The 56,733-nt window shown below is 54.4% G+C and overlaps 3 protein-coding genes across 5 annotated transcripts; 2 read left to right on the forward strand and 1 right to left on the reverse strand.

Moving 5' to 3' along the window:
* The first annotated feature begins 638 nt into the window (after positions 1-638).
* Positions 639-3,808, forward strand: Ficd (FIC domain protein adenylyltransferase). Of its 2 annotated transcripts, XM_051161684.1 has the most exons (3): positions 639-804; positions 1,481-1,808; positions 2,493-3,808. In XM_051161684.1, the coding sequence occupies exons 2-3, from the start codon at positions 1,520-1,522 to the stop codon at positions 3,566-3,568; spliced, it is 1,365 nt and encodes a 454-aa protein (XP_051017641.1). In that variant the 5' UTR covers positions 639-804; positions 1,481-1,519; the 3' UTR covers positions 3,569-3,808. The 2 variants fall into 2 exon arrangements, with proteins under 2 accessions (XP_051017641.1, XP_051017642.1); XM_051161685.1 differs by lacking the exon at positions 639-804 and having other exon boundaries at positions 1,310-1,808.
* A 3,318-nt stretch (positions 3,809-7,126) lies between these two features.
* Sart3 (spliceosome associated factor 3, U4/U6 recycling protein) lies at positions 7,127-35,487 on the reverse strand. Of its 2 annotated transcripts, none has more exons than XM_051161690.1 (19): positions 35,042-35,487; positions 28,215-28,341; positions 26,781-26,885; positions 23,633-23,817; positions 22,077-22,182; positions 20,603-20,727; positions 19,143-19,298; positions 18,341-18,479; positions 17,925-18,032; positions 14,945-15,022; positions 14,774-14,832; positions 13,903-14,012; positions 12,754-12,866; positions 12,003-12,079; positions 10,924-11,092; positions 9,881-10,332; positions 8,957-9,109; positions 8,482-8,672; positions 7,127-7,638 (listed from the first exon to the last, which is right to left on the reverse strand). In XM_051161690.1, exons 1-19 carry the CDS (start codon positions 35,357-35,359, stop codon positions 7,464-7,466), a joined length of 2,946 nt encoding a protein of 981 aa, XP_051017647.1. In that variant the 5' UTR covers positions 35,360-35,487; the 3' UTR covers positions 7,127-7,463. The 2 variants fall into 2 exon arrangements, with proteins under 2 accessions (XP_051017647.1, XP_051017649.1); XM_051161692.1 differs by having other exon boundaries at positions 22,077-22,128; positions 35,042-35,485.
* A 937-nt stretch (positions 35,488-36,424) lies between these two features.
* Positions 36,425-42,195, forward strand: Iscu (iron-sulfur cluster assembly enzyme). Its single transcript, XM_051161689.1, has 5 exons — positions 36,425-36,586; positions 38,048-38,161; positions 39,012-39,122; positions 40,962-41,040; positions 42,056-42,195. Exons 1-5 carry the CDS (start codon positions 36,473-36,475, stop codon positions 42,139-42,141), a joined length of 504 nt encoding a protein of 167 aa, XP_051017646.1. The 5' UTR covers positions 36,425-36,472; the 3' UTR covers positions 42,142-42,195.
* Positions 42,196-56,733: the final 14,538 nt, after the last annotated feature.

Here is a 56,733-nt window from a genome sequence, read left to right on the forward strand (position 1 = left end):
CCCTGGATGCTTCGTTTCCGTGCTTGTGCACCGAAGAACGCTACGTGGTAGCCAAAAGACCATAACTGGCCGCTCCAAAGAACGCAAACTAAAAGGGCAGCCCTATGAGGCCCTGTCTCGAAAGCAAAAACAAGTTAGAGAGAACAAGAGAAGGGAAACAAAAAGGACAAATGCCGGAACCGGGACGACGAAGTGGAAATCCTTGGGTGGCGTGGCTACCGCCATTGCACACTAGAGAAACTGAGGCACAGGCTAGCGCCTGGCAGCTGTTGCTGGAAAAGGAGCCAGGACGCGAGCGCCCCTATTGGCCGGTGGCTCCGGCTCCGCCCCCTTCCGCTGATTGGCTGCTGCGGGCACGAGACGCACACAAACGCAGCCAATGGGAGCGGCACACGGCGCGCCTTTCCCGGGGAGGCGGAGACGAGGGGGAGAACCCGGAAGCGTGACGGACCGACGAGTGGAAGGAGCCAATCCTCCGCGGCGAGGGCGGCGGGCCGTCCAATGGTGAGGCGCTGGGGGCGGGGCCGGCGGCCGCGGCGGCGAGCAACGGCCGCACGGGTTTGGACGGTGCGGCGGGCGCGAGCCACGGGCCGGTTCGCAGAGGGACCTTGCAGCAGGCCTTGGGGGCGGAGGGGGGGGGGGCCTCTCCCAGCCTCAGTTTCTCCCTTCGAGAATAAGCCCAGCATGCTGGGCTGGCGCAGCTGCACAGGCCGCGCGCAGTGATGACGTGGCGGGTAAGGCCCTGGAGCCCCGGCACCGCCTGTCAGAACCGCGGCGTCCCTCATCTGTAAACCGGAGCTACAGGTAGCTTGCTCTTCATAGGGGGCTTGCAGCATGCAAGGCTAGCGGCCAGCGCAGTGCTCGGCGACACCATAGTTGCCCAATAAATGCTTATTGTTGGCAAGATGGCGTTTGCATACCTGACCCTTCGCTCTCCCCGTGCCAGCCCCAAGCTTGTGTCCGCCCTCACTGAGGTGAGGCATCACCCACTGTTGTTGTTGCCCAGGCCAGGAAAGGAGAGCCAGAAGGGACACAACACTGTGAGCAGTGAGGCGGCATCGTGTGGTAACTTAAGGACACCTGCTGTTTGTGCTCTTATCGAAGAGCGTGGCGTGTGTCCGCGGGCGTGTGCAGGAGTGACGGCCCAAACATTGGGTGACACTTGTAGGGAAGTGCACCCTGCTGGGTGCCGGGACTTGACTCCTCTGAGCCCTTTTCCCCCCGCAACTGGGAGGGGGTTGCGGAAACATCCCCTCCTGGGGTCGTAGTCTAACATAGGTAGCGAGTGCTCAGTAAGCGCGTTAGATTCCTATCCCACTCCCCAGGAAGAGGTAGAGGCTCGCGGGAGCCGTCCCAGGCTGCCCCTTCCCCTCCCCTTCTCCCTGGTGGTCCCTAACGAATTAGGAGGTTTGGTGACCACGTTGCCTGGCAACAGGTCCACTTCCCTGCCTCATTCTCTACAACGCTTGGTTCCTCACAGATCCCACTTTTTGCCTGCGCGGCACAGCCCTTAGTCCAGATGCCACTCATGCCGATGGCGTCAGTGATGGCAGTGGCTGAACCCAAATGGGTGTCGGTCTGGAGCCGTCTCCTGTGGCTGGCCCTGCTGAGCATGGCTCTGGGCTCACTGCTGGCCCTGCTGCTGCCGCTGGCAGCTGTGGAAGAGCAGTATCTAGCCGTGCTTCGAGGCTTCCACCTGCTCAGGAGCAAGCTGGACAGGGTCACCAAGGGCACCTGCCCTTCCACAGAGCTAAGCGTCACCTCCGGAGACGTGGGGCTGCTGACGGTCAAGACTAAGGCATCTGCAGGTGAGCGCACAGGCCATGCCGCCCTTGTCAGTCAAGATAGGTCTTTACAGAGTGCCTGTGTGTAGGCATGAGGGTGTGATGGTGAATGAGGCGTGGAGGGAACCCCACAAAGAGTGGGGCCGGGGCAGCGTCTCAGCTCTAAGTGGGAGTGGTTCAAGGAAATGCATCTGAGAAAACAACCCTCAGGCCAGAAACCTAAGGGGATGGAGCTGGGAGACCCCTGAGGAATTCTAGGAAGCTGAGTGTGGGTGCTCACCCTCAAAGGCAACATAGAGCTGGGAAGAGGGCGGGATCCGAAGTAAGGACCCTCCACTAGGCGTGCCCCGAGAGCAGTGACCAGTCACACTGCCTGCCGGGGCTGACTGGGTGCCGGCAGCACACTGTCCCCCCAGTGGTGACAACCAGACATTACCCCAAACAGTACCTGAGTGGAAGGTGCTTGTCGTCCCAGGCCTACAGGGCGAGGGGTGGACACCCTGAGCAGCCATGCGGGGGTGGGGTGGGGGTGGTGGGCGGGGATAGTAAATGCCCAGAATGTCCGTGTCCAGGCAGAAGGCAGGTGCCTCCCAGTGTACAGAGTGGCGGGGAACATCGGACATGTTTAACACAACTGGCATGCCTGGTGGTGTCCCCGGGAGACCGGCAGCTCGCGCTCCTCATCAGGCCTCTTTGGCTCTCTTCCAGCAGGGAAGCTGGAAGCCAAGGCTGCACTAAACCAAGCCCTGGAGATGAAGCGCCAAGGTAAGAGAGAGAAAGCCCACAAGCTCTTCCTGCACGCCCTCAAGATGGACCCCGGCTCCGTCGAGGCGCTCAATGAGTTTGGCATCTTCTCAGAAGAAGGCAAGGACATCATCCAGGCGGATTACCTCTACACCAGGGCACTGACCATTTCGCCCTTCCACAAGAAAGCGCTGGTGAACCGGGACCGGACGCTGCCGCTGGTGGAGGAGATCGACCAGAGGTACTTCAGCATCATTGACAGCAAAGTGCGGAAGGTCATGTCCATCCCCAAGGGGAGCGCAGCGCTGCGCAGGGTCATGGAGGAGACCTACTACCACCACGTCTACCACACGGTGGCCATCGAGGGCAACACCCTCACCCTCTCCGAGATCAGGCACATCCTGGAGACGCGCTACGCGGTGCCCGGGAAGAGCCTGGAGGAGCAGAACGAGGTGCTCGGCATGCACGCGGCCATGAAGTATGTCAACACCACCCTGGTGTCCCGCATCGGGTCCGTCACCATGGACGACATGCTGGAGATCCACAGGAGGGTGCTAGGGCACGTGGACCCAGTGGAGGCGGGCAGGCTGCGGAGGACGCAGGTCCTGGTGGGACAGCACGTCCCGCCCCATCCCCGGGATGTGGAGAAGCAGATGCAGGACTTCACACAGTGGCTCAACTCAGAGGACGCCATGAACCTGCACCCGGTTGAGTTCGCAGCCTTGGCCCACTACAAACTTGTGTACATCCACCCCTTCATAGACGGCAACGGGAGGACCTCCCGCCTGCTGATGAACCTGATCCTCATGCAGGCCGGGTACCCGCCCATCACCATCCGGAAGGAGCAGAGGTCCGAGTACTACCACGTACTGGAAGTTGCCAACGAGGGCGACGTGCGGCCTTTCATCCGATTCATTGCCAAGTGTACGGAGGTGACGCTGGACACGCTGCTCCTCGCCACCACTGAGTACTCCGTGGCGCTGCCAGAAGCCCAGCCTAACCATTCTGGGTTCAAGGAGACACTTCCTGTGAGGCCCTAACCACTGGGCGGTAGAGGAAGCCAGGAGATGGCATTCAGAGAGCGCTTGCTTCCTAGAAACATAGCTCACCCCGGCAGCAAAGGAGACCTTTAAACATTCTTTACCTCTGCATATTTTTTAGTTGAGAAAGAAAACTAAATTATTGGGCCTGTCTTTAGGGTAATTTATAGTTGAGCCAAGTTATTTATTTATTTTTGAGTGAGCAAGCTAGCAGTGCTGGCTGTGGCCACAGTCTGTGGTGACCCACAAGGGCAGCAGTGCTTCTCTCATGGGATGAGCCTGAGTGGCTGGCAGAATTTGCACTAAGAGTAGAGGCAGGGGAGCCAGATCTGTGGGTGGATCCCAGGATTACAGGGGTCCTATGACCTCAGGGCAGGGCTGCACTCCCTGAGCTGAGCAGACTTTCGTCCCTGGGAGGCAGCAGTGCCAGGGGAGACTATTTTCCTTTCCCAACTCTTCTGAGGGCGGCGGCCAGCGTGGCCTTTCCTTATCTTTTCTTGTACTTGACTTGCATTAACTGAGACCAGATGTCTTAGGCTAAAAGTTCTCCAAGCTTACCACGATACTCTGTCAGCCGTAAAGCTCGTAGCCTGGGGGTGTGGCTTAGTGGTAGAATGCTACCCAGCATGCACCATGGCCTAGGCACCTTCCCTAACATTACAAAATGTTACCACAAATAAGCAGTTTTGGTAAAAATAATTAAGACCAAGCAAACACCTGTGACCACAGCCCTCCTTGCCCCTTTGTCCTATGGTTCTAACTCCCTATAAAGCCATTACAGGGTCAGGCACCACCTCGGGTGGGTACACTGACGGTGTCGTGCCTATTTTAAATGTATTTCAAAGGTGTCGTCTTAGAAAAAGTACTTTTCAATCATACATGGCCAAGTGCCAATCTGACTGCTGCTATTTAGACTCATGATGGTAAGAAATGGCTGTTTTGTTCTGGAGACAGCGTATGGTGTCCACACCCTCACTCTGTCTTTGTTTGATGGTAAACTCACACAGGGGTCAACTCTCCCCCGAGGTGCTGCCAACCGATGTGCCCAGTGTTTAGAAGGTACTCAGTGGCAGCTGTCTGCGGGGCTGAGAAAAACAAGTGAAAAGATGTGTGGATACAGCACAACAGCTCCGCAAGCCTGCAGCGACCAATGTCACACCGCACGCCACTGTGTGGAAGGACAGCCCCCAGCGCCTCCCTTTCTCTGCACACCAAATCTCACAGGATGCTTGCTTTGTCCTGCAGTGAGAACCTGCACTTTAGCTACACGTGAAAGATATATTTTAACAAATTACTGGTTCTAATAAAGTATTTTATTATGTAAACATTGATTGTCTTACCCAGGGAGTTTTCCGAGCTGCCACTGTGGACCTTGCTCTGAGAACACACCCCAGAGGGTCACAGCAGCTCAGCAGGTGCCTGCCTGGTCTCCTGGCTGAGTTTTCTTCACAGGTGTTCAGTGGGTAGCACATATGCAGACCTTCCACCACGTGGCTCAGAGCTTTCCCTGGCTGTCAGGCTTCCAACAGACAGCGGCCCCTGCCCCATCACCGGGCCTGCCCTGAGTTAAATTTACTAAGTTTTTAACCAGATTTAAAATGATCCAGTGGGTCCTGCTGGCATGTGGAAAGGCTCAGCTGTACCATGAACCCTGTGGAGAACATGAAGTCATACCTGGGGACTGGCCACAGTAAGAACCAGGCAGTTTGTGACACTAGTAGGAAAGCCACATGAACCCAATGGACTTAGCTCACGCGCCAGTCTTCTCAGTACACACCCGGACACACACTCCCTGAGCTGCCCTCTAGGCTCCCTCAGAGATGGACCCAGGAGGAAGCCATGCCACAGCGAGGCCCCTGCTATCCATAGCTACCATCCAACTGGAAAGTGATGCCTGGGAAAGGGTCTCTGTGTGTTACGTAGTAGAGATGGCTGAGGACCTGCATGTACAGTTACATGTAAAAACATGTACAGGAAGGGTCAACTAACGGTTACCAGGCAGGAGCTGACCCCGGGCGAGGTCCTATGGGCATCACCTGTAGCACAGTCTGTACTGCCCGCCCGTCATCTCTTACAGACGCTGCCGCAGGGCGGCTGATGAGCACACCGCTGTCTGGAAAGGAGAGGTGGGCAGAAACGAGAGGAGGGCCAGGAGCTGAAATACTGAGAGCTCCAGGGCGCACACAGTGGCGGTTACACTTCAAACACTGTTGAGGGGCTGGAGAATGGCCCGGACACTGAGAGGCCTTGTTGCTCTTGCAGGGGACCTGGTTCTATTCCCAGCACCCACCCCCATGGCAGCTCACAACCACCTACAACTCCAGTTCCATGGGATCCCTCTTCTAAATTCCATGCCCCACACACGCACGTGTCACTCTTACATACATGCAGGCAAAACTCACATTTTTAAAAAAGGATTTTTCAAAATGTTAAGTTTTCAAAGAACAAACCAACTTTGGGCTGGGAGGCAGATGGTCTACCCGGTGAAAGGCTTACTCAAGGCAACCAAGCTGTCCTGGGATCCCACCGTGGGTGACTGCCTTCTGACCTTGTCCACCAGCACAGCTTGGCAGTGCACACCGCAGCAGGGGCTGGAGAGATGCTCGGTGGCTAAGAGCACTTGCTGCTCTTGCAGAGGACCCATCAATGCCCTCTTCTGGGTTCTACACACATGGCACAAACACACATTGATCCGCATATACATAAATACAAAACAAAAATAATTCTCCTTCGAAGCTTTTAAATGTAGGGCTAGAGATGCAGGCAGAGGGCTAGCATACACGAGGCCTAGGTTCTATTACTAACATCTAAACAGAGGAAAGGAAGCCTGACTGATGCGCACGCACGCACGCACGCACGCACGCACACACGCCGTGCAAGAGCAACATCTAGCACATATAGGGCTCCTTCATGTTTCTTCCAAAGTGCTTTTACAGTGAGTCCTGTCCCCACAGCGCTCCCTGACCCTGCTGAAGGGCTTTCAAGGTAGGAAGTGCATGCTACAAGGTGAGAGGTAAAAATCCTCCCAGCAGTGTCAGGCTGCCAGAACTCCAATCTGAGTCACTGCATCACTGATGGTATAATCAAAGTGACGTGGGACTGACGCACACATTCCTGAGGAAAGCAGGTGCATCCATGTGACACCCCCCCCCACTGTAATGAACACATACCCAGCAGCACCTCGAAAGGCAACTGTAAGAGAACTGCAGTTTAATAAACAAAGCTAATGGGGGAACTCAACTCTGCACTAGACATGGCATTTAGACACAAGTGTTTGCACAGAGGACGTAGGTCTTCAGTCATCAGGCTAAGAAAATGGTCCACAACAGTTGTGCACACAATTCCTCTATGAACAAATGCTGCAGACATTCCACTTTAAGGGAACATAAAACAGTCAAGGTGTCAATTACAAATACATAATAAAAACCCACAGCCTCTTTGGGAAAACCCATCAGCGTGTCCTCGGTGACGCCCGCAGCCGTACCTCACTAAGCAAGACACCCTGATGAGTGAAGGACAACTTCCATTTCATGTTTTAGACTTGAGGAGGGCGGGGCGCGCGGGCCATGTGGGGCTGGGGAAGGGAGTTCGTAGAAAAAGGGCCAGAGGTGGTGAAAGCATCAGGACAAGTGGGTCCCCAAAACCAGGTTCCCTCCTTGTTAGTTAGGACACTGAAGTACCTTGGGACAGCCTGTAGAGTGGTTGGCCTCCGCCCTCAATGTGAGGGAACATTCCTCACCGCCATGCTCAGTATGGGCTTTCCCTTCCCGTCTATACCAGAGGAGAGCCTGTGGGAGCCCAGGTGAGAGCCCAGCCCTTGTCTCCAGGGCCCGCAGCGCCGGCCTGGCCAGCACAAAGGAGTAAGTAAGGCATTTCCCATCTCACAGAGTCCTGCTCACTTTCTCAGAAGCAACTTCGCAAAATCAGCATTGGACATCTTAGGAGCCTCGGTGGCCACAGAGGTGGAGCCTGCTGGCCCCGGAGCTGGGCCGTTCTCAGCCTGAGGAGCAGCACTCTGGCGCTGCAGCGCCCGAGGAAGAAGAGCCAGCTGTGTCCTTCCCTTCCCGCGCCTACAAGAGCAAACATAAGGACCCTTCAGAAGCATGGCCTCATGGCCCCAGCTGGACTATGGGACGCACGAGAGCCACAGGTGTGCAATGGTGAGACCCATGGCTGGCCCGGCATGTACACGGCTAAGCTCTAACCTCACACCAAGAACAGAAAGCACAGGAACCAGGTGCCCTCTGCCCTTGGCTCCAACGAGGCGGTGACAACACTCAGGCAAGCCGCCTTACAGCAATATTAAAGCAAGCAAGCAGACAGGCTGAGGGGCTCTTGAGATGACCCAGGCTCAGTTCCCAGCACCCATAAGGCACTGACAAGGCTTTGTTAACTGCAGTTCTAGGGGGTCTGATGCCCTCTTCTGACGTCTGTAGGTACTGCACACATATGGCGCGTGGACACACATGCAGGCAGGACACTCATAATACATAAAGTGAATGTAAATAGCAATTTTTTTTTTAAAGAAAATAGGCTGAGCAAGACCTGGAAAGGAAGCCAGGAAGCAGTGGCCTCTGCTTCCGTCCCCACCGCAGACTCCTGTCTTGGCGTCCTCTGATAACAGGCTAGCTCTGCGCAGTAAGCCAAACAAACCCTCTCTCCCCACGGTCTTTATCACCAGCACTAGAAACCTACGCCCTGCCCAGCACTGACAAGGCGCTGGGTGGCACCAGGAAAGGTGTGTGTGGCAAACACCACAGCCAGCCGCTGGGCCGCTTCCCTCTACAGACGCCTACACACATCATGCCAGGGAAACCAAGTCCACACTCCTGCTTTTCTGACCTACCTCACCCACCCCTGCAGAGGGGACCCCGCCCAGCACCGGCCGAGCAGCAGCAGCAGCAGACACTTACGCTCCATACATCTGCCGGGGCACCATGGGGGCTCCAGGTGCTGTCCTCACTTCCGGCTTCTCTGGAGCTTTCCGCTGCGGGGGATTGCTGATAGCCACCTTAATGACATTCTCCTTGACAGTCATGCCGTCCATCTTCATGACAGCCTGGGACGCCTGCGCCTCGTTTTCATATTCCACGTAGGCCAGGCCCTGAAAGAGCAACCCACTGCCATGTCAGACGTCAAGGACTGAGACACCCAGCAGCAGGACCGCAGGCTATCCGGCACTCTGGTGTCACTGACTGAAATCTGAAGCCTGTCTGGGGAGAGAGCAGACTGTGCTCACCCCAGAGACGGGACACGGACAGGTCCTAGCAGGCCACCGTCCTTTGCCCTCCTGCTGCCACACACTCCGACTCTCCCATGTGAGCTGAGTCAGGGCCTGAATGTGTTACTGCAGGATCTAACGGGGCAGAGTCTGCCGTGCCCACTGACCTTTGGCTTGCCAGCCCTGTTGGTCACCAGCCTGAGGTCCTTCACGGTGCCGTGGGCCTTGCAGATGTCTTCCAGTTCGTCTCTGGTGCAGGAGAAGGGCAGGCCCGAGATGAAGAGCTTGTGTTTCTCCAGGGTGGTGCTGTATCTGAACACCTGCCAGAAAGGGAAAGTTCAGGCGGGCAGCGCTAACACATGTGCCCAGAACCTCACAAGCGTGTGTCCTGGGTCAGCAGCCCTGAGCTATCCCTCATCTCAGAGACTTAAGTGACAAAACCACCTGGCACATCAACAGCTTAAGAATAGCCCTGGGGCTGGAGAGATGGTTCAGAGGTTAAGAGCACTGCCTGCTCTTCCAAAGGTCCTGAGTTCAATTCCCACAACTGCATGGTGGTTCACAACCATCTAGAATGAGATCTTGTGCCCTCTTCTGGCCTGTAGGTGTACATTCAGAAAAAACATTATATATAAAATAAATAAATAAAATATTAAAAAAAAAAAAAAAAAAAAGAGCAGCTCCTGGACACAGGTGAGGGTCACTCTTGCCACCCTCTTGACCACCCAAAGGAAGGCAGCCATCTTTCCAAATGCTGACTATAGCCATCGCCCATCAGGAAGAGGAGGCTCAAGGTGGCCAAGCATGAGGCAGCCTGAGTCCCTTACGAGCCTTGGTGCTGCCAGCACAGGGTCCCTGTGGGCTCCAGGCTGAGCCTACCTGGCCGTCCACCTGAAAGACACCCTTGCTCATGGCGGCGCAGCCTCTAATCCCAGCACTCAGAGGCAGAGGCAGGTGGATCGCTGTGAATTCAAGGCCAGCCTGGTCTACAAAGTGAGTCCAGTCCAGAACAGCCAAGGCTACACAGAGAAACCCTGTCTCAAAAAGAAAAAAGAAAGAAAGACAAAAGACATCCTTTTTGAAAAACGTACCTTAAAATCGGGGTTTTTGCTCTTATCCACACAGGGGGACACAAACATTGGCCTTCCTTCCACATTCTTCCTGTCCAGCTCCAGGGCCTGTCGGGCTGACTTCTCCTCTTTAAACTCCACGTAGCAGTAGCCCCGGAAGTCCCCACGGTTGCTGAAGATGGGCCTGATCTGGACCACCTCCCCACAGGCCTCAAACAGAGGTCTGAGCTTCACCTCTGGCTCTTCGATGCTGTAGGGCAGGTTGCTGACAAAGACGGTGACATTGTCCTTACTGCTGTCGTGAGCCACCTTGGGCATGTCCCTCTTGAGGGAGGCTGCCTTCTCTTTCTGCTTGGAAGGAGGACCAACGTCTATCGTTAAGCATCCCCCAGAGAGCTCTGTTTTCTCCTCCACAGCCGAAGCCGCTCCAGAAGCCAAACTGTTCTCCAGCTTCCTGCGCTTGGAAGGCTGCTCTGCAAGCATTCAGAGAAAAGAGGCAGCTAGCGAGGCAAGCATCCCTCCTGCATCAGGCACACGCCACCACAACAAACTGCTGTGTACGTAAGAGGGACAGCCACCATGCCCCACAACGTGTGGGTCCAACTTACAACTTACACTGCAGCAGAGGTGCTGCTGTCAGTGAAGGCAAGAACGTAACCGCCCACGGTCCAGGCATAGTCCCAGAGCTCTCCCACAAGCCTCAGCCACCCAGGAAGAACGGAACCTGGAGCAGTGTGGAAGCCACTGGCAACTGCCCTACACATGCTTTCAATAGTGGCAAGAGCCAGTCTCCTGCACCCTGCCAGCAGACTTGGGCTGGGCCTGCACAGCCTCAACCACTGCCTCAAGAAGAAGCGACACAAGGTGGCTGCATCAACCTTCACCTGGGTCTTTACCAAAGAGTGACTACTGAGACACGGCAGATGGCGAGCACTGGTGGCATGGGGCAGCACAGCTCTGAGACCCATGGCAAGCGCTGACCCTGAGAAGTCAAGGCCACTGTGCGACAATTAAGAGATGCTCAGTGTCCCGCCTGTGCAGCCCTGACCTGGGGTTCACATTACCTTCCTCCTCTTCGCCCCACTCTCTGTCCTCCTCCTCCTCCGCCTTGCGTTTGTCTGCAACTCGGGCCTTTTTCTTCTTTTTCAGGGCTTTCCTCTCGGCCCGCACCTTCTTCCTCTGCTCGGCCCTTCCCTCTTCCTGCTGTACCAGAGCCGCTTCCTTCTCTGCAGCCTAGTGAGAGAGGACGGGACATCACCAATGCCATGGTGTGCCGGCTGGCTAGCGTGAGGACACAGACACGGAAGGAGACGGGGCGGGAACTCTCACACATACAAGTTCATGTGAGCACAGCAAAGAAAAGACTCACAACTCATACACTTTCAATATCCTCAGCCATTTCATGCCAAGAAAAGGAAAAAGCCAGTCCTAAAGCCGGACATGTCCTAGCTCACCTCTGTTGCTGGGACAGAGGCCCTGACAAGAGCCCATGGGGGAGTGGCTTTATCTGAGCTACAGACACTCACGCCCACTCACAGCCTACAGCCCTCAAGCATCCCATCCACACACACATGTTCTGATCAAGTCCCCCCAGTCCCCCTCAGTTCCTCTCGGATCCCAGCTACCAAACCTCCCTCAATTCCATTCGCGCTTTCTTTCTTTCTGTTAAACCACCAAGGCTAACTGGTACCAGAGCCCATCCAGTGGGATGAGCAACCTACCCCAGGCTCCCTCCCCAGTAGGCACCAACTGTCTATAGTTTTCCAACAAGGAGGCCTCGTGGGCCCCCAGGTTGTTCTTGATCTAGTGCAGTCAATCCTTACTGTTGAGTTCAAAGTTTTAAGTGCATCCCTAAGATGGCAAGGAATATGGTTAAATACTGGCCCAAATGGTTCTTAATTAGTATTGAATAGGGGCTGGGCAGACAGTTCAGTGGTTAAGAACACCAGCTGTTCTTCCAGAGGACCCAGGTTCAACTCCCAGCACCCAAACGGCAGCTCCCAAATGTGCACTCCAGGCCCAGGGGCTCTGACGCCCTCTGCTGGCCACTGCAGGCACTGCCCACACACAGTGCACAGAAATTCATGCCAATGAGGGGGGCAGACAGGCGCAGTTCCAAACCCTCAGGAAGCATCACTGTTACCTTCATTCTTTGCTCATTCACACGAGCCAAACGCGTTTCTGTTTTCTGAATGGCCACATCCCAATCTTCCAATGTTCCTGGACAGAAAGAAAAGCAGCACTTTGACACCCTCGCTTCTAGGCTGTGCCAGCGCTCCCTGACCCACTGCTCCCTCCACGAGCACTGCAGCTACTCCTGCTTTAAGATAATGCATGCCATCAGGCTGCCAGTCTGAAATTCTAACAGTCCTTCTGTGTTGCTGCGTCCTTTCTCCTTCCAAAGAGACTTAAAAACAAAAACCTGGCTCTACAAGCTCTCAATGGTAAAGATTATAAAAGCATGCCAATGCAAAGTGCACATGACACTCAGGAGCCGAGAGAACTACTCCAGTGTGCTAGCGTCTCTGTTCTGGGTCTGATTTGTAGGTCTCAGGCTCACACTCTATGCAGACATGTGCCCAGGAGAGAAAGCCATACATTTCCCAAAGCCCCACCTCTCCTCTCAGACACCACCAAGAGCAGCAGCTGTCGTGCAGGCTCCTGACTCCAACATCATCTGTTAGGAGCGCCATTTGGTTGTGGTGGGGAGGATGGCTAGTGGCACTAACTGAGGAGAGCGGAGAACATGGAAGAGCCCTGTCACGGAGCCCTTCCTGTGACTGCAGACTGCTGAAGAGGGCTCACTCCCACACCCAAGCAATCAATCTGTCCTTACAGATGTTGCTGTGGGAGATGACCGGCCACAGGCCACACTCCAAGCCCGAGGCTCCCACCTTCTGTCCTCTCCATGGTGAGCAACACCTCACAGACATGCTCAGGGTAGTCAGTGGTGCACTGGACAGCCCGGTGCAGAGCCTTCCGACAGTGCTGCGTGTCCCCATGTGCCCTAGAGGAGAAAGCAAACGCTGCCATCAAGGCCCACCCTCAGCAAGGAACGTGGACGGGCTGACGGCTGTGGCAGCGGAGGTCTAACTGCAGAGACGCTGCCTTCAGAAGCAACAGGGCGCTTCCTCTCCTGCCAGTCTCCAGGGGAGACTCCTCCACACCTGCTTCTGCTGGCCACACAGGCGCACCTGGAAGTGCACCTCAGACAGCAGGCTGCAGCCAGGCCCTCTGTGCACATGAGAGGGAACCAGCCCCACACCATTTTTTTTCTTTAAATAGAAAAACAAATTTCTTTCTTTCTTTTTCTTTTCAGGTTTTTGGTTTTTTGAGATATGGCTTTTCTATATAGTCCTGGCTATCCTAGACTCGAAATGTAGATCAGGCTGGCCTCGAACTCAGAGCAATTCACCTGCCTCTGCCTCCCAAGTGCTAGGATTAAAGGTGACCAGCTTAAAACAAACTATTTTTAAAAGGAAAAAGTATTGGGAAAAATGTGGATTTTCAATATGCACCGAATCACGCAGCTGGCCAAGATGGCTGCAGTATAGCTCATTGCCTGTCATCTTGGCGTCACTTGGAAGGCTAAGCAGGTGACTCACCATTAGCCAGCCTAGGCTACACAGTCTCTATTTTGAGAGGGAGGAAAGGCGGATGAGGTCTTCCCACCTTGTTTACTGAATGCAGTAATTCGGACACATGACAGCCACACATCAAGGAGGCCATCCTAAGCCACGAGCAACACTGAGTCTGGTCAGTGGCTTCTAGCTAACCTGCTTTTCTTACTGCTTGTGACTTCCTATACGACTGAACTAAAAATAAACAGTGACCCTGGGATCAGGGGGAAGAATCAAATCAGACATCTTCAAACTCAAAATAAAAACTCAAACAACACAGAATTTCAGAGGAGATATACACAAAACCGTGCTGGAGTCTTGCCAGGCACAGGCCCTGCTCAGAGAGAGGAAGGTGCCCAGCCCAAGCAGCAGCCCAAGTCAGCCCCACCAAGACTGGTGCAGAGGTCACCGCCCGGCGCTCACCGTTCCAGGCTGTAATACTCCAGCCACATGTTCGCGAACTTGGCATTCCCTCTGGTCATGATGCTGTCCCACAGCTCACGGGCTTTTTGCATGTTATTGCACAGGCGAGCCTGAAATCCAGTGACAAGATCAGGTGACTGCATGCCCCAGCACTGTGCCACACAAATCCCTGCAGGCCCAGGGCCTCCCTCAGTGCTAACAGGCCTAAGGCCTGGCTGAGTCTCTGCATCTGGCGTTGGAGTGCGGGTAGAGCCTGGCTCTGCTGACAGCTCTTGCAAACATGCAGTGGAGCCTTAAGCACGCAGCAGCTCTCAACAGCCACTCGCTCCTTCCGTCTAACCAACTTGGCTGCACGTGTTTACTTAAGAGCATTAGAGAAAGACACCGAGCCAGCAGCAAATGCCAGCTCAGCCACTTCAACGCCACATGACCTAGAACAGAAACAGTACCTGAGTGCACAGCCTGCTTCCTTATCCTTCCAGAGTCAACAAGAATCTCACACAGAACTCCCCAAGAAAGTCCCTTGTGGAACAGGACTGGAACTGTCTAATTCTACCAGCTGGGGAAATGGGTTTCAAGGCTCAGGAATAGCACTAAGTGTGCCCTCTACTGCTCTCACAGCCCAACTTCTGGACAAGGCTAAAGCAGTCAGCACAGCACACAGTGAGGGAAAGGCTGAGAGGGGAATGGCTCGACAGCCAGCATCCAGGCAGCTGCTCTGCAGCTACTGTCTGGGAATCTTCACAGGGTGAACACGAACCCTTGGCACCTAGAGCACGCCTCAGATTCTGCCCCAGTTCTCACAAATGCAGAAGAAAGCACTGAACCAAAGCCTTCAAAGGGGGGCCGGACGGGCTGAGGAGACGCTCACCTCAATCCTAGCCCAGCTCTGCATGATCACGCAGCTCGGATCTCCACTCTCGCTGAACCCTTCAGAATGGAACGAGAACAGTTAGGACCGTAGAGAGAACCCCTCTGGCTGGAAAAAGAGGTTCAGCAAGCAAGCACAGACAACTGGGCAGACAGCAGATTGGGCACTTACGCTCCTCCACCTCTTGCTGCAGATACTCCAGAGCACGAGTGAACATGGACCGCAGCTCTTCCAGCTCCTTGCTAGAGTCTGCTGGAAAAGGCGAGGGACACCATGAAGCCACTGCAGCCACCATTTTTAAATCTCACACCAGAACCACGGAGCCCACTATGGACACAGAAACCTCAGTCAGCATTAAACCATGGGAAGGCACAGTGGCAGTGAGCAGCACAGGCCCTGGCCAGCAGGGGCAGGCAGGAGGCACAGAGGCTGCATGAAGCAGCACATGACACAGGGTGCTTCTAGCTGACCTTCAGTGTGGAGCAGGGGTCTGTGGCGGGTGTGGAGCAGGGAGGGGTCTGTGCAGGTGTGGAGCAGGGGTCTGTGGCAGGTGTGGAAGAGGGGTCTGCGCAGGTGTGGAGCAGGGGTCTGTGGCACGTGTGGAGGAGGGGTCTGTGGCACGTGTGGAGCAGGGGTCTGTGCAGGTGTGGAGCAGGGGTCTGTGCAGGTGTGGAGCAGGGGTCTGTGGCACGTGTGGAGCAGGGGTCTGTGGCAGGTGTGGAGCAGGGGTCTGTGCAGGTGTGGAGCAGGGGTCTGTGCAGGTGTGGAGAAGGGGTCTGCGCAGGTGTGGAGCAGGGGTCTGCGCAGGTGTGGAGCAGGGGTCTGTGGCACGTGTGGAGCAGGGGTCTGTGGCAGGTGTGGAGCAGGGGTCTGTGCAGGTGTGGAGCAGGGGTCTGTGCCGGGTGTGGAGCAGGGGTCTGTGGCGGGTGTGGAGCAGGGGTCTGTGGCAGCTGTGGAGCAGGGGTCTGTGGCAGCTGTGGAGCAGGGGTCTGTGCCGGGTGTGGAGCAGGGGTCTGTGGCGGGTGTGGAGCAGGGGTCTGTGCCGGGTGTGGAGCAGGGGTCTGTGGCGGGTGTGGAGCAGGGGTCTGTGGCAGGTGTGGAGGAGGGGTCTGCGCAGGTGTGGAGCAGGGGTCTGTGGCAGGTGTGGAGCAGGGGTCTGTGCAGGTGTGGAGCAGGGGTCTGTGCCGGGTGTGGAGCAGGGGTCTGTGGCGGGTGTGGAGCAGGGGTCTGTGGCGGGTGTGGAGGAGGGGTCTGTGGCGGGTGTGGAGCAGGGGTCTGTGCCGGGTGTGGAGCGGGGGTCTGTGGCGGGTGTGGAGCAGGGGTCTGTGCCGGGTGTGGAGTGGGGGTCTGTGGCGGGTGTGGAGCAGGGGTCTGTGGCGGGTGTGGAGGAGGGGTCTGTGGCAGGTGTGGAGCAGGGGTCTGTGGCAGGTGTGGAGGAGGGGTCTGTGGCAGGTGTGGACAGTCTTATTGGGAAGGATTTGGGGTTTGTGACATCAGTGTCAACTCCTTGGAATCTAGACTCAGCAGGTAGATGGCCCTTGGGCATGCCTGTGAGGGATGACCATAGAGAGATTCTAATATAGCAACATGGCTACTCTGGCCGGATACAGGCACGCCTTAAACACACACCTGTAATCCCCCGGCTGGATACAGACACACCCTTAGTGCACACCCTTATGGATACAATGAAGGTAAAGTTAGTTTGTAGAAAGAAGTGCCATGTTTGAAAGTGATGTCTGAGAGTTGAAGTGGACAGAATGAGTCAGGAGAGGGGACAGGAGAGAGAGGACTGAGAAGAGCAGCGTGGGGAGGGGGTGAGGATGCAGTTTACTGGGAGAGTTAGTTGTATAGAGACAGGTTGCAGAGAGGGAGAACAAGCTAGGCACAGGGAACAGAGTGAGCCAGAGAATGAGAATGAGCCAGAAATTAGGACATATTGCCAAAGTTAGTGAGGCGAGGCAGAGCAATTGAGTCAGAGGCCAAGACAGAAGGCAGACTGGAGAGGAGTTTGAGCCAGAACAGCTGAGTTGAAGCAGCCAGCAGGACTTCAGAAAGAGTGAGCTTATTCAGCAGTAAGTCTCAGAAGCTGACATCACTCCAGGCCTAGATTAGATTATATGGAGGAGTGTAGAAGCTTCCAGGCCTGGCCCTAGGTTAGCACACGGAGGCAGTAAGCCTCGGAGACGATTACATCAAGCAAATTGAAGTCACTTTAACAGATGACGTCGGTCACAGTAACTGAGGTGGGAAGAGCAGCTGCGGGTCCTGCGCCCTCTGACTGAATCCTGGGCAGGGTGATGGACAGGGCACAGGAGAGGCTCTGGCTTCTGCTCTCCTCTTCTCAGCACAAATGCCCTGTGATGGCTGCTCTAACTCTACGGCACCAACTCTCCAACGTGCTGCACTGTGTCTTGAACTGTGAGACTTTAAACCCTTCTCCCCTGGGCTGCTTTTGTCAGAATATTTACCAAAGCAACAGAAAAGAAACCAAGACAGGGCTTATGAAAGGTCAGACACAGAAAACGAGAGGAGAGGCCATAGCGGCTGCGGAACCAGCACAGAAGGATCCACCATTCTTTCATTCCACAGTCCGACTTAGGTTGGAGACTGCTCAACCCCTTCCTAATCACACTGTGTCTGAAGAACAGGGACATATCTCCAGATGTGCAGACAAAGTACAGCTGTTGGTGTGTGTGTGTGTGTGTGTGTGTGTGTGTGTGTGTGTGTGTGTGTGTGTGTGTGTCTCACAATCATAAAGTGCTTGCACATCAGCATAAGGACCTCATTCCCAGCACCCAAGGAAAAAGCCAGTGAGTGACACTTGCTTGCCGTCTTACCGCTCAGGAGGTAGGAACAAATGGATCCCTGGTGCTCACTGCCGAGCCAGCCAAGCTTGAGCTCACAATCAACCAGAGACCCTGTCTCATGAATGAGCGGACGGCTTCTAAGGAACAACACCCAAGACTGATCTCTGGAGCCCACGCGCTCAACAAACACACACACAAACACACACGGACACACACACAAGGCCACACACACACACGCACACATATACACAGAGACACGGCCACGTGCACGTGCACACGAGCGCACACACACACACACATGGCCACGATGACAAAGTCCAGCTCTGAGGAGGCCACACTCGCACCTTGTCTGAAGTCGACCCTTCTCCTCAGGTAGTCCAGGTACACCTGCCAGATCTCCACATAGTCAGTGGCCTGGATGAAGCCAGCACTCAGAGCGTTCTCAAAGGTCGCTGCAATGCAGAAAGACACAACATTCACCACTGACAATTCAAGGGGAGATAAAGCTGACAAAGCTCAATAAACATGTGCTCTGTGCACTTACAAGTTACATGTTTACAAATGTACAAGGTTGCAGAGTTCTAGGCCCAGCAGGAAGGAAAAGAACAGGCCCAAGTGTGTAAGGGGCGCTGTGCTCACAGGCTGAGCTGCCAAGCATGGCGGTTCCTGCCTGTAATCCCAGGAAGCCTGGGCTCCAGTGAGCTGCACAGGAAGATCATTCTGAAAAAATAACTCAGATCCGTCCACACAAACATCATACCAGAAATGGTTTGATGGTCCACTCCATGTCTCTCCATGGCCAAGAGGTAACGGCTCCACAGCCCAACTGTCCAGGGGCAGTTCCTCACAGCACGGCTGTGCACAGACAAAACCAAGTCCTTGACTTTCAGCTGTCGATCCTATGACAAAGAATTCCAGAGTAAGAGACAGACTGTAGACTTCCTCAGTGTTAGAGTCTGAATATAAACACACACACACACACACACACACACACACACACAAACACACACACACACACACACACACACGTCCCAACACTCAGTACCAGATACGGACGTCACTTTGAGGGGTTCTGAAAATTTGGGAAGCAGGCCCTAGCTGAGAAAGTGGGTCAGTGAGCGAGGTAAGAGCCCTGAAGGTTATAGCTCAATCCCACCCCTGCCTGTACCCCTCTCTGTTCCCTGAGGCCACGCAACAAACAGGACCACATCATCACACCTCCTCTCCCCGACTCTGGAGTTGGCAGCAAGTTTAAAGTAGCATCAAATGCAATAAATTCCCAGGCAGACAGCGGGGAGGAGAGAGCAGGAGTGGGGCAGAGGGAGGAGAGAGCAGAGGTGGGGCAGAGGGAGGAGAGAGCAGAGGTGGGGCAGAGGGAGGAGAGAGCAGGGGTGGGGCAGAGGGAGGAGTGAGCAGGGGTGGGGCGGAGGGAGGAGAGAGCAGGGGTGGGGCGGAGGGAGGAGAGAGCAGGGGTTATGGGTTAGGGTGGAGGCAAGCGGCTGGCAGGAGAGAAGCAGAGAGGGCTCTGCCTTGAAAGAACAGGAACGAGCGGGTTATCTTACTAGGTACTGACTGTAGCGGATCCATAAGTCTGGGACCAGGCAGTTCTCCACCAGGGCACGCTCAAAGATCAACTGAATGCGAGCAGGATCCCCAATTTTCATTTCAAAATCGATGTACGCTTGGTATTCCGCCAGCCTTGGAGCCTCTGCTTGCAACTGGAGCACAGAAAGGTCACACTTGTTAAATTAGGTGCTGGACAGTCTGGGAAAGCACAAAGCATCTTCAGATGCTCAGAACTGCCCACTGCAGCACAGATCTGTGACCCGTGAGCACTGGGAGCGGCAGCTGCACACCTGGCCTAGCTACCAGGATACCAAGCCCTTCCTATAGCCACTCCTGCCGGCAGGGGAATGACAGAACAGCACCCCTGCCAAGAACCGTTGAGGACCATTGCTCTCTCACTTCCTGAGTGCTAATGAGGGGTCATTCAAAGGTCATGTGTTAAACCACACTCGTAGGCCTAGGGCTAAGAGGCCAGGCCAACATGGGACACAGCCCTTTAACACTCTTCAGCATCCCTTTGCTGCCGGCTGGCCGCATGTAACACAAGTGCACACACAGGGTTCACAGAGGAAAGGGAGAGAGAGGGACATAGCCTCTGCAATGTGGCAGTGGGATGTCTTAGAGCCATGTTTCCTGAACTGGCGGTGAACTGGCCATCCAGACACTGTGCCACTGAAATGACAAGAGCTGCTCCAATGACAGGCTCAGAGTGTGGGGTCTAATGAGGACAGAAAGTCTACGCAGGGGCAAGCTTCTGAAGGCTTTTTTGGTTTTTTCCCCCGAGATAAGGTTTCTCTATATAACCCTGGCTATCCTGGAAATCACTCTGTAGACCAGGCTTGCCTGACTCACGGGGCAGCTCAGCATCTGCCCAGAAACAGAGTTAGTAAGGGGAGAACTCAGTTCAAAACTGGCACAGCTCGACTGTCGGTTTGGCCTCTTCCTCACTGCGCTCAGAAAGATCAAAATTGAGATGCTCAAGGAAGCTCCAGCGATGGACAGGGCAGCTGGCCCCAAGCCTGCAGGGCATCATGGGAATTAAAACAGACAGCAATGACCACTGTCCAAGAAGCTCGTCCGCGACAGACAGCTGAGCTGTCTGTGACAACAGAAGACAAGACGTATTCTTGCCAAGAGCTGTGCAGAAGCAAGCACAGAAGCAAGCACACAAGCTGCCTGGAGACCGCCCAGTCCATCTTGCACAGCTGACGAATGGGTGTGCCTGCCCCCCCCCCCCCCCCCCCCCGGTTTCGGCAACGCCCCAGGGCAAAAACTGATGGTTGTTGCTCTCCTGCCTTTCCATGCTCGGCCCATGCCTGGCATGATGCGCGGGGCACATTTCGCACTGCACGCTCTGGGTTACACAGTGAGACAAACTGTAAAGAGATTGTTTACCATGCAGCTCTGGACATAGCTATGGGAAGCTTCTGGTTGCCCCCAGGAGCAGAGCACTCACCAGCGCTTCCTCGTACGGCTTGTACTTCTCCAGCTGCCCCAGCGCCTTCTGGTAGCTCTGAAGTACAGGCTCTGGTATGGGGTCTTCTGACCACTCTCCATACTCTGCGAAGGTGGCCTCCATATCTGTTGAGAGACAGAGTGTTGTGGCAGAGTCAGAGCCCCCCTTCCTCCCACGTCTGTGGTTAGCACAGCTCTCACTGCTCATATCCCCGGTTCTGTGGCGCCCACACTTGGCCTCAGGATACCTGGAACAACAGGCCAGACGACCCTACCAGCTGTCAGTCCATGACACCACCAAGGCTTCCAGCACTGCTCACACACCACTGCAGAGCAGCCCTGACCCTCCACCACATTTGCACGGTAGGTTCTACTGCAACCCTCACAGATGGCGACGAAGCTGAAGTGAGCAGAGAGCGGCCTCATCGCTGCAGGCCCCCATGTCAGATGGAATCTACACACAGGCCAATCCTGGCCCTTTCTGTATGACACCGGGCAACTCCAGTAGACAGCATGTGCTAAGATGAGAGCTGCAGTCCAAGGAGATCACGAGGCTCAAGCAGTGGCCCTGAGCTCTGAGTGAGGCCAGATGACACAGGAGAGGCCCTTCCAGCACTGCTCATGTCCACTGCTGAAGCCTTGCCAAAATGGGCCCACCACGGGAGACCCTTAGGCAAGCCCAACAACCTGGCCATGAATGCTGACAGTCACTTCTGAAGCCAGTCTCTGCAGGAACAGCAGAAGCTCTGACATGCACACACAGACCAGCAGGGGACTCTTGGCCAACAGTGTCCCAGGAAACGAGTGACTGTGCCCATGCCCCACCTTTCCAACTCTGTCTTAAGAGGAGGAAGAAATGTCAGCTGGCCTCCAGGACACATGGTCCCTCACTTACCCTGCCTCTGACCCTCACACTCCTAGCATTAACATCCACAACAGACTATACACCAGATGGAGAGCACCAGCCATGCCTACCCACAGGACACTGGGAAGGATATGAGCACCAGCACTGCCCACCCACAGGATGCTGGGAAGGATACGAGAACCAGCCATGTCCATCCACAGGACACTGGGAAGGACACGAGAACCAGCCATGCCCACCCACAGGACGCTGGGAAGGACACGAGAACCAGCCATGCCCACCCACAGGACGCTGGGAAGGACACGAGAACCAGCCATGCCCATCCACAGGATGCTGGGAAGGACACGAGAACCAGCTATGCCCACCCACAGGACTCTGGGAAGGACGCGAGCACCAGCCATGCCCACCCACAGGACGCTGGGAAGGACACGAGCACCAGCACTGCCCACCCACAGGACACTGGGAAGGACACGAGCACCAGCACTGCCCACCCACAGGACGCTGGGAAGAACACGAGCACCAGCCATGCCCACCCACAGGATGCTGGGAAGGACACGAGCACCAGCACTAGCAAAGCACTGAGGGCGGGCTGCTGACGAGCTGCTTCTCTTACCAAACAGTGGGATCGCCAGCTGCCGCCGGAAGAGGCTGTGCACTTTCTCCAGCTGTGAATCAAAGGTTTGTTCCCGGTCAGTAGGGGAAAGGAAGGCAGCTACGGGCTAAAGAAGCAAACCAGCAGTGAAGGAAAGTGTTGGTTCCTTCCACTTCAGAAAGAAAGCTCAACAAACTGTCAACTCACACTAAGACAGAGTCTGGTGTCTTACACAGGAGACGCCACCCACACTGGCCTCTAAGGCTTATGGCAAGAAGAGAAAGGAGCACAGGCACCCAGGGCCAAGAGGCGGCTGCGCAGGAAAGGTGCCTGCTGTCCCCAGGCGGACAAGGTAGGAGGGAAAAACCAGCTCCCACAAATTGCCATCTGACCTCCATATGCAGCTATGGCACACATCTCTCCCCCACCCCTGCGCGCGCTCTCTCTCTCTCTCTCTCTCTCTCTCTCTCTCTCTCTCTCTCTCTCTCTCTCACACACACACACACACACACACACACACACACACAAACACACAAATAAATGTTAAGTAAAAATCCAAGCTAGGCGTGGTAGCACATGGCTTTAATCCCAGCACTTGGGAGGCAGAGACAGGCAGATCTCTCTGAGTTCGAGGCCAGCCTGGTCTACATAGTGAGTCCAGGACAGCCAAGGCTACACAGAGAAACTGTCTCAAAAAACAAGCCACCAAGAAAGAAAGGCAAATGACTGCAAAATGCGGAGCCTAAGCGTTAGCGCAGGGACTTGCTGCTGTCACAAAGGACCATGACAGCAGCGTGGCTTCAGAAGAAGATGGTGTGCTAAAGCCACAGCACACAAGAGGCACGGATGCCGGGGAGGCGGGCAGCAGACCCTGCAGAGCCCCGGCACTCACTCCCTCAGCGCTTGCTCTGCATGCACACCAGGGTTGCTTCTGTCACAGCTCCCTGGGCCAGAGGCTTCACTTGGCACCTTCCCAGGTCTTAAGAGTGTGCACATAAACAAAATGAGGCCAGCCTAAGCTCACATGCCTTGTCCCCAACCTGGAAGCCATTTTACACAATACTTTTGGCTGTGACCCACTGTCACATGCGATAACAAGCCAAATTTCCCAATATGGTTCAGTCAGTGCTCAAAGCATTCTGCATTTCTGAGTTCCCTTCTAGAGATGCTTGAGCTGTGATGACCCAGCTCTGAGGGCCTGCCAGGCTCCATCGTTAACCCGAGGGCCCCAGAGAGGGCGAGAGGGCATGGCTGTCCGTCCATGTCTGAAACCTCCCGCAGGCACACTGAACAAGACACAAAGACACACATACATAATACACAGGCACACCAACAGACACGTAAGCCATGGGCATGCCTGCTCTTGTACATTCACCTACAGCTGCAGAGCTAAAGCAACAGTGTTTCAATGGGTCGGGAAAATCTGTCATCTGCTTCCAAGTAATTTAAGTCCCTGCTCTGCCAGTGACTGCCCACCCTTGACAGAGCAGCAAAGTACGGAACTCTTAAGTCTCTTGGGCGCTTGTTTCAAAGTAACATTTCCTGCAAGCATGGATCTCAGAGACTTGGTGACTCACCCGAGCAGCTTCCACAATGGCACTTTCAAACTCCCGGTAGGCCTCCCAGATGGCCAGGCCTTTCGTCACGTGTAAGCCAACAGATGACAGAGCTCTTTCAAACACAGAGCGGACCTTCTCAAGGCCGCCTTTCTGGCCAATGCCACCAACAGAGTATTGGCCATACTCTAGCCAAATGTTCGGACCTGAAGGACGACAAGCAATCTGTTAATACACCCCGATGTCACCCTCATGAAAACACATGCCCAGTGAAACTGTGCTCATGTGTGCAGAGGAGCACTGCCAACAAGCAGGCACCCCAGCTTCACGGCGCTGACACCTCAGAAGAGCTATCTTCATATTCCTGAGCACAGCAAGCTCTGGCTGCACAGGGAGGGATGGCTGTACCCAGTACGCGCACAGCTCATGAAAACTGAAGGGGTGGAACATACAGGCAGGCAAGGCCCTGGGTCTCATCCTCCACAAAGCGGCAGACAGACAGACAGACAGACAACACATGGGGTAGAGGGCTTGAAGGAACCCACTAACATATTCCAATGACTATGGTTATAATTCTGAGTCACTTGTCCAAAAAAATTCAGGTCCCTTGGGCTGGAGAGATGGCTCAGAGGTTAAGAGCACTGGCTGCTCTTTCAGAGGTCCTGAGTTCAATTCCCAGCAACCACATGGTGGCTCACAACCACCTATAATGAGATCTGGTGCCATCTTCTGGCCTGCAGGTGTACATGCAGACCACTGTAGAAATAATCAATAAATACATCTTTTTAAAAAATTAATTAAACTAAAAATTTTCGAGTTCCAGAGTTTTAAGTCTTTCAGTCTTCAGGCCAAGAGGAAAGACCAAAACCAAAAGCACTGACCCCCACATTAGAAATTCACCTCTCGTTTGCACTAAGGGCTTGAGGCAAGGTCGTCTTGCCCCTCAGGCCTCGAACCCACTAAGGGAGCCACTTACACACAGAGTCTCTGACACCAACACCTCCCCATAGAGTGGTACACCTGTGACAACCTGAATGGGCGTGGCGGTGACACCTGTAGTCCCAGCACATGAGAGGCAGAGGCAGGAAGGTCACAAGTATGAAGGCACATGGCCACCGCCCCTTTTGACACAACCAGTCTTTTTTCGGTCATCTTGGAGCTAGGACCCAAAAAAGGTGCTAGGGTTCTCGTGGGTTGTTTTTTCTGAGACAGGCCTCATGTGTCCCAGGAGAGCTCTCCTCTCACTATATACCCTAGGTTCCCTTGAGCTCCTGATCCACCTCCTGGGTGCTGGGGTTACAGGACGGCACCCCACTCACCTCCCTTAATGTGTTTGAATGGTCTTCTCTAAAGCCTGCTGTCCAAACTACTAAGAGAAGCTGTGCAAAGCCAATACTCCAAACAGTATTGGGGTTTGAGATGGAAGTCTCACTATGTGCCCTAAGCTGCCCTTGAAGTCACTGTGTAGCCCAGGCTGGCTTGGAACTCATGATGACAGGTGTGAGTGTGGTGACACTAGTGATGACAGGTGTGAGCGTGGTGACACTAGTGATGACAGGTGTGAGCGTGGTGACACTGGTGATGACAGGTGTGAGCGTGGTGACACTGGTGATGACAGGTGTGAGCGTGGTGACACTGGTGATGACAGGTGTGAGCGTGGCGACACTGGTGATGACAGGTGTGAGTGTGGTGACACTGGTGATGACAGGTGTGAGCGTGGTGACACTGGTGATGACAGGTGTGAGCGTGGTGACACTGGTGATGACAGGTGTGAGCGTGGTGACACTGGTGATGACAGGTGTGAGCGTGGTGACACTAGTGATGACAGGTGTGAGCGTGCTGACGTTTGTGATGACAGGTGTGAGCGTGGTGACACTGGTGATGATAGGTGTGAGCGTGGTGACACTGGTGATGACAGGTGTGAGCGTGGTGACACTGGTGATGACAGGTGTGAGTGTGGTGACACTGGTGATGACAGGTGTGAGCGTGGTGACACTAGTGATGACAGGTGTGAGCGTGCTGATGCTTGTGATGACAGGTGTGAGCGTGGTGACACTAGTGATGACAGGTGTGAGTGTGGTGACGCTTGTGATGACAGGTGTGAGTGTGGTGACACTAGTGATGATAGGTGTGAGTGTGGTGACGCTTGTGATGACAGGTGCAAGTGTGGTGACACTGGTGATGACAGGTGTGAGTGTGGTGACACTGGTGATGACAGGTGTGAGCGTGGTGACACTAGTGATGAGAGATGTGAGCGTGGTGACACTGGTGATGACAGGTGTGAGCGTGGTGACACTGATGACAGGTGTGAGCGTGGTGACACTGGTGATGACAGGTGTGAGCGTGGTGACACTGGTGATGATAGGTGTGAGCGTGGTGACACTGGTGATGACAGGTGTGAGCGTGGTGACACTGATGACAGGTGTGAGCGTGGTGACACTGGTGATGACAGGTGTGAGCGTGGTGACACTGGTGATGACAGGTGTGAGTGTGGTGACGCTTGTGATGACAGGTGTGAGCGTGGTGACACTGGTGATGACAGGTGTGAGCGTGGTGACGCTTGTGATGACAGGTGTGAGCATAGTGACACTAGTGATGACAGGTGTGAGCGTGGTGACACTAGTGATGACAGGTGTGAGTGTGGTGACGCTTGTGATGACAGGTACAAGTGTGGTGACACTGGTGATGACAGGAGTGTGTGTGGTGACACTGGTGATGACAGGAGTGTGTGTGGTGACACACACGTGTGCACTATGTTGGGAAGCTGAAGCAGAGCCAGCTGAGTTATATGATGAGAACTTGTCTCAAAGCAGCAACAACAAAAAAGGACACAGTGGGACAGACAGACTGTCACGTCTTCGAGCCAGCACTCAGGAGGCAGAGGCAGGATGGCCACAAGCTGAAGGCTAGCCTGGGCTGCAGATTGAGAGTCTGTTTCAATTGACAGATGCAAGCTAAACTTTAAGTGCCTAGAAATCCCATGTGAGTCCTGCCAGACAAATGCCGAGGCATTTACTCTCTCCCTACGAACAGTTTTCTACTTTTACCTTAGGCCCAAACAGTCTCCACTAACACTAGGACACCACAAAGAAAGCGGAACTCTGTCTGGGCTAAGGCCACCCTCCCTGGCAGCAGCGCAGCACCCCAGCACCCAGGGCCCGGCACTCACAGATGTAGTCCTTCACGGCTCGCTCGAAGAGCTCGTACACGTGCTCGCGGTCCAGGCCGTCCACAGCCATGCTGATTTCATCGTGCAGCCACTCCAGCCAGAGCTCTAGGACGACAGCAGAGCTCAGCACGCGCCCTCACCTGCCCCCGCGGCCTCCCAGAGCCGAGCCGAGCCGAGCGCAGGCTGTGCTGCCAACCTGCTCCACAGAGCACGCGCTCATGCTCTGGGCAGTCTTTATGCCAATCTGGCAAGACCCTGGAGCGATGGCACGCCTGTGGAGACTCAGCGCCAGCTAGCGTGTGACACCCCGTCCACAGGAGTGGACCCTACCCTGCCACGCAGCAGGCGAGAACTGCCGCTCCCTCGACTGACTGTTTCCAGGATCCGCTTTCGGCTGTGAGTGGGCAGCCTCGACAGCAATGTGCACATGGCCTCTGTCAGCAGCTTCACGTGAGCTGCACTTTGTGAAGGGGAGGTGGGGACAGAGATGTGGCCGACACGGGGGTTCCCACGCTGACAGCTCTGCCGTATACATGTACCAAGACCCAGCCACCAAGTTGCTCACTACAAGTGTTTCTGAGAGGCAATTGTGTGGGGATAAAGAAAACGCACAACTGCTGTCCCAACATGAAGTTTAGAGCTGGAGAGGCGGCTCAGGGTAAAGAGCACTGGCTGCTCTTCCAGAGGCCCAGGTACACGCAGGAGCACACATGCGTGCAAGCAGGCAAAAACACCCATACACATACAAAATTAAGAGATTTAAAACTATAAATGTTTGAGGGCTGGAGAGATGGCTCAGCAGTTAAGGACACTGGCTGCTCTTCTAGAGGTCCTAAGCTCAATTCCCAGCAACTATGCAGTGGCTCACAACCATCTCTACTGGAACTTGGTGCCCTCTTCTGGTGTGCGGGTGGGTGTACATGCAGATAAAGCACTCATACATAAAATAAATAAAATCTTTAAAAGACAAAACTATAAATGTTTACCTAAAATTACAGTTCTGTGGTGCTGTGAACACAGGCTAACTACACACTTGTTGCAATGGAAAAGGGACCACAGTGAAGTTAAATTTCACTAAAGAAAATGTTTCTCACAGTATTGGGTTAAGAAGCCAGTATTCCACATATGGACCTATATGATCAGACTGTGCTCTGCAAAACAGTCTGAGACAATGAAGAAGCATAAAGCAGATGGCTTCCCTTCACCCCACCACCTCCCCATGGGCAGCACCCTCCCCATGGACAGCCCCTCCCAATGGGCAGCACCCTCCCGTGGGCAGCTCTCCCCATGGGCAGCACCCACCCCGTGGGCATCACACTCCTGTGGGCAGCTCTCCCCGTGGGCAGCACCCTCCCGTGGGCATCACCTTCCCATGGGCAGCTCTCCCCATGGGCAGCACCCTCCCCATGGGCAGCTCTCCCCGTAGGCAGCTACCTTCAGTCAGGGGGAAGGTCTCACTCATCTTCTGGCGGGCCATCCTCACTTTGTTGAGCTCCCCTTCCAGCCGCAGCAGCCTGATGAGCTCCACGTGGCAGTTGTAGTCATAGGCATTGATGGACAGCTGAGAACAAAGTTAACCCTTACTTGCCAGCCGCAGCATGGCTTCACGCACGGTAACAAGGACACGACTGCCCCAACAGAGTGGCTGTCTACCTGAGTGGCCACTGGGCAGGCGAGCAGCACCAGCCCCCACCACAGACAACAAGGTAAGGCGGTCTCTCCTAATCCAGAGCTGCCTCCCCTTGGGCCCGTTAAAGAAACAAAGACTGAAGTCATCATCACCTCCTGAGCCTCAGCTCCCCAACTATGAATGGGGGGAGAGAAACACTGCTAACTTCAGCCTCAGCTCCCCAACTATGAATGGGGTGGGGACACTGCTAACCTCCGGTGCACAAAGCTCACAGGGATTTATTTCTACATGGCAGATGTGTCCTTAGTTCTTTCATCTTACAGAACAAGTAAGGAGAGCAAAAAAACGTGTATGACTGCATGTCCATACTGTAGCCACTGACACTCACACATCCCAAACCTGTAAAACAACTCCTGTGTGACAGACAGCCGGGTGACACCGACCAGCCACTGGCGCCTGGGCCGATTCTAAAGTGATACTGCCATGTTCACACCTTTTTGGTTATTTTTTATTTTTTATATTTTCTTTAATTACATATATACAGTGGGCAGGAATGTAAATGACATCAATTGTCCTCAGAGTCTAGCAGGCACCCCTAGCCCCACCCTCACCCTGTATTTACGAGGGAGTGGGAAAAGCTGCCACTCAGCAGTACTGCCTGGTGCCAAGTCACCTCAGTGGAAAAGGCCACAGAGCACCACTGTGAGTCGGGCTGGAGCAGGCCCAGCTCTGAGCGGGCAGAGATGGAAGACTGAGTGCAGGGGCAGCCTTGGCTAAGAAATCCTGTTTCCAGTGGAAAAAAACTGGTCAGGTATGGTGGTACACATCTTTAATCTCAGCACTCAGGCAGAGGCAGGCAAATCTCTCTGAGTTTGAGGCTAGCCTGATCTACACAGGGAGCTCCAGGTCAGCCACGGCTACGTGGAGAACCTGTCTCGGAGAAAGAAAGGAAAAGAGAATGACAAAACCCTTTTCTGAAAACATGTGGACAGTCAGCAGGCTGACAGACACCGCCAAATGCTAGCAAACGCCCATCTGCCACAGCTGTACACAGGCAACACCTGAGCCTCAAAATACCCAGCCCCAGCCTCCACGGCACCCAGCCTGTGAAGGCTCATGACGCTTTCTTCCTGGCCCCCAAACTGCAAACAGCTAGTGTCCTTATGGCACAAGGCTAAGCCAGAGCAGAGCAGCCACACCCTGCCTACAATGCAGCAAAGCACATTATTGAAATGGAAAGGCGGTTTTGAGGCAGAAAACCAATTAGTATAATTTCCACTTAGCAGACAAAGGGAAAACAGTGACCTCAACTGCAGAAAAGGCATCTGATAAGACTGCCAACCATGATTTAAACTTTTTAATTACAAAACAAGAACAGAAAGACACAGCCTAGGGCAGTGGTGGCGCACACCTTTAGTCCCAGCACTTGGGAGGCAGAGGCAGGCGGATCTCTGAGTTTGAAGCCAGCCTGATCTACAGAGCAAGTCCAGGACAGCTAGGGCTACACAGAGAAACCCTGTCTCAGAAAAAAAGAAAAAAAAAAGAAAGAAAGAAAGAAAGGACAGACACAGCCTAGGCTGTGAGCCTCCCCCAGTATTCCACAGTCCACATGCAACCAGAACCTTCTAATACTAGAGACGGTTACAAGTGTTCTCTGGTCAAACATGCGGTTGAGTCTGTGGCTCAAACAGCCAAGGGAAAACAAATTAATGACATAAGGGGAGAGGAGAGGTTACAACTATGCACAGGCCAAGATGGCACAGTAAACCAAGATTGGGCAGGAAGCCATCAGACACAATGAGCAAGAGCAGCGACGCACACACATCAGCTTCTACATGAGGCTCTGAAGTCCTTCAACTCACAGGGAGGACGCAGAGCAGTGTCCCAGCTGGGGGGAGGGGGTGTGTGCTGTGCATGGGCTACACCGTGTCCCGGCTTGGGGGGGGGGGGCTGTGCATGGGCTACATGGCTGCACAATGAACCGTCTAGAGATCCTTGCACATATGAGCAGACGTCACACTAAGATCTGCACATCTACAAACATTGTAGATGGCAAATTTAACACCAGAAAGCCTGGAAATAGCATTTTAGTGTGCTAGCACAGCACAGGCCAAACTGCTCCTGAGAGACTGTGACCACAGGACGATGTCTGCAACATCCCTGAGGAATTAAAGACGTAGTCATCAAAGCTTCTTTATGTGCCCAGTGTGCTTATGCTGCTGGATCCCAGAACTGTGGTGGTGCACACATTTTATCCCAGCACTCAGAAGGCAGAGGCAGGAGGTTATCTGTGAATTCCAAGACAGCCAGGGCTATTTTAGAGAGATCTTGCCTCAAAAGAGGGAGAAACCCTGTTTAAAAAAAAACAAAAAAACAACAACAACAACAAAAAACCAGCCAAGGCTACACAGAGAAACCCTGTCTCAAAAAAACAAAAACAAAAATCAAGCAAGAATGCCTGGTGTGGTGGCGCATGCCTTTAATCCCAGCACTCAGGAGGCAAGGCAGGTGGATTGCTCTGAGTTTGAGGCCAGCCTGGTCTACAAAGTGAGTCCAGGACAGCCAAGGCTACACAGAGAAACACTGTCATGGAAAAAAAAAAAATCAAGCAAATAAGTTTGTGTCACGTGACCAACAGCAGTGCTGAGAAACCAGACTCCTGAGCTAGCAGGGTTAAGGTTAGCAGGAAAGCACCCAGGGTGCACAGATGGGGAGCACTGGCTCCTTCTGTTGAAGCCAAGCACTGGCCCACGCGTGTGGCCGGCTTGAAGAGCTGGGCTCAGGGACTAACTCACCAACTGCTCTCTAACAAATCACACCGTGACGCCGTGAACAACAGAAGCAGTGACCTGAGCAGGCTGCAGAGCTGGCCCAGAGGCATAGAGCGCTGGCCGCTCTCCCAGGGGACCTGGGCTTTGTTTCCAACACCCGCATGGCAGCTAATCACAAGGGACCCATGCCTCTTCTGGCCCAGCATCTGGAGGCTCATCACAAACCTGAAGCCCATCCCATGATCCCACGATGGGTCAACATGGCCAGAGCTGGGCCAGTGAATCAATCCCCACAGGCTCATCAGCTCTGCACTGCACCAGTGCTGCGCTGCACCTCACTGCGCCGGCTCTGCACTGCACTGCATCGGCACTGCATGACGGGCTGGGGAAAAGCACTCTTGTGGGTCAGTGTGTAAGATCAAGTGCAAACGTGACACAAGGTAAGAGCAATAGGGTGAGGTCACCAGGGATGTACTTTAGGTTCCCTGCAGGGAGAACACACATCTCACTGCATCAGAGCCCAGTTGGATGGGCTATGACCACAAACAGGAGGCCTTGCTGGTTCATGCCTACAGTCACCTGGAGCGTCTCAACGTGGGATTTCTAGATCACACTGGCCTGAGGGTGTGTCTGCGGAGAACTGTCTTGACTGCACTGGGTGAGGTAGCACACTGGGCGCACAGTCCCTAGGCAGGGGAATTCCCAACTGTGTGAATTGAGGGAGTCCCCACAGGCACACAGTCACCCACTCTCTCTGCGTCGGACAGCTGCTCCACGGTCCTGCTGCCTGGTAGTCATGCGCTATGACCCGAAGGGTGAGCAAGAATGAACCCTTTTCCCTAAGGCGCGTCTGTCAGGTTATTTACCACAGCAGTCGTGAACAAAGCTAAGACACTACACGTGGGTCTGCAAAGCAAAACCCAGAAAGTCACAGAGTAGGCGGGAGGGGGTTTGGTGACTGCTTCTCACCCTGAAAAGAGCAGGACACCTGGGTGGAGTCTGAGCACGTGCTGTGAACGCACACTGACACGCACGTCAGGACACCTGGGTGGAGTCTGAGCACGTGCCCTGAACACACACTGACACACACGTCAGGACACCTGGGTGGAGTCTGAGCACGTGCCGTGAATGCACGTCAGGACTGCGCAGCGGCTCAGTAGGCAAAGCGCTCGCAGGACACACATGAAGACCTGAGTCTGCTCTCCAGCGTCCACCTGAACAGCCAGGCACGTGAAGAGCTAACAATCCCAGAGCGGGGGAAGGAGAGCCAGTGGGGTTCGGGAAAGGAAGACCTCTAGTCTCCACACAAAACACGCACGGGCTCAGAGCCATGTCTAGGCGTGACTCCACCTATGTGTGTATGCTGCAGAGCCATCTGTGTGCAGACAATCACGCAAACTGACCCCTTAGCCGTGACCTTACCCCTGAGTACTCGGAGAGTCAATCTTCCGCAGATGTGGACTGGGACTCACAATGACGCAGGGCCAATGAGAACGTGTACACCACGTATACTGCCCACTGCAGGAAATGCATGTCACCACACCGCGTGAAGACATTTCTTCACTAAGGGCTAGAACACGGCCAGTCAGCTCCCTGTGTCTCTGAACCAATGGGACTAATCCTGGGCATGGTGGCTAAATGTCGGTAATCCAGCATGTGAGAGGCTGGCGCTGAGACAGGGGACTGCCACAAGTTTGAGCCCAGCCTAGGCAACAGAGTGAAGGGCTACCTGAGCTACACAGTCCTCTGAAGAGATGCTCAGAGCTCAACCATGTCATGCTGCTGATCCCAGAGACAGTCATGGTGGAAACAGACAACTGACTCCTACAGACTGTCCTCTGCTGTGGCGCATGTGCACCTGTCTCAAGCACAAGGTAAGGGCAATTTTAAAAAAAAGATCCTGTCTCCCAAAACAAGGACTAGAGTACTTATTATTAAAAAGTAAAAAGTATACCTGTAGTCCCAGCACTCAGGAGGCAGGGGCAGGTGGATCGCTGTGAGTTCAAGGCCAGCCTGGTCTACAAAGCAAGTCCAGAACAGCCAAGGCTGCACAGAGAAACCCTGTCTCAAAAAAACAGAAACTACTAATAATTATTAGACGAAACGACAAGTGGGACGAGCTATATCATCATTTTGTACCTAGAGGAACATTGGTGCCACACACCAGGCTTAGCTCAACTCAGTGAGCTGTGCCACACACCAGGCTTAGCTCAGTGAGCTGTTACTTCACACTGAGGGGCTGCACGTCCAACGTTGCATCGGGCCCACGGGTAACCATGAGACACCACAGCCCACCTGTGAGTGCAGACAAATCTTGCCACTTGCTCTGCACCCTGTTTCCTCGTGGGAACAGGCTTCGTCTCTTTTGGGCCCCACTCCTCCAAATCCCTCCACATCTTCTCCGGGTCCTATGAACTGGGGTGCACATTTTGGTCTTCCTGGCACAGTGGTTTACAGCTGGGCTTAACCAACAGGAGGCACTGGCAGATGTGTGGAGGAGGAAAAACACAGCAGGTCTCAGACCAAAGGTCTCAGTAGCTCTCAGGTGCTGCCTCCACGCACTTCCCAAGCACCCGAAGGCTCCCTTCACGCCTGCTGTGACTAGCTGTGGGCACCAAGCCTGCACTCCTGGTTCTCCTGCCCACACTACAGACAGTGACCATCTGTAGATCTTTGCTCAAATTACTCGAATTTAAACGTGTCACTTATGCCTGCCAGCTCACTGGAGTACAAAGGAGTTATCGCCACTATCTTATCAGGAACCATTTTACTACTATGTACCAGGCACTGGGGTCATAGTTACTATGACAACTGCACTATGCAGGAATCACGGGTTATGACAATGACATCTTGCAGGCATGATAGCTCCTAATTTACAATGGAAGCTGTTAATTAAAATTTTTAAATGGGCTAAGGACACTGTAGAAAAACTACTACAGAATTCCAGGAGGAGGAGGAGGATGGCACAGCGGTTAGGAACACTGGCTACTCTTCCAGAGACCCCAGTTCGATTGCCTGCGACCACAGAGCTGCTGACCACGGTCTGTAATTCCAGTTCCAGGGGACTCTTCTGGCCTCTGCTCAAACACGCATGCAGGCAAAACACTCATACACATAAAATACTGAAAATAAAAATAAATAAGTGTGTGGGGAGGGGAGGCCTGGGTAGGGTGGCCCTCATCTGGCTGGCGCAGCAGAGGCAAGCAGATCTCCAGGCCAACCTGGTCTACACAGTGAGTTCCAGGTCAGCCAAAGCTACATAGTGAGGCTCAGCCTCAAATCCCACCCCCACCAAAAAAAAAAAAAAAAAAAAAAAAAAGGATTCGGGCCTTTAGCTTTCAGACACAAAAGCATTTCTGTTACAGTCGCGACCATTTTTTTCCCTTCCATACCCCATCTGACGAGTATTATTCTCCTAGTGTGAGGCAGTTAAAGCATTTGGTTAAGAGGGCAGTCCTGGTCCGGAGAGACGGTTCGGCAAGCACCTGACGACCAGAGATCAATCCCAGGAACCCACACGGTAACAGACGACCGGGTGCGTGCATGCACACAGACTTGAAAAATTAAAAGGCTACGAGCCCTGGATTCAGCTCAGAACAATAAACACGTCCAGCGCAGCGATACCTTGGACAAGAGACTCTACCACGAGCCTCAGTTTCCCACAGTGAAACCGGACTGACACTCCTTCCCCAGCCGTGGGGAGAACTCGATGGAACACTCCATCGGCAAAGCTCCGAGCAGGCACCGAGCCCGCCACGCAGGGAGACCCGGAGGCTGACGACCCCTTGGCGACCTCACCGAGGGGGGCGGGCCAGACCTGGGGACCCGAGGGAAAGAGCCCGCTGCCCACCCCGGCCCACCTGCTCCTCCAGCCGCTCGATCTCCAGCTGGTTCTTCTCCTCCTCCTCGTCGTACTCCCATTCGTCCTCGCCCGGGGAGCTCTCGGCCGAGGAAGCCATGGCGTCCTCCTCATCCCCGTCGCTCTCGCTCACGCCTTCCTGCGGATGCAGGTCCCACTCTGGGCCCTTGGTCTTAGCCGCCTCCGCGGCCACAGCGCGGGACAGCGCCTTCCTCCCCACGCCGGCTGCCTTCGTCTCATCCTCCTCTCCCTCCGCCTCGGGCCTGGCCTGGGGCTCAACCTCCGGCTCGGACGCCGAGGATGCGGCCACCGTCGCCATCTTGCGCAGCCTGCGACTCTCGGGTCTTCCCTCGCCCGCCGAAGCCGGGCGAGCATCGGGCTGTCCGCGGCGTGCGCCTGATCAAAACTCCGCTTGGTCACCACCCAAGGCGGCACGGAGAGCCTCGGGAGGCCGAAAACCGTATAATATCCATCATACACCCTGTTTATACTCCTCTAAAGGCCAATATCAGGGGGAGAAAGGCCCATCAGCATAGCGTGTGTTCCGTTACAACCTTGGACGGGCGTTGGGTCTTTGAAACGGAAGTGGCGGTCATAGCGGAAGTCGTGTGTGCGTGATGTCCGTAGTTAAGGTCGAGACGCCATCTTAGGAAGGTCAAAGTCATGCTTGGACTGCAAGGCTCTGCCGGCTCTGGTGCGTGGTCGTTTCCCGGCAACCGAGCCTCGGGTGCAGACTAGAGTCCAGTCCCTCCGCGATCGAATACCCCATTCCTGAGAAAAGCCTGTCTCCCGAAGAATAAAGCTGCCTCCCCTTTTGTAACGCTTCGTACCTAGTAAAAATGTGAGTCTTGTGCTTTCATAGCCAATCTTGGTAATAAACTGCTAGATTGTGTAGGAATGTCGTGCGTTGTCATAAAGCAACGGCTTGTACAATGTAAGCTTGTTTCCTTTTTCTACTTCTCGTCCTTGAGGTAGAAAAGCATTGGTGGGTTTTCTCCGCCCACTGACTTTCTCCTTCACCAGCAAGGTTGGCGAGGCAGGAATCGTGTCTGTTTCGCCTTCCTCTGGACCCCCCAGGATTCCGTTGTGACACCTAGCGTACACTCAATATGTATTAACCCCTGAAGATGAAACGGCTGCACTAGTGAAAAGAGAATGCACCCCACAGCCACAACGAGGAGTCTAACAGGGACTTGTGCACGTTCGAATCCCAAGCGCGCCTGAGCAGCACCCACAAACGAGCCCTCCTCCGCTTCAGACCTTCCCGCTCTGCGCCCCGATCACGCCCCGCAAGGCGTGGTCAGAGAGGCCGGCCGAATGGCAAAAGCGCGCGCTTGGAACCGGAGGGCGCAAGCGCGAAGCTGCGGTGACGTCAGACGAGCGCGCCCGTCCTTCTGCGTCGCAGACGTCGACGCGAGTGCGAGCCGGCAAGATGGCGGCGGCTGGAGCGGGCCGTCTGAGGCGGGCGGCGTCCGCTCTGCTGCTCCGGAGCCCGCGCCTCCCCGCCCGGGAGCTGTCGGCTCCAGCCCGGCTCTACCACAAGAAGGTATGGGCGGGCGAGGGGGTGCGCGAGCCACCGAGGGGACCTGCAGCCGTTGCACAGATAACCAGCCCCGGGGACCCCGCGGCAAGCCCAGCCCCGCCGCTCCGAGTGTCCCCACTCCGACAGCCCAGAGGGGAGGGTCCTGGTGTGTCATGGCGGGGTCAGGGGACAGCGCGCACACATGCATGAGCACCCTCACTGGCCCTCGCCTGACCTTCTCTCCCCGATCTGAAAGGGGTCTGCGGCGCTCGGTCCACCAAATGGAAACCACTTAATTGGCGGTTTATTGTTTTAGGAGCCGATGGCCTCGGGGCGAGCCAGGCACCTAACCAACATAACCCTTCGGCTGTCGGTTGTTTGTTTTTGTTTGCCGGGAGCAGAGAGTATAGAAGGGTAGTTTGCAGGCCTCTCTGCCTTCTAGGGGCGTAAAGACCTCTTGACATGAGACTCACTCGGAAAAGCAGAAGACCTCTGCCCGAGCCACCAAAAGTCTCCATTAGATGTTGCGTAGTGGCCTCCAAATCTGCAGATAAGGCTGCCTCCTGTTGACTAGCAAAAAAAAAAAAAAAAAAAAAAAAAAGAAGAAGAAGAAAAAACAGCAACAACAAAACTGGAGGTTATTAAATGTTAGTGTGTCCCTGACTTTAATGGCTGTTTGTTCTCTTCTGGCTTGGGTACGTTTGCTCAAGGCCTTCAACCCCCAAAAGGAAGGTTGTTTTGTTGACGTTAGGAACCTGGACGTGCTGGCAGCCCTCTGGCACCAGAGGGCGCTCCTGCACCAGGTGGCGCCATGTTTATGTTTACAGCCGCGAGTGACTCATTGCCCAACCCCTCGGCCGATCTCTAACAGTCACCTTGAACCTAATGGGGAAATCTTCCATTTAGGGCCGGTTTTATTCTTGGGATTTTGTTTGGTAAAAACAGAAGTGGTGAGCCGGGTGTGATGACGCACACCTTTAATCCCAGCACACGGGATCGTTATGAGTTCCAGCCTCGTCTACACAGTGAGTCCAGGAGAGCCAAGGCTACATAGAGAAACCCTGCCTCAAAAAAAACCAAACGGGCGTGGTGGTGCACGCCTTTTAAACCCAGCACTCGGGAGGCAGAGGCAGGTGGATTGTTGTGAGTTTGAGGCCAGCCTGGTCTACAAAGCGATTCCAGGACAACCAAGGCTACACAGAAAGAGCCTGTCTCAAAAACAAGAAAACAAAGACAAAAACAAAAACAGAAGTGGTGTTTGAGCCCAAACCTGGTAACGATTTGTAAGTCAAGTGTTTGGTTGTAGTTGAAAACTCTTTGAAACCAAGATGGGGCTGAATTTTTGCCAGTGTCCCAATACGAAGGTCATCGGGAAGGAGATGAGAAGTGTGTGTCACACGTTGCTCTCCCGTCTGTCCCACTTGGATTGCTGATCTGAAAGGGAGATAGTAAAGCCCCGTAATTTCTGTAAATCTGTCCTTTCAGGTCGTGGATCACTATGAGAACCCCAGGAACGTGGGCTCCCTTGACAAGACATCTAAAAATGTTGGAACCGGATTGGTGGGTGCACCGGCATGTGGTGACGTCATGAAATTGCAGGTAGCGGCTATACCCACACAAGGCGTTGGCACACAAAGCGATTCTGTCTGATCTGTTCTGTGAGATGGACTGAGTGGCTATCATGCGTGGTGAGGGTTCTGAAACAGAGCCTCATTTCTCTCTTCACTGCCTCAGCGTAGGTCCTGCTGTCACAGCATGGGACACCTTGTGAATGTTACCGGCCAAATGAAGACCCCCAAGGAGTTAGTGCTCCCCAGTGAGGAAAGGAGTGTGCTAACCAAACCTCTCTATGGAAAGGAAGGGGCGTTGGGTGGGCTGCACCTCAGGAAGCCATAGCTTCAGCAGTCTCCTTAATGTCAGGTAGAAAAGAGCCACTAACTACAGTCGGTGCCCAGTGGGAAGGTGTTGATGGAGACCTTGATCGCAGGCTCTCCAGGGCCTGAGGAAGCTGACGGTGGCCGCAGCTGTAACCGACTTCTGCAAATAGGATTCATATGCAGTGCCTAGGGGCGAAAGCAGAACCAGTGGGCTGAGAGGCGCCGGTTCCCTACTCCTCTGCCAGCTGGGCCCCAAGTTGCGCTGTCCTTCACTGAGCTCTTTAAAACAAAACATAGCCACTGACGTCATAGCACCTGGTGTGGCCAGCAAGCCAGGGCTTGTGTGGGGCACCCGCTGTGGACCTCTGGTGTGGACAGCAGGGCTCGTGTGGGGCACCCGCTGTGGACCTCTGGTGTGGACAGCAGGGCTCGTGTGGGGCACCCGCTGTGGACCTCTGGTGTGGACAGCAGGGCTCGTGTGGGGCACCCACTGTGGACCTCTAAAGTTCTAGGCTCTTGGGTTCCAGATGTCAGGCTGTAGATTCACCTCTTGGCTCCTGTTTCTCCTCTAGATCCAGGTGGACGAGAAGGGGAAGATTGTGGACGCCAGATTTAAAACATTTGGCTGCGGCTCCGCCATTGCCTCCAGCTCCTTAGCCACGGAGTGGGTGAAGGGGAAGACGGTAAGATGCTCACAAATTCTGTAGAGCTATTTACTCCCAGCACTTGGGAGGCAGAGGCAGAAGGGTCTCTGTTGAGTTCTAGGCCAGCCTACTCTACAGAATGAGACCTGTCTCAAGAATTATAGAATTAAATCAAAATTCCCTGTGACCGTAGCTCTGGGAGAATCTGGTTATGAGTCGAAAAACAAAACATGGGAAAATGAAGATGACAGGTTCAAAGCCAGCCTGGGGCACCCGGCAGGGACTGGCACATGCACAGTCATTAGTCTCAGTTCATCTCTCTTCCTGCCCACGTACTGGTTACATCCTCACGTGGGGGTTGTGGGCCTTTTTGTTAGTTATTGTTACTAGTTAAACAGGACCATCACCAGCCCCAACAGCAGGACTGGAAGGAAAGCTTGGGGATTCCCTAAGGTCGCTGAGGTCTCCTAGAGCTGCTGTGCAGTAGTTGCTGCTTGTGTCCTCGCATCTCCTGCCTCAAGGAGTCCAGAGAGGCGCGCGCTCGATGGCACAGGAAGCCTGTGGTGGACGAGGGATTCAGGGGTGAGAGCTGAGGAGCAGTGGTCCAGGGCCTCTGAGAGGAACCGGGGAAGAGCTGTGACGTCTTCTCCGCCCTTCTCTCCACCCGAGCTCTCGGCAGCAGCTAAAGCAGAGGGCCTGTGAAGAGCTGCACCTGCTGAGGTCCAGGGGCCTCGAAACCACCCACCCTGGGCTCACAAACCTGAATCCCAGCTCTGAGGAGGATTGGGGCGTGAGTCTTCCTCAGCTACCCAGCAAGTTAAGGGTCACGCGGGCGGCGTGGGCCCTGCTTTAAAGCAGTATGCTCACGCTTCGCTCCCTCACAGGGACCTGCGGGGAAGCAGAGTCACAGGTTGGCACGCTTGCACTGCCAGCCAGCTGTAGCAGAGCCATTTATTGGGGAAGCTGAGTCACGGGTTGGCACGCTTGCACTGCCAGCTCCAGCAGGGCCATTAGCTGACCTTCCACCACCTCTCCACATGGTTCAGGCATTCCTGCTCCAGAGCTCCCCGAGGCCAGGGAGCCCCAGGCCTGCTTTTTCTGGAAGAAAATGGCTTAAAGGAAGTTAGTTAAGAACTAGCCCCGAGGGCTGGAGAGATGCCTCAGAGGTTAAGAGCACTGCTTGCTCTTCCACAGGTCCTGAGTTCAATTCCCAGCAACTACACGGTAACTCACAACCATCTGTAATAAGATCTGGTGCCCACACATGCAGACAAAGTACTGTGTACATAATAAATAAATAAATCTTTGGAAATGGAAAGAAAAAAAAAAAAAGAACTAGCCCTGAGCTGGGCAGTGGTGACACATGCTTTTAATCCCAGCCCTTGGGAGGGAGTCCAGGACAGTCAAGACTACACAGAGACCCTGTCTCGAAAAACCAAAAAAAAAAAAAGAACTAGCCTTGGGGAAGGGGAAGTGAGACTGGGCACATGCTCCCGGGACCTGGCGTTTAGAAGGCTCAGAGCCATGCTCAGAAAGTAGGAAGAGCATGTTCCTCCAACCTCAAGGTCTCCTGTCTGCCTCCCATCATCCCTTGGCTCTCAGACCCCAGGCATCTCAGGCAGAGGCTGCACAGCCGCCTAGGCAGTGCCTGCTTTCAGTGGGCAGGGCGTCTTGTTCTTGCTTACCCAGCAAGGCAGCATGAGAGTGTGTCCCCTGCTAGAGACCCCTCGGTACACAGTGGCAGTCCTGCCCAGGAATTAGTTACTGAGCAAGAGTAGCCCTGACAGCCTATCCTGAGGTGTGTTCTGGCCTTCCCTTTCACCACCTACCCTCAGTAAGATAAAGTTCACTAAAACTGCCTTTTCTCCTGCACCTCAGGTGGAGGAAGCCTTGACCATCAAAAACACAGACATCGCCAAGGAGCTCTGCCTTCCACCCGTGAAACTGCACTGCTCCAGTGAGTCGTCCCCCAGCGCCAGGCAGGCTTGGCGGTCATAAACTCCCCTTTAGGACCGCACCCTGAGACCCCCAGAAAACAGCTGCCACAGTCAGCTTTGAGGGGGATGAAGTCTGTGGTCTCATGGCCCAGAGCTCTAAGAAGTCAGGCTAAGAGGCCCTGTGCCTTGGAGCCACAGTGAACAGACACCCAGAAACACCTCAACTGGCAGCATTGCTCCCCTCAGAGGTGAGGAAATGAGGTGGTAGGAGGGCCAGAGGTAAGCCGGGGTCTCTGTTCAGAATCTGCTGTCCCCACCACACTGGCGTGACGGCTGAGCAAGGGAGACAGACAGCACCAACACACCCTGTCCACTGTGCACGCTCCCATTTCTGCCCTCTGTGCTGTCTTTGAGTTGGTCTGTGCGGTGCCTGAGGCCATTGTGCAGCAGCCACTGCACAGCCCTAGGGGAGGCCTGGTGCCCCCCTCACCCCCACCTGCAGTACACAGCCCTAGGGAGGCCTGGTACCCCAGAGCCTGCAGTCAGGAATGGGGAGTCACCCTAACACTCTACTGAGTTAGCTCCCAGCTCCTACTTCCCCCAAAGCCTCACTCTCAGTGCCTACCCTCGGTAACGCTTTGCGGTGCGGAGCTGCAGGAGGGGTGCACAGACCAGCTACCATCCACAGCTCTGCCAGCCCTCACTCTCTGGGACCTCGTGTTTGTTGTGTCTCCGCTGGGTGTTAGGCATTTTGTGTTGTGCAAATGCCCTCACTGTCCCCACAGACCGTCCCTGCCTGTGCCCGTCTAGGGTACTCTGGCTTAAAGAGATTCTCTTAAGACCGCTCCCAGGCCAGGCAGGGGCTCGGGCAAAGCTGGTCACCAAGCCTGAGTCACAGCCTCTAAACCCACTCCCCGTCGGTGTCCTCTGACCACACACGCCATCACACGCACACACGCGCTCACACACACACTCTAAATAGACATGGATCGTAAAGATGCACACACAGTGACGCCTGCCCTCCGTGCCTTCCAGTGCTGGCGGAGGACGCCATCAAGGCCGCCCTGGCTGATTACAGACTGAAGCAGGAGTCCCGGAAGGAAGAGCCACAGCAGCAGTGAGCGCTGCAGCCGCTCCCGCCTCCACAGACTGCTGCCTGCCGCACTCGCACCACATCACAGAAGCTACGAGAAATGCACACTGTTCGCCATTTGCACTGTGGCTCTGGCTGCACCCATCCCGTGTCCTTTCAGCTCACTGTGTCCTTAGTGCCATTAGTATCTTGATTTGTTTGATGGCCTGGGTCTGAAATCAGCACCGAAGTCTTAAGCTTTGCAGAGTGACAGCGAGTTGTCCCTTACCTGGGGGAGATTGCCAGCAGAATGCCTCCTTCTGGTTACTTGGTAGAATTTATTACTGTGTATTTAATAGATCTGCATATATATTATAATAAAAGAATGTGAGACGATAGCGTTCTCCAGCGAGCCTGTCTCTCGACTTCTTCACCCCTAGTGCAGCCCAGAGCCCTTTGGGGTTCCCAAAGGCCAGACTGAGATGGGCGACACCGCACACCAGATGCAGTAGCCACTTAGGTGCCTTTGCAAGGGTAGAGGATATGGCCAGTGCTCCTCGCTGGCCAGAGCACTCTGGGAGATACGGTCAGTTCACAATGGTGCCGAGGGCTCCTGCAGTAATTCCACTGCTCTGTGAAAGTCAGAAACTAACCCAGGAAGCTGGCTGAGACCCTAACCCTGTGGGCCAAGCAGGCAGCCTCGGGTGAGGTTAGACTGCTGCCCTCAAGGCGCGGGGCTCCAGCCTCCTGGCCGTTCTAGCCTTCCGGAGGCCGCACCGGCTTTGTGGTGAACAGTGAGCTAAGGCAGAGTGAAGAGGCCCGGCTCATCGGCTCTTGGTGGCACCTGCCTGTAAACCCAGCACGTGACGGGCTGAGGAGGAAGATCAAAGGTTTGAGGGCAGCCTAGGCTATGTAGGCTATGTCTCCCTGACTTGGACAGCCCACTCCTGCCCTGAGCTGCCCAGTTGTGTAGTTCAGCGAAGCGCCCTGTTGTCTGGTGCTGGGACAGCCCCAGTGAACTTCAAAAGCAAGCTGTTTTCTGATGGTGCCTTTTTTGTCCGGGCATAAGCAAGCTGGCTCTTAAATCATTCTTTATTTAAAATATTCTGGGTTCTGGCGAAGGGCTCAGAACTTCAAAGGCCACTTCTTCCACCCTCTGGAGACCGCAGGCCAGAGCCCATCAGAATCTCAAATTAGCCCCTGGGTGGGGCCATGTCGAATTGTCCTGCAGGGTGTGTTGTGCTGTGTAAACCAGTCCCTTATTCGTGGCCATGCTACAGTTGCACACCCTATTTGTGATTTTAAAATGAGACACATGAGTCCCAGCTGACAACTGAATTCCACACATCAGAAGTTGTCGGCCTGACCCTGAGAATGTGTGAGTGCTGCCACACAGGTCCAAATTTTCTATTTTTTCTTTTCTCCACACAGGGTTTCTCTGTGCAGCCTTGGCTGTCCTGGACTCACTTTGTAGACTAGGCTGGCCTGGAACTCACAGCGATCCGCCTGCCTCTGCCTCCCGAGTGCTGGGATTAAAGGTGCTCACAGGTCCAATTTGTATAACTTACTGTAAACTTACTCTGCAGACAGGACAACTTTGGGCCCCATGAGCCCCATGTGCCACTTGTTGAGCCTGAGGGGGTTTGTCACAGTCCCCCTCTGTGTCTGAGGACCCTGAAGTGACTCTCCCATGCAATGGCTGCTATTTGGGGGAGGAGGGTGGTTTTTATTTTTTGTTTTTGTCTCATTCAAAAGTTGGTGAATCACTAAGGCCCTTTTGATTTTCTCATCCTTTATTGGCAGCCGCTAAGGGAGCTGCACCTTTAAACACATCAGCTGGCGGCTCTGGGCTGCCCAAGCCTTGTGCCCTGTCCTTCCTGGTAGATCACCATCTCACCATCATCAATACCATCTCACCATCAGCACCACCATCTCACCATCACCACCATCTCACCATCACCACCATCAGCACCACCATCTCACCTTCAGCACCACCATCAACACCACCATTACTACAGACCCATTTTCCACAGCTGACTCTCCAATGGATGCCATAAGCCGGGTGCTCACTTGAGACAACTCCTGGGCTCTGCCCACCCCAGTCGAGTAGGAACATAACGGAGCAGAGAGGAGATACAGGCATGGTGTAACCCAACCACGGCCTCCGTCCCTGTGACGGGGTACTCTAGGCCCGATGCACCCCCATGTTGTCCTATATCAGGACTACTGCCCCTTCACACTGTTGCCGTCCCTCTTTCCCCTGAGAGAGTTCTAGTTAACACTCAGAGGCGATAAGACATGGCTCAGCCGCTGGAATCCCAAGCATCCCCCCACGCTTGCGGTCTAGGGGCAAAGGGCTTGGCGAGAACAGCTCACGCTGCCCCGCTGGTCCTTTGGCTCTGGGATCCTGCTCCCTTTCCCACAACAGCAGGGTCCCCAGAGAGAATTCCCCATCAGGGTACTGATCATCCACTTCAGCCCCCAAAGGCTCCAGACAGCCCCGCTCAGCTTCCTGGTAAATCAGACTTGGGCGGCCTCGGGCTCTGAGCCTCCTCCCTGGTCTTCAGGGGAGCCTGGTGGAGGACTGTGTGCTAGCTAACTAAGCTGAGGGTCCCTGGGGAGAGCGCCTCCACAGGACCCTGCTCAGCTCATGTGAGTAACGCTGAAGGAGAAGTTTGCAGTGCTGTGAGGACACATAGAAAGTGCCCAGCACAGAGTACGCCATAGGCGCTTACTAAATGCTCACTCCTCCATAGGATGGTACCTTACCACACTGCAAGGAAGGAACCAGAAAGATATACTTCAGCCTTTCTTGAAGCCTCCCTCCCTCCCATTCCTTCCTCCCATCCCCCCCCCCCCCTTCTCTCTCTCAGCTTACTCCTCACAGTGGGCTTGCCTCGCCCAGTTAATTTCTAGCCTGTCATCTCTATCTTCCCTAGAGGGCCTCAAGACTATTGGCCCCTCAAATGGCAATCGCCTGAACGCCGCCGCCTTCCAGACAGGCTCCCAGCAGCCACAGCTAAACTGACACAGGCCTGGTCACTACACCACCACAGTCACTCTAGATCTTCTTGCTGAGAGAGATCACCTCTGAAGCATCCCTGACACCAACACAGGCCCCTTCTGTCACCTTCCTTCAGACCCTGCCTATAGCCAGGGCCCTGGGACAGGCAGGAGGCAGAGCTTGTCCCTAACTCCTGGGCAATGGTCTCTGCTTGCTTGCAGTCTGCAGTCGCCCTGTCTACAAAGTGAGATAGTTGGATCCCATGAGCCATATTCCCCTCCAGCTCAAACAAAAAGATTCCACAGACTCGGAAAACTCATTTTAGCCAATAACCAGAGCAGGCCAGTGCATGATTCATCCACTGTCTCTGCCTGGAACAACCCCTCCTCCCCTCACCCCAACCTCAGCCACTGGGACAGGGAACACAGGACAACAAGATCCCACCACCCCCCTGCCTGTCTGCCACTGGCATTTTCTTTTTCTCTTTTTTTCTTTCTTTTTTTTTTTTTTTTTTTTTTTTTTTTCTTTTTTTTACCCAGCCTCAGAACTTCTCGATCTCTGTCTGGAACAACTTGGGGGAAGTCCGGTCCCCCTGGGATCCCACCAGCCGGAGGAAACAGCGGCAGAAGTGTTCAGGAGAAAGTGCTGAGGCAGCAGGCAAGCAGGGGATGCTGGCCCAGGGACGGCTCTGCCTACTGGCCCAGCTCTCAGCTCTGCAGGGTCAGCACTTCAGGGAGACACCGGGCAGGACAGCAGGAGGAGGGTCCCTGCTCACAAAGCCAGCTCTTTCAGCTTGCTGAGGACCAGGTCCTCCCAGCCTGCCATGGTGAGGGAAAGCTGGGTCCCTTAAACCTCAGTGACCATCCTGGCTAGTTTTATGTCATCTTGACACAAGCTAGAGTTACTGGAAAAGAGGGAACCTCAATTGAGAAGATGCCTCCAAAAGATCAGGCTGTAGGGCATTTTCCTCCTAAGTGATTGATGGGGGAGGGCCCAGCCCACTGTGGGTGTGGCCATCCCTGGGCTGGTGGTCCTGGGTTCTATAAGAAAGCAGGCTGAGCCATGAGGAGCAGCAAGCCAGTGAGCAGCACCCTCCCTGGCCTCTGCATCAGCTGCTGCCTCCAGGTTCCCTGTCCTGCTTGGGTTCCTGTCCTCACGCTTTAGAGGATGAACTGTTATGTGGAACTGTGAGTGAAATAAACTTTTTCCTTCCCAAGTTGCTTATGGTCATGGTGTTTCATCACAGCGAGAAGTGACTCTAAGTCGGTGGCCATCAGCGGCAGGGTATCTTAGCGCAATCTAAGGGTAGAAAGGGGTTTCCTTACCTCTGAAAAGATCATTTGCAGGGAATGACAGCTGGCATCGCTTGCAAAATGTTGAGAGCATTCTCATCAACAACAGACTCAGGATAATCAGCCCTCACCCCTGAGGAGGCTGGCATGGACTTCACCTCTAGCTGTCACCAGCTGACCACACAAATGTTACCATCGCCAGCATCACTTCCTCCACCATCATCCATTCTCCCACACCATTCTGTGCGCCCCCTCTGTTGCTGCCACCTCCTTCACCATCACCTCCTCCGCCCTCACACCCTCCGCCCTCACATCCACATTCTCCATTACCATAGTCACCACAAGGGCCTGAAGCGTGACTATTGCAAACCTCCACACACACCCTAAAAAGCATGCCTACCCATGGTCACCTATAGCCCAGGGCAAGGGAAGTCTGAGTCCACCCTCAGACTGGTGGCCACTCTGGTCCGAGAGCCACAGCATCTTCCCTGGGCTCCAGCTGGGCTCCCTGCCCCACATCTGTGCTGCAGCCTCAGAAAAACCCCTCTAGATCCAGGTGTGGTGGCTTCCCAGCACTCAGGAGGCAGAGGCAGGTAGAGCTCTGTGAGCTTGAGACCAGCCTGGTCAACAAAATAAAATAAAATAAATAAAGCAAGTCCAGGACACCCAAGGCTGCACAGAAAAAGCCTGTCTCAAAACAAAATAAAATAAAAAATGAACTCCACCAAACCAACCTCACAGCAGTTTATTTTTTTTTCAGGAGGGGGAAGTGTTTCAAGATAGGGTTTCTCTATGTAGCCCTGACTGTCCTGGACTTACTCTATAGACCAGGCTGGTCTAGAACTCATAGAGATCCTCCTGCCTCTGTCTCCCGAGTGCTGGAATCAAAGGCGTGCGCCACCACCGCCGGCCTCACAGGAGTTTCTGAAAGGCAACCATTTGTATGAAATAAAGGCTGTGTTTCTGTTCTAGCCAGAAGGTCTTTCTGAATGCCTTTGTTCAAGAGCCAAATTCCAGGGCTGGGGCTGTAGCTCAGCCTGTAGAGCTCTTGCCTTGGGTCCCACCCCCAGCACTGCACTCACGGGGTGGAGGCAGGAGGACCCTTGGCTACACAGCACAGGTTGCCAGGGGCAGGTTGAAAGCAGAGCAAGGCAAGCAAGAAAGCAGAGTCCAGGCCTCCAGCAGGCCCTGTCTGGAAGCACTGGTCCTCTGCCACTCCCATTTTCACTTATTCTAAACAACGCTAGCACAGCCGTCCTCTTGTGTCCACCCTGGTGCGGGCTCATGGGCAAAGTTCTAGAAAAGACTTTCTGATCTTCGCTCAGTGGTGCCAGATGCCACCTTCCAGGAGGGCTGACTGTCCCCTACCAGTCTGCTCAAAGCCCGATGTGCTTAGAATGAGACCAAGGCAAGATGGGCTGAAAGTTATGGGAGAAGCCGGGCACAGTGGCGCACGCCTTTAATCCCAGTACTTGGGAGTCAGAGGCAGGTGGATCACTGTGAGTTCGAGCCCTGCCTAGTCTACAAAGTGAATCTAGGACAGCCAAGGCTACACAGAGAAATGCTGTCTCGAGAAAGAAAAAGAAAGAAAGAAAAAAGAAAGTTATGGGAGAAAGCAAAAGCCCAGGTTGGCCCAGGTCGCCAGCACAACTCTGCATAGGCTGGGCGTGTGAGGAGATTTGACCTTTGGGCTCAAGATGCTCAACTTGGGTTAGATAGAAGAAGGGAGGTCCCCAGGGTGCAGGGCTGTTGGACAGCGGAAAGGGTACAAAGGAGCTTGGGTGACTGGGGGAGGGGGAGGGAAGTGGCTTGACCCCCTTGGGGTAGATTCCAGAAGGAGGAGCCAGTTTGTTTTGAGACCTCATGGAAGGGCTGAGCGGTTTTGCTCAGGAAGAATGGCTCTGGCAGCCCCCCCAGCCCCTGCTTAACAACAGCATCTCAGATCGAAACGGGTCTGAGGAGGGCACTTGGCACCCATCCCTGCCCAAAATCCAGCACAAGCCTCATTTCCCCCTAAGTCAGAGACACAGCTGAAGCCCAGAAAGGGCAAGTGACCTGATCCAGGTTGCACAGCCCAGCAAGGGGCTGAGGGCAGTCATTCCTCTCAGGGCTCCTGGCCCAGGGCCTGCCCGAGGACCCTCCTCCATCACAGACCTCTGGAGAACCTCAGGGTGATGGGCTGGGTTCTCAGCTTCCCCCCACATGCTGAATCTGGGGCCCAACAGGCAGGGCTGAGCCACTCACTCGCCACCTGGAGTAGGGCCTCTCAACAAGTCCCCTTCCGTTAGAGGAAGATCAACAGGTCATGGGTGCACACGAGGTGCCAGGCCACCACACGCTCTGCCACATGAGTGCCCCCCTCAAGCAGCTCCACTATGTGAGCAGACAGACAGGAAGAGAGAGGCCGGCTGTAGTCAGGGACTCTTTGCCAAGCCACAAGAGACAAATGCAGCACCCCAAAATGGAGAAGCTGCCCAGGGTCCTGAGAAGTCTGAGCTCACTGGCCTTGGGTTCCTTCCCCTAAAACACTCACTCATCCATCCATCCATTCATTAACTCACTAACTCATTCATTCATTAACTCACTTACGCAAAGCACTGTCGTAAGTGTGGGAGTTCAACCTTCCAGTGCTGAAGCTCCACTCAGACACTTTCTGGCTGTGTGACTTTGGGCAGGTCACCACACCTCTCTGAACTCCTGGGTCTTTCCTCAACAGAAATAGTTAAGTGACCTCGTTGATGCTCTCAGCTCTGTGAGGGCCCGTAGCACTAGGAAGGGCTTAGTTTCAGGGCCTTACCCGGTTATCCCAGCAAGAGGCTCTAGAGTTGGAGACCCCCCTGAGCTACTCGCTGTCTCAAAACAAACAAAATCAAGTGTTGATTGCCATCGCTGCCTGCCCACACTGGCGCTCAAGAAGGGGTGGGGATTCTACAGTAAGATATACATGCTGAGGAAAGGCAGAGCTGTGGGGCTGGGGGCAGGAGCCTCTCATGGCACAGCTTGCCCAGGAGCAGGTACAGAGGAATATCCAACACCTAGTGTCACCCACCGACCCCCAGCTCCTCACCTATGGGTCTGGAGTGTCACACTCCTTCCTCAGCACCTATTAAGCACCTGTTGATCTGACTACCCAGGCCTGGGGGGAGGCGTCATGAGGCTCTGAGCAGGGGTGGGGGAGTGGGGGCGAGAGGTCACAGTGGGGGGAGCACAGCACCCTTCTGAGAGCCTCCACCAGTGGGGAAGCAGTAACGGTACAAAAATGTTCCCCTAAAGATTCCAGCCTGCGCCTCCCAGCCAGGCAGAGCATCCAGAGGCTCGAGATGGGGGCAGGAACTGCTTAAAGTCAGGGCGTGGACTAAATGCTGAGATTAACCCAGAAACCTCACACCCTCCCCCCAACTGTGCCTGGAAGAGGCTGTCCCCACGCAGACTCCTAAGGAAGGAACTGTAGCCTGGTTCCCCGATAATGAACCCCAGGGTCCTCCAACTCCCCTACACACAGCCTAGCACCTGGCCCAGTGCGGGGGCAAGGCCTCCCCCAGCCATGTCACCAGCCATGTCTCCAGCTGCTGACCCAGACAACATTCAAGCCCTGGCCACAGTCACCTTGTCCCTAAGGGGAGATGAGAAACAGCTGAGCTGTGACCCTTAATGACCTCACTGGACACCCCACACACGCCCAGGGATGTGGGGGTGGGTCAGAGGGCCAGTCTCTCATTCTCACATGCACAGGGTCTCGGGGGCTCCCCTGATGACAGCCTCTGCTCTGGTTTCCCAGCCCTGGGGACCCCTTTAGCTGCCCCAGTTCTCACTGGTCTCTAGGAAGCTCTGAGCTCAAGGAAGAAAGGCCTCCTCCCCGGCTCCCTTCACAGCTGAGCATCCATAGGGCACCCGCTACAGGGCACCCACCCCAGTCCCAGAAGAAACGCGGTTCCCACCTGTACCACCACGCCATTGCTGCTACTTCAGACAAGCCCACTCAAGGAGGGGCTAAGGGAGTTGCCCGAAACGCACAGCTGGGAGACAGAATTAACGTCCCAGCTCTGTGCTCTTGTCACCGTTGCCATGCACCCTGCCCCTCACACTCTGGGGGGAGGCAGGAGGCCTGGCAACAGTGGAGGCCCCTGGTCCTGCTGCCTCCCCTGCCTTCTATCATCTAGATCAACCCCTTGTCCCGGCCTGAGGGAGCATCGCCCCCTCCTTCCCCCCCTGCCCCCCCACCCGCCCCCAGAGTCGTTCCAGGGAGGGATGTACTTTACAGGCACCTCTGGCACCAGCGTTCCTGGAAAGGCCAGTTTACAAGCTTGGCTATTTTTCACTCTGCAGCTGCCACCATAAACCGTGCTCCCCCCCCCCACTCCCCCCACCACACACCCCAAAAGGGGGAACAGCTGTAAAGGGTCTCCAGGGCCCAGAGCTGGCGCCAAGTCCCCCCATCCCTTGCTATTTCTGAGCAGCCAGAGAAACCTTGAAATTAAAACCTCCTGAAAGGGGGTAAATCCCTGTTCCATTCCAACAGAGGCCCTTCCTTTCTCCACGGCAGAACAGCCTGCGCGCGCGTGCTGCCCGCCTCCCAGCTGGGCCTCATGTGGCCGAGCAAACTACAAGAACAGAGAGCGGCCTGGAGAGAGGGCTCAGCAGTTTACAGCACTGCCTATTCTTCCAGAGAACCCCTGATTCAAATCCCACCTCCCACATGGCAGCTCACAACCATCTGTAGCTCCAGTTCCAAAGGACCCAGTGCCCTCTTCAGGCCTCCTCCACCCACACCATTGACACACACGGTGCACACACATGCACACAGGCAGAGTACCACACACGTAAGAGAGAATAAAGGTCTGCTTGAGAGCAGCCTGATCTACCCCCAGAACACCCCAGGTGATTCTTTTTAAATTTTATTGATTAGCCAGGAACAATGGTACATACCTTTAATTCCAGCGTTAGGGAGTCAGAGTTTAGACTGGTCTATGCATCTAGTTCCAGGGTAGCAAATGCTACATAATGCAACCCTGTCTTTATGAAAACAAAGAAGAAAAGAAAAAAGAAAGAAAGAGAAAAAGAAAAAATGTAGACTTTGAACTTCTCAAACCTACTTTATTTGGAGCTTTTTAGTGCTTATGCCTGCCTTCCAACCCAGCTACCGTAGATAGGAGAGAAACGGGGTTAGTGGGAACAGGAGAAGTAGACCTTTTCAGACTCAGTTCTTTGGAGCGATTCCTCTGGCATAGTCCGCAGGATTCCAGCAAGCCTAGTGAAGGCAAATCAGCAATTCAGCAAAGGGGACTGCAGCTGCAGTAGCCGGAACCCAGAGCAGCAGCCAGAACCCAGAACTTCGAAGCGTTCTCTGGAGCGGTTCTCTCTAGAAGTGTCTCGAAGTGAAGCGATGAACAGCCAAACCGTAGGGAAAGATTTCAAGACCAAAAAGCCCAGCCTCTTGTTTTAAGCTCATATGCATCTTCTCAGAGTCCATTCTAGGATGTTTTTCAGCTGGCAAAGACCGAGCAAGGGCGATTCCTCCGCCAGTGGGCAAACATCACCTGTTCTCTCACGAGTCTGTTTCCCATCCCACACTTGGGATCAAAACAAAAACATGTTTACATCTACTACAGAAAAAGAAAAGAAGTAGTTATTTATTTTATGTGTGTGTTGCTGAGAATATGTGCACATGAGCCCTTGGAGGCCAGAGACAACACTGAACCTCCCAGAATTGGACTTACAGATGGGTATGAGCCACCATGTGGGTGCTGGGAGTCGAACCCAGTCCTCTCAGTGCTCTTAACCACTGAGCCGTCGCTCCAACCCCCCCCCGCCAACCCCCCTCCCCCTTTTTGAGGTCAATTTGCTGTGGCGGAATGTCCGGAAAGCGCAGCTTAAGGACAGCTTGACCCTGGCTCATGGGTTGAAAGGGTGCAGTCCCTCATGGCCTATACGGCACGGTGGCTCTGGGGCAGCCCACACTGCTCCATCCGGAAGCAGATGTGTCTCCCGGGTGAACCCCCCCCCCCCCAGTCCATCAGGCGACAGTGAGGAACCACCACAGTTCTGATACCCACTAAACTAGAGGCTCCCTGAAGTCGTGTCTGCTTCTCACCCCTCGGTTGTGTGTTCAAAGTGCCATGGTGGCCACGCTATCCTGGACTCTGAGTCTCCATTTTCCTTTCTCTTCCGGTTTTGCTGCGCGGCAGCCAGTGTACCTACACCACAATTCTCTTCTCATAGGAAGCAGGCGCTGTACGCTGTACAGAGGGCTCAGGAAGTGCTCTGCCTGCAGATCTGCACATCACTAAGCCACACTTACACTTGGGACATGCAAATACAAAAACCGAGTTTTCAGCGGTTTATCACTTTTGACACTTTCATTTTTGGACATAGAGCATTTCACCCCTCCTCACTCCACTACCTCCCTTCACCCCTTCTCACCCCAATACCTCCTCTCATCCTCCCTGCTCTAGCTGAACCACTTACCCCCCCCCCAACTTATTCCCTCCGCTTTTTGTTTGTTTGGTTGGTTGGTTTGGTTTGGTTTGGTTTGGTTTTTTGAAACAGGGTTTCTCTGTGTAGCCTTGGCTGTCCTGGACTCACTTTGTAGACCAGGCTGGCCTCGAACTCACAGTGATCCACCTGCCTTTGCCTCCCGAGTGCTGGGATTACAGGCGTGCGCCACCACGCCCAGCATTCCCTCAACTTTTATGGCTGTGTGTCTGTGTGTGTTTATGTGTATATATCTACCATGGTGTTGTGACAAGTCAGTTATCATTTTGTTTTTTGTTGGTGATGATTTTTGATTTTTTGGGTTTTTTGTTTGTTTGTTTTTGGGTTTTGCTTGTTTGGTTTTTGTTTTTTTTTTTTTTTTAATTTATTCTTGTTACATCTCAATGTTTATCCCATCCCTTGTATCGTCCCATTCCTCTTCCCACCCCCCCCCCCCCCCGTTTGGTTTTTTGTTTGTTTTATTTATTTATTTACTTGTTTATTGTGGTTTTTCAAGACAGGGTTTCTCTGTGTAGCCTTGGCTGTCCTGGACTCACTTTGTAGACCAGGCTGGCCTCAAACTCACAGAGATCCACCTGCCTCTGCCCCCGAAGTGCTGGGATTAAAGGTGTGCGCCACCACGCCTGGCTAGAAGCCATGTTTGGAAAAGGGTCGCCTACATTCTCCTAGGAACCAGAAAGCAGAAAGGCTGATGAATCCTGACAGAGGAAGGAGCAGTGATGAGGCCAAAGGCTGGCCCGCCCAGAGCCGCAGTGATGAGTCCAGAGGTTAGCCCGTCCACAGCTGCAGTGATGAGGCCAGAGGCTAGCCCACCCACAGCCAACAAGTAGGGAAGAAAGGCAAAGGAGGAGAGGGAGGAAGCGGCGCCCACCTCCCCTCCAACAGCTGGTTTTGGCCTTTGGACCACTGGCATGTTCTATCCAGTTCTTGCAATCCTAGCAATGATGAGGCAGGAGTTCAAGGCCAGCCTGTGCCATGCGGCAAATCCTGCCAAAATAAAGTACATCGCATTTAAAAATAAAGTAATCCAGCATGTTCTAAATAAGGCAGTCAGAGCTCATCGTGCTGAGGCTCCTGCCCACACCACAGACAGACCTGTGTTTGAATGCAGTTCTCCAGGCTGTGTGACCTTGAGCAAGCTGCTGTCCTCTCTGAGCTTCTGGTCTCCGAGGTGGGGGTTAGAGGAGGCTATGTGGGTGGTGTCTGCCTTCCCTCCTCTGCACATGGAGCATGCACATACAGAGCACTGTCTATGTGTGCATGTGTGCGTGCGTGCGTGTGTATGTGTGTGTGCTCGAGCTGAGTGCCAGGGCAGCTGTGAGGTGGGATGGAGTTCCACCCCCCTCTTCTCTTGGACTTTGATCTCTTGACTGTGGAAGGGCCAGGGAGTTGGGCTGGTGTTGCTCTCAGGTTCCTCCTTCTCTGAGGGTTGGAACCAGGGGTTTTGCCTATGGTGGGGAAGCACTCTACACTGAGTAACCCCAGAACAAAATCCCCCCCTTCTTCACACAGCAACAGATACCCAGAGAGGTCACATGGCTGAGAATAGAGCGGGCATTGAACCAGAAGTTCTGGCCCCACCGTGAGAGGGATAAAAGCGTGTGCAGAGGCTGCATTCTCATCCTGCCTTCTGGTCTCTCCTGAAGGTGACCAGCCCTGTCTCTGAGGCTGTGACCAGAACAGGATGGGGAAAGAGAGTTCCGCTTCTCTCTGTGGCTTTTCAGCCCCTCACCCACCACAGGTCACCAGCACTACGTGGACACACACACACACACACACACACACACACAAACACACGTATACACACATGCACACAGTATACACACACACATGTGCATGTTGACATGTACACACACACGTGTATACACATATGCACACACATGCAATGTACACACATGCACACACATGCATGTAGACATGTACACATGCATGAATGTACACATGTACACACACACGCACACACACGTGCAGTGGCAGCAGGCTTGGCCAGAGACAGATGAACAGGTTACAAACAGGGCAGGGACAGCCTGTTCAGACCTTAGTCCCCGCCCCCCCCTCCCAGGGGACACTGAGGTTGTCTCCCCTGACCCTCAAGCCCAGTTCTGTCCCTCGTGGTTCCAGGCCACAACCCACGTTCTCCCTCTGTGGCTTCTTGGGTGTGTCCATAAAACACACTCGGTAGATCTCTGCAGACTGGGGAAACCAGAGGGTTCTGAGCAGGAGTGGAGCCTTGCTGTCCCCTCCCTGAGGGGACATTTTCTCCTCTCTCCATCCCTCCACCCACTCACCCACCCACTTATGTATCAATTCATCCCTCCCCCCTCCCTCTCTCCCTCCCTCCTCTGTCCACCCATTCTTCTCTCCCTCCTCCATCCCTCACTGGACCCCCAGGATGGTGTCCACGGAGCCGTGTGACTTGGGCCACTAACTGCACCACTGTGGGTTCAGCTTCCTTCTCTGTGTTGTGGAAGTAACCACGGTGCTTCAAGGTCCGAGAGTCTCAGTGAGTGACACATCGGCACTCAGAGTGGACCCGGCAGAGGCTGGGGCTGGGTCACCATGGCCGCTGCCATCGATGCCATGGCTGAGCCTGGAGGTGTGGTGGGGAAAAAGCAGGAGCCAGAAGTGTCAAGGCCGGGAGCTGCCGGTCCATGCGGAATTAGCATGCAGTGCACGAGGGTGTAACAGAAGTGTGACATAAGAGACCACGGCAGAAAAGCTCAGAGGCATTGGAAAGTGTGGCTCCCGCCCTGGTACTCAGGCCACCTCCTTAATCCCTGACCCCTAGGATCAGAGGAGATGCACTGATGCACCCCACATTCTCCAGGGGGCTCTCCTGGAATTAGTGGGAGGCCGCTGGGCAAAGAATTACACTCCAGTGTCTTCGGGGGTCTTGGCGTGGCCTGAGGGAGCTTACTAGCTTCCCGGCCACCTCAGAGGTAAGCAATAAGGAGAGACCAGAGACGCTGAGACACTTGGCCAGAGCCACACAGCACACCAGAACGGGAGGTACTTGGGTGGTCATGGGCAACTCCCCTGGTGCTTGGAGGAAGTTGGGCTGCTGGGCTGAGGGAGGTAGGCCTTTCCCAGCTCCACAACACAGAGGCCACTGTCTGTTCTAGAAGCCTAAGAATGGCCCCTCAGACCGGATGTGGGATCTTTGAAGGGTCAGGGTTGTAGCAGACAGGCCCCTGTGCCACCACCATCCCGGGAACCTGGCCCATGTTCCTGACCCCTGTATTCCAGACCACATCTGGATTCCAGAGAGTCTAGGCCGGAGGTCACCATCACAGGATCTCTCTATCAAAGGGAAAGAGGAGGCTGGGAGTCAGGTGTCAAAGGCTGGGTCTCAGGACCCCAAAGCACCTGCCAAGGGTGGGTGTCACTGAACATTGTCCCTGAGGCCCTGTTAGTGCTCATCTACCTGCAGGGAACGGACCTCACCCGTGCCCTGTCCCACAGCTGTGGCATGTCCATACCAGCTGCAGAGCCAGGCAGCGGAGTGTCTGCGTTGGGACACATTCCCTCCAGGACTCCTCAGGAATGTGGGCTCCAACACCTACAGGTACCCCATCTTTCTCTTTGCCACACCCACTCTCTGCTCTCCCACGTGGCTGATGCCGTCCCCCAACGCTGCCCCCAGCCCGTGGACACCCTGGCCCTGCAGACTCGGGCAACACTAAATAGTCCAGAGAGACTCAAGCCAGATCAAGGTTTATTACGCTGCTGTGTCAATATATCCACACCTGAAGAGCTGAGGCCTTGGGGAGCCCTGAAAGGAGGTGTGGGGAATCACCCCCCACCCCCACCCCAGGCCTCCCATAGGTCAGAGCCTCTGCACTGTCAAGGACTG

This window comes from Acomys russatus, chromosome 19, assembly GCF_903995435.1.
Source record: "Acomys russatus chromosome 19, mAcoRus1.1, whole genome shotgun sequence".
NCBI lineage: Eukaryota > Metazoa > Chordata > Mammalia > Rodentia > Muridae > Acomys > Acomys russatus.

Bases quoted from the DNA above. Each gene is read 5' to 3' on its own strand.
- Sart3 (XM_051161690.1), bottom strand. From the start codon at position 35,359: ATGGCGACGGTGGCCGCATCCTCGGCGTCCGAGCCGGAGGTTGAGCCC. The intron at 10,333-10,923 runs GTAATGTGAACC...GAATGCTTGCAG, and splicing joins GTGGGGCGAAGAGGAGGAAG to AGCAGCCTTCCAAGCGCAGG. The intron at 9,110-9,880 runs GTACGTTTTTCA...CCTTTCTGGCAG, and splicing joins GCAAAAACCCCGATTTTAAG to GTGTTCAGATACAGCACCAC.
- Iscu (XM_051161689.1), top strand. From the start codon at position 36,473: ATGGCGGCGGCTGGAGCGGGCCGTCTGAGGCGGGCGGCGTCCGCTCTG. The intron at 36,587-38,047 runs GTATGGGCGGGC...CTGTCCTTTCAG, and splicing joins CCCGGCTCTACCACAAGAAG to GTCGTGGATCACTATGAGAA. The intron at 38,162-39,011 runs GTAGCGGCTATA...TTTCTCCTCTAG, and splicing joins GTGACGTCATGAAATTGCAG to ATCCAGGTGGACGAGAAGGG.
- Ficd (XM_051161684.1), top strand. From the start codon at position 1,520: ATGCCACTCATGCCGATGGCGTCAGTGATGGCAGTGGCTGAACCCAAA. The intron at 1,809-2,492 runs GTGAGCGCACAG...GCTCTCTTCCAG, and splicing joins CAAGACTAAGGCATCTGCAG to CAGGGAAGCTGGAAGCCAAG.